Here is a 72,089-nt window from a genome sequence, read left to right as displayed (position 1 = left end):
TATCATTTACAGAAAGAGCGACAAATAAATAAACAAATGGGACTGTAGGCCACACCCGCCCCACCTATTCCCCAGATACGACCACACAAAACAAACACCCAAACCAGTTTATTTGGCAGAAATGGCCACGGCACTTTATTGGTTTAACAACATATTTACATAACCAAATATAACTGAAACACTTTAATACTAATACCATAAATCACATAACCACTGCCCAGTTTTTGGAACTTGGGCAGCTTCACTGTATCAACACCGAATATGTCCCCCCCGGATTCCGGGGTGACCCTACCACATAAGATGCCGCGACGGGAAGGGAGGGAGGGAGCTCTTCCTCCTTCTTCCTAGGACACCCTAGACCCTCTGCAGCCCTTAAATAACCTTCCCTGGGGAGCCAGAACCTTCCCTGGATACCCACTGGATATCCCTCACCTGTACCTGAGCTAATTAGATGGACAGAACTGCCTACCCTTACCACCTTAACCCCTTACTACCTAAAAGGGGGCCAGGTGGCCCCAGTCCCAAGAAAGCAGGCCCCAATACTTTTGCCCGCTTTTAACATGGGACTGTAGGCCACACCCGCCCCCCGCCCCCTATTCCCCAGATACAACCACACAAAACAAACACCCAAACCAGTTTATTTGGCAGAAATGGCCACGGCACTTTATTGGTTTAACAACATATTTACATAACCAAATATAACTGAAACACTTTAATACTAATACCATAAATTACATAACCACTGCCCAGTTTTTGGAACTCGGGCAGCTTCACTGAATCAACACCGAATATGTCCCCACCAGCTGGACTTGAGCAACAAGCCCGGCCTACCCCACATACGCGGCCATCTCAATGCTGTATTGCAGCCCCAGGTTAAAGATATCAGCACCCACATCCGAAAGGTGGACCCCGTCCTGTCTATACAACCCCGCAAAGCCACCTTCCAGATCCACGTTGCGATACTCAAAACCCCCCAAGGCCGGCATAAATTTAGCCATTGCCTGATTCACCCTCTTCCTCATTTTTTCCATCACCCTGTGCAACGGAGACGACAGCCAACTCAATCATGGCACTATCTCCGAAAACACAATGATTGTATCCGGGGAGGTTAAATGAAAACGGGACAAATCCCTCTTAACCGAGGACAACAAGTCTAGCGTACGGGTGTTACCTAAATCATTCCCACCTAAATGCGCTATAAGAATAGAGGGAAGTGGCCAAACCTGGCACAACTGTGACAAATGAAAATAAAGCTGGTGCCACCTCATGCCTTCCACACCTTTCCAATACACAGTGAAGGATTCCGACTGTAACGACAGATTAGTTGAATACCCACGTTGAGCCGCACGCTTTCATGCCCAGTATATGTAGGAATGGTCCAGAATCCAAACATAATGATGAAAACCTATGAAATCAAAAAGAGAGGTTAGGTCTGACATAACGTTTGAAGCAATCGGACTTCCATCTACCCAAACCCATAATGGCTTAAGCCGGGAGACCCTGAGCGGCTACGTCAGATGCCGCCCCTATCCTAAAGGAATAAGAGGAAAACTTCAAATTGTCTAGCTCTAAATGTGCCACGCATCGCTTTAGTACATAAGTAAACTGATACTTGGTGACCAGGGACAGATCTAAATGTAATAAAAAATGTCAACCCCCCCGGACGAACCGCCAAGAAACGGCTAACCACCACCACCAGGCACAGCGAACTATCCTCGCCTGCTACCAAAGTAACCCATTCCCTGTGACCTAATTGGTCCCTTTTTGAGGAATACCCTCCCTTGCTACAACATGCTCGGCTAACATCCCCCGAGAACACCTCCTGGAACCCGGAAGCAATTCCGAGACCCGAAATGCTCCAAAATATGCCAGTACAAAGGCTGTTTGAAAAAGCAAGGCCTCATAACCTGTAAAACATATTACCGATGTAGCCTCACAAATCCGCCTTAGTAATTCAACACTAATGGGCCTCCTCCCATCTGGGGCGAAATGTCGCTTCCTGTATTCCTTCAGTGCCTGCTTGACTGAGAAAAAACTGGAGCAGGGCGGGAGCCACCGTAGTCGAAAGAAAAAGGACACCCCCGCTAGCGTCTTTGCAATGTAGCTGTAGGAAAACTGCCGATCCATCAAAGAAATCAGAAATGACAAAATAGCAGATTCAGATGGCGCATCCCAAGCAAAACCCGCACTACCAGTAAACAACACCCACCTCCTCCAAGCGGTAGAATAATCCACCCATGTATGAGGAGCCACTGATTGTCTGATAACATCACAAACCGGTGTTAGATCAACTCCCACAGGTAGTCTGGGCACCGTCTGCCCTCCTCGTCCGCCTCCGGAAGCAATCGTTGGAAACGCTGCATCTGGAAACGGGAGAGAGAGTCAGCCACCACATTCAACTTCCCTGGCGTATAATGCGCCTTAATCCATATGTTAAACTTTAGGCATAAAAAAAACAAATGTCGCAGGATTTTAACCACAAATAATTAACCTGAAGAGAGACTGTTGACCGCAAAAAGGACCGCTTTATTATCGGTCTCCACCAAAATCTGCTTATTGGCGAAGAACCGTCCCCACAGCAAGACAGCCACCAGTATTGGAAAAAGCTCGAGGAGCACAATATTCCTCATCGCCTTCTTGTGGACCCAAGCCACCGGCCAGGCACCGCAGCTCCAATGTGACTCCCAAATAGCCCCAAAACCCTTGGAACCAGCTGCGTCCGTGAATAGGCGAAAATCCTATTCAAAAATAAAATCCGACTGAAAAAAGGACCTACCATTGAACTCTGCCAAAAAATCGGCCCATACCACCAGATCGTCCTTTAAAGCCCTCGTCAAACGGATGTGCGCAAATGGGGATTTCAAACCGGAAGTGGCGAGATATAAACATTGTGAAAAGATTCTTCCCACCGGCATGATTTTATATGTGAAAGCCAAAAGGCCCAGCAATGACTGCATTTCCTTCAAAAGAACCTTCCGCCGCCTCAAAAAGAAAGCGATAAGGTTCCGCATCCTCGAAAACCTTGGTCAAACCTTAGCCAAAGGCAAACTAAACTCCATGGCCTCAGTGTCCATGTGAATTCCCAAAAATTCCATCTGCGTTGCAGGCAGACAAGTCTTTTCCCTCGCCAGGGGAACACCAAAATGTCCTTCAATTAATGTAAACAGATGCAACAAACCGGAACAGAGATCCGAATTCGCGGGGCCGACAAACAAAAAATCTTCTAAATAATGCACTACCGCATCCTGTCCTGACTCAAAACACATGACCCAATGTAGGAAAGTGGAAAAAGTCTCAAAATAAGTACACGACAATAAACACCCCATTGGGAGGCATTTGGCGAAAAAATAAGCACCTTCAAAACAGAAACCCAATCAACTGAACGCAGCCGGGGCGATGGGCAAAAGCCGGAAGGCCGACTTGAAGTCTGCTTTAACCAAAAGAGCCCCACGGCCATGTGCCTTCACCTTTACGATAGCTTCCTCAAAGGTGGCATAAACCACCGAATAAGAAGCACCGTCAATGTCGTCATTCAACGAACCCCCTTTGGGGAAAGAGAGGTGCTGAATCAACCGGAAGGTGTTCGGCTTCTTCTTAGGTACCACCCCAATCGGTGAAATATGGAAATTGTGGAAAGGAGGCAAAGAAAAAGGCCCTGCCATCCGCCCTTCCGCTATTTCCTTAAACACCTTCTCCCGTGCTACCTCCGGAAAACGTTGCACGGATTTTAAATTCTCCACTACCGTACAACCCGTGCCTGAAAAAAACGGAAGGGGAAAACTGCACGAAAAACCTTCAATTAATAAAAGCGCCTTCTCCCTGTTTGGGTACAGGTCCAACCAGGGGCGCATGCTTCCCAGCCTCACTGGCGTGCAGGCTTTTTGGAAAAATATCCCACAAAGACTGCTACGCCATCTTCCTGAAACATTTTACCATCGGATGGGGCCCCGCACAAACCGAGCATCCGTGCCTATACTTGCATGTTGCGTTAAACCGACAGGAACTCTCATTAAAGGCAAAGCAACAACCCCTGCGGTACCCTGCGTTAACAGGGTTAGCCTGGCTCAACTTACCTATGGTCGGTCTCTGAGGCACAATCAAATTCAGCCATAGGCCCACATCCTTCATCCCCCACCTTAGTGACGGATGCACCGCCAGTTTCTGGCCAAAACTTTTATAGGCCTCTAGCACATGCCGCCAGTTTCTGGCCAAAACTTTTATAGGCCTCTAGCACACGCTGAAAAAGGCCTCTGCTCAGCTCAGGCTGTTTTTCAACCAGTACGCTGGAAAAAACAAAAAATGCCTGCAACCAATTATTAAACGAGCGAGCAACAGGTCTCCGCCTATCCTCCTCCTGCCTGTCCTCCCCTTTCTTTTCAGTTTTAAAAATAAAATCCTTTGAAGAAGGGATAGCATATCTACAAAATCCCCAGCCCAAATTTTTTCCTTCACTGACCCTGGTAGATGATAACCTAAAGGGGACATCTCACAAGGCAACACTTCCTTCATACTCACCTCAGGGACTGACAACCTCGCCGACTCCCTAGGTGAGCGCAAATCAGAGCTGCGCACAGTGCTACCTAACAAACTGTGTGACACGGGAGCAGTGACATTAGAAACAGGAGCATTAGCAGCATGAAAAGAACAGGAGGCAGAGCCCAGGGAGGATACAGCACCAGAAGCAGGTAAACCCACCGAAATAGGAATACCAGCAGAAGAAAGTGCAGCAGAAATAGCAGACAGGTAACCCATTACATCAGGCAACACATTATGCATTAAAGACTCACCCTGCCCATCTGGAGCCTGGGCTGGTGCTGAAGTCGATACTGGACCTGGTACTAGAGCTGGCACCTGACCTGGGACTGGCGTTGGTACTGTAACCAGTACTGGACCTGGCAATGAAGCTGGAACTGGAGCTGGTGCTGGCGCTGTGATAGGAACTGATGTTGGTGCTGCTGGACCCCAAGGTGGTGTTGCAGCATGTGCTGATGCCGCCAGATCCATCTGCACCATGCTGAGTAGTGCGCCTGGAACCAGGCTGCTCTGCAGAGCCAGCAGCTGAGAGGAAGCTGCCGCCTGATGTCCGGCACGCACAGAGACAGGTGGCGCCATTCTTCCCATTCCTCCTCCCCGAGGCCGCGAGTTCCCGCCCCTCCTCTTCGCAGGGGATGGTGACTGGAGTCTCCTCTTCAGCCCAGGCCGCCGACTGGGCTCCACCTCCCCGCCAACCACGTCCGCACTGGTAGCAGATACACGGCCCTCGTTCCCTTTTCGTTCCGGGGGCACACTCCGGCGTGTGGGCTGTTCAGGGGAAGGCTGCTCCGCTCCGCGCCCGTCATGCTGATGTCCATCCTCCACGATCGCCTCGCGCTGCTCATCTTTCTACTCCACTGGCATCTCCAGGCAGCGCCGCAGCCAGGCCTCACCCCCTTGGCTCTCTGTTCTCTCCACGAAGCCACGGATCAGAGCTTCCATCACAAGGCAAGTGCAGCTCTTCTTCCTTCTTCCTAGACCGCTGCAGAGGACGCCCTAGACCCTCTGCAGCCCTTAAATAACCTTCCCTGGGGAACCAGAACCTTCCCTGGATACCCATTGGATATTCCTCACCTGTACCTGAGCTAATTAGATGGACAGAACCGCCTACCCTTACCACCTTAACCCCTTACTACCTAAAAGGGGGCTAGGTGGCCCCAGTCCCAAGAAAGCGGGCCCCAATACTTTTGCCCGCTTTTAACATTCTTGGATCCACCAAACAATTTCCTGGAGCCACCAAACAGATTCAAACTTTCCTTTAAACTTGGAATGTGACTGGTGATTTACAAATCAGAGATACTGTATAGAGAAAGTTACACAGCACAAGCTTTAGAAAGTATATTCCCACTGACCTCCTATGCAGCTGTATGTGCATATATTGTAGAATTACAAACCACTTGATTACACAGAAAATGACATATTTGGAAAGCGTCACTTTATTAATTCACAAGTAGCCTGACAGCTGTTCCTAGATTTTTGGTGCACAGTTGCAGTGCACTTTATGGAATACAGGGCTAATTTTTTTATTTTTTTTGCAACTTTTAGGTGATGGGTTTGAAAAATGAAACCACTTGCACTTACGCCAGTGTATTGAAAGATTCATGGGCAGAGCAGGCTGAACAACCCAATCATAGTCTCACTAACTGATATGGGTCCGCAATATGCATAGCCACAAACACATCTGTGTACATACAGCAAATAAACTAACAAATATGGTTTGCTGAAGAGTGTGCACTCCATCTCAACATATGCCAAGTAAATATTGGTAAAATTGGGGTTATGTGAAACATTTTTCTAGTACATTTAATGCAGGAGAAAGACTGCATGAAATGAACACTGAAATCACTAGATGGGATTGTAAAGAACTACTAATAGTAGTGTAGCACTAACTCTCGGTAGAGCTGCTGGTTTTAAAGCAGGCTGTTACCTTCATTCTCGATACCTCTGTTTCACCGGCACCGGGTCTAGGGTTCCGTTGAGCTTACCTCTGGACGATGTAGACACCAAACACTTGAGTATATTTTTCAATGCTTTAATGAACAAGTAACAAAGGAAGTAGCAGGAAAGAGGCAGAAGGAAAGTTGCAGGGAAGCTCAAATACCTTTCCTTAGTATTCTTCAGAACAATCTTTGGAATTGAACACTTGTAGTTGAATGCACTCCCCTCGTGGGATTCAATCTTTGCCCGCCTGGATAGGCCTCTCTCACTTGCCTAGCAGCCAGTACGCAGCACGAACAAAAGTCTCTGCCACAGACTTGTTTGGAATAAAACCTGTATGATCCTCTGCCACAGGATGTATTAGTTTGCGATGAATGTCAGGCACAGTACTTGAACCTTTAAGCCAACCCGGCAGTACTATGCAGTAAGATTACTTCAGGATACGTCCTCCAACCGAGTCACCAGGCCCCTCTCCAGACCAGCACTCTGCATGATCCTTCCATGACGGGTCCTCCCCTGGGATCTCCTCGGTTGTCCAGCTTCTTCACTCAGGATAGACAGCTCAGGACCATTCCTCTGCTGCTGTGGTAGGCCCCAGAGAGGCTTCTGGGCCCACCTACATGGCGCAGCGACGTGGGCCTCCAGAGCGGAGGACCACGAGGTGGTACTCTTAACACATACCTGTCGGCCAGGAGGGCCAGCAGGTGGCTGAAAACGAACCCCTAAACATGGCGTCTGTCCCATAAATACCCTCTCCCATAATGCAACTCGGAGGACCACCTCCACCGAGTTGTCCCCGGGACAGAGGAGCACTCATACGTTTCAACACGTTGCCTTTCCAACACCAGCCAATGGTGACAATGACACCCACCGGCACAGTGTGGAACTACACGCAACTCAGCCAAGCTGGAACAGAGGCAAATCTAACTTCACCTTACAAGTAACCCACAAAATTTACCTATCAGCGGTAGATTAAAAATCTACCAGCGCTACAGTAGTCTATACAGTGTGGGTACGAGCAAGCTTTGATTACAGCACAATGGGGGTTATTTATGAAAGGCAAATCCACTTTGCACTATAAGTGCAAACTACAAGTGCAAAGTGCACTTGAAATTGCACTGAAAGTGCACTTGGAAGTGCAGTCGCTGTAGATCCGAAGGGGACAAGCAGAGCTTCCCCTCATTTCAGATCTACCCCTCAGATTTACAGCGACTGCACTTCCAAGTGCACTTGCAGTTTGCACTTGTAGTGCAAAGTGGATTTGCCTTTCGTAAATAACCCCCAATGTCTTATACCCATGTTTACAAACGGAGATTCCAAAGATATGTACCTGTACTTTTGTTGACTTGATTTCTCCAGCAACATGGTATATGGGTCTTCTGGAGCTTTTTCTTGGCATCTGTGTATTACATAGCAATCCTGACTGTTGTTCACATTTTCTTTGCTAACACCTGCATTCCTTAATGCACCTTCTTGAAATATAAGGCACAAAAGCAGCATTACAGAGATGTTTTATTTACAATGCAAACTGGACTGCAACCTGTGCCTCAGAAATGAATGTGTCCTTTAACCACTGATTATGAAATGTGACATGAAATATGAACAAGGCATATCCTTCTATAGTGTGTACTATTGTGTCTCAATTAAGAGCACCATGGGGGTTATTTACCAAAGGCTAATCCACTTTGCACTACAAGTGCACTGAAAGTGCACTTGGAAGTGCAGTCGCTGTAGATCAGAGGGGAAGATCTGAAATGAGGGGAAGCTCTGCTGATTTTATCATCCAATCATGTGCAAGCTAAAATGCTGTTTTTTATTTTCCTTGCATGCCCCCCTCAGATATACAGCGACTGCACTTCCAAGTGCACTTGTAGTGCAAAGTGGATTTGCCTTTAGTAAATAACCCCCTAAGTGTAATTTCTGTCTGCTGCCTCTTTCTTCTGCTATCTGTATAAGTCACTTCTGATAAGTTTTCCAACACCAAGAGAAAAAAGTGACAAGGGAGGGATCTCTAGCACACTGCCTGTGATTGACAGCCTCAGCTTGATTCCCGTGTGCTGTGTGAAGGGGATGTGCCCCTTCCCTCCACTCAGCTCCCAGAGTTCTCTTCACTCAGCTCCGTAGAATGTGACTTCAGCTCTCTGCCCTGTTTTCTGACAGCTCAGACAAGCTTTATAAACTCTGGACTTTGAACGAATGTAGAGAAGAGAAGACTGCAGATAAACAAATAAAAATTCGTAGGAGGATTTGGTCCATCTCTCTGTATCTTCTGAGGCCAGTCACTTCACTGGGTATAGGTAAGGGTTTACAACCACTTTAACAGATCGGTAAGGGCATCGCAATCATGATATATTTGCATGCCCATGCCAGCCCACAATGTAAGAATGTAATTATCTAGCAAATTCTTCCTGTTCCTGTGCATTACCTTTTAGCAAATCAGACCCACTGAATGCTTAACTGTGAGGATTTACATACTGTATTAAAGCGGAGTTCCACACAAAAATGGAACTTCCGCTTTTCGGAACCCTCCCCCCCTCCGGTGTCACATTTGGCACCTTTCAGGGGGGAGGGGGGTGCAGATACCTGTCTAAGACAGGTATTTGCACCCACTTCCGGCATAGACTCCCATGGGAGTCTACACCTCTTCCCGTCCCCACCGCGCTGTCTCCTGGGAAACACACAGCTCCCAGGAGAGAGCGGGGACCACTTACGATAAGCAGCGCGACTCGCGCATGCGCAGTAGGGAACCGGGAAGTGAAGCCGCAACGCTTCACTTCCTGATTCCCTCACCTAGGATGGCGGCGGTAGCTGGCGAGAACCGAGCGGGTTCTCGGCGTCGCCTGCCGACATCGCTGGACCCTGGGACAGGTAAGTGGCCATGTATTAAAAGTCAGCAGCTACAGTATTTGTAGCTGCTGGCTTTTAATATTTTTTTTTTTTGGCGGTGTGGGTGAACCCCCGCTTTAAGTACATTTGGTGTGTAAGTATACATTATTTTATTAGCATGTAACTTAAAAATATAACTAAAGTCAAAACTTTTTGCTTGTTTTGGATAGATCAGGGAAAGGTTGCATTTCTTCTTTTTTTCTCTCTTTTTTTTTTTGTTTCCCCTGTTACATAAGGGAGATTTCCTTTCGCTCCCTGACCCAGAGACACAACAGAAGTGAGTGAAGATTTCCACAGGGGGAAAATTCCCTCTTGGAAAAAATGTCACTTTAACAGCTTCCCGCCTGGCCTATAGCAGATTGACAGCCAGGTGGGCCTTTCGTCTTTCTGAGTGGACGTTATATGACGTCCTCCCAGAAGGTGCCGCTCTCATGGCCGTGAAGCCACGCAGCGGCTCAATCTGTCACCGGCTGTGTCTATCGGGCCTGCTGCCAGCATCATGTGACCAATCACAGCAGATCACAGGACACCTGTAAACAAAGGATGGTGTCCTTTCATGCCTTTCAGTGTATACAATTGTGTTGCTAGCCAGTTGCAGCCTATCTATACCATTTGATTAGCTTTGGCCAATCACGGCTAACAACAACAAAAGACACTGAATTAATCAGTTTTATTCTGTATGAAATTCAGCAATCATATTGTGTAAAAAAAAAAAAAAAAATCCTGATCACTTCCCCAGAGTAGTACAGTGTTACTATGGTAACACTGTATTGTTCTGGTCACAGTGTGTTAAAAAAAATAATAGAAAAAAAATGTAATAAAAAAAGGATTTAAAAAAAAAAACTATTAATTTTTTTTTTCTTTACATACTATCACCAGTCAGTGTCCCTGGCAGGCCCGGATTTACTCCCTTTGCCGCCCCAAGGCCGGGTTCTTCAATGCCGCCCCCCCCCCCCCCACACCACCATTCTTGTCCTTTATCGATGACTGCTACAGTAGATCAATTAAAAACATATCTCCACACACGAGAACACTGAAAATAACTGGCTTTAATTGTACAGACTAAAAATACTAAGCGCGCAAGGGGTAAGGATTTTTTGCGGGCAATTTTTCAGGGCAATGGCTGGTGTTAGTGCTTCAATCATCCCCGGCACCATGGTTGTTATGGTTTCTGGATGATTGAAACACATTACTTCTATCATTACATTGTAATGTAAAATTAAATAGTTCAACTCACCATAATGCAGAATCATTGGGAGCCCTGAGCATGTCACTTGCCACTATGCCTGCCACCAGATGGAGATGTCACTTGCCACGCTGCCTGCCACCAGATGGAGATGTCACTTGCCACGCTGCCTGCCACCAGATGGGGATGTCACTTGCCACTATGTCTGCCACCAGATGGAGATGTCACTTGCCACGCTGCCACCAGATGGAGATGTCACTTGCCACGCTGCCCCCAGATGGAGATGCCACTTGCCACACTGCCTGGCTGCCACCAGATGGGGATGTCACTTGCCATGCTGCCACCAGATGGAGATGTCACTTGCCACGCTGCCGCCAGATGGAGATGTCACTTGCCACGCTGCCTGCCACCAGATGGAGATGTCACTTGCCACACTGCCTGGCTGCCACCAGATGGAGATGTCACTTGCCACACTGCCTGGCTGCAACCAGATGGAGATGTCACTTGCCAAGCTGCCACCAGATGGAGATGTCACTTGCCACGCTGCCACCAGATGGAGATGTCACTTGCCACGCTGCCTGGCTGCCACCAGATGGAGGAGGGTGGAACAGCAGTGCGGGCAATGAGAGATGTTATCTCTCTCCCCCGCCGCTGCACCGCTGACATTACTTCTCGAGCTTTTCAAAAATGGCGCCAGGCAGCGCAATCACGCTACTGTGCATACGCCGCCCAGCCGAGCACATACGAGCTTTCCCGAGCCCGGCCGGCTTCGGAACGGCGCATGCGCAGTAGTGGGCGGCTCGCGGCCATCTTTTCTAAGGGCACCGTTGCCTTTAATCGACTTTAACGGGCAGCCTGAAAGGGTAGGGTGGCCGCAAAGTCACCGCAGGAGCGGCGCCGCCCCTGCACCACTGCCGCCCCAAGGCCTGGCCTCGGTGGCCTTGTGGCAAATCCGGCCCTGGTCCCTGATCACCGCTACACCAGTTATATGATAACGCTGTATTGCACTGCTGATAGTATGTAAAAAAAAAATAAAAAGTGAACATTTTGTTTTATTTTATTAATTTTCAAAATATTGTGACAAAAAGTGGCAACTTCAAAAAACTTGCCATGCCTCTTACTAAATACCATGGACTGTCTACTTTCCAAAAAGGGGTCATTTGGGACTATTTGTACTGGCATTTTCAGGCCTCAAGAAATGATTCAGGACTGATCAATTTTCAGATATACTGTATGGTGTATAACTTTCCTACAGACTAAATAATAAACACTGATTTGGGTTATTTTCACCAAGGAAATGTAGCAGAATACATTTTGACCTAAATTTATGAAGAAAGATTATTTATGTGCAAAATTTTATAACACTCTTTTTTTCCAATATTTCCAGGTCTTTTTTTGTTTATTTAGCAAAAAATAAAAAAACCCCAGTGGTGATTAACTAGTTAATAATCGGAAGGATTTGCCCCCTTAATGACCAGGCCATTTTTTTACGATACGGCACTGCATCGCTTTAACTGACAATTGCGCAGATGTGCAACGCTGTACTCAAACAAAATTGACGTCCTTTTTTTCCCACAAATAGAGCTTTCTTTTGATGGTATTTGATCACATCTGCGTTTTTTATTTTTTGCGCTATAAACAAAAAAAAAGAGCGTCAATTTTGAAAACAAAAACAATATTTTTTACTTTAATACTTTTTACTTTTGCTATAATAAATATCCAAAAAAAAAAATGTAAAAAAACAAATTTCTTCATCAGTTTGGGCCGATATATATTCTTCTACATATTTTTGGTAAAAAAAAAAAAAAAAAAAAAAAAAATCGCAATAGGCGTATATTGATTGGTTTGCGCAAAAGTTATCGTGTCTACAAACTATGGGATAGATTTAGGGACATTTTTTATTGTTTTTAGCGGGACTGCAACATTGCGGTGGACAAATCTAACGCCAAATGACACTTCTTTTTGGGGACCAGTGACATTATTACATTGATCAGTGCTATAAAAATGCACTGATTAATGTAAAAATGACACTGGTAGGGAAGGGGTTAACACGATCAGGGGGTTAACTGTGTTCCCTAGGTGTGTTCTAACAGTAGGGGGATGGGCTGCCTAGGACATGACAGAAATCACTGTTCCCAATGACTGGGAACAGTAGATCTCTGTCATGTCATCTGTCAGAATGGGGATCTGCCTTGTTTACAAGGCAGATCCCCATTCTGCCTCTGTACTAAGTGATCGCGGGTCGCCAGCAGACATCGAGCCCGTCCGCAACTGCGCCTGTGTGAGCCAACGTACGACGGTGATTTTCCCAGGAGAGCCAACCTGCCGCAGTACAACTGTGGCGGCTGGTCTTAAAGTAGTTAAATACCACCAAAAGAAAGCTCTATTTGTGTGAATAAAAAAGACAAAAAATTTCTTATGGTACAGTGTTGTATGACCGCGCAATTGTCATTTAAAGTGTGACAGCGCTGAATGCTGAAATTGTTCTGGGCAGGAAGGGGGTAAAAGTGCCTTGTATTCAAGTAGTTAACATTGAAAGTGTTCCCTCTCTTCTTGTTCTACTGACAGCTCTAACATTTTAGATTTATCGTCAATTTCCCCAACCCTTCCCCACTCTATCCAAATCTAGTAATAACACATTTGTCTCTATGATTATTTTGCTGAAAATTCCCTTTGAAAAACACCCCCTAGCATTTCTGGCCGTGGTCATCTTGAGTAAGGGCAGATGATTCATGTAGTATTTACTTAATTGAATCCATCTGCCCTTAGCTCATGCATGCAGGTAGGAGGGCATGCTTAGCTTAGAAAACCCCTCCCCCTAAAGACTCTTGGGATGTATGACATCATTTAAAAAAAATAAAAATTCAAAAAGGAGCAGTTCAAAATCTGGTGTCTGTACTCACATAATCAGTGTAGTCTTTGTAACCAAAAAAACTCTTTTCAGTGGAATGGTTGGGTAGAGGAGTCCCCACCAAAAGTGTCAGTAAAGAGTAAAATGGATACATTTTATTTAATACTTGGTTAAAAAATAATTCATGACCATAAATAATTATTTAGTAAAACATATTAAACACATCAATCACCAATACCTAAATAATGTTGTCTTCCTACTAACATAAGTCAGACCTCACAAGTGGCCACTAAGATAAGGTGGGTTAACCAGGATTCGAAAATCCCAAAACTATCAGCCCACCTAAAATATAACCGGTGTATGGGTCAATGACTATTGGATAATGGGGGTCATTTACTAAAGGCAAATCCACTTTGCACTACAAGTACACTTGAAAGTGCGCTGAAAGTACACTTGGAAGTAAAGTCGCTGTAGATCTGAGGGGGACATGCAAGGAAAATAAAAAACATAATTTTAGCTTGCACATGATTGGATGATAAAATCAGCAGAGCTTCCCCTCATTTCAGATCTTCCCCTCAGATCTACAGTGACTGAACTTCCAAGTGCACTTTTAGTGCACTTGTAGCGCAGAGTGGATTTGCCTTTAGTAAATGATCCCCAAAGTGCTTTATACAGCTGCAGTCCTTCAGGTTGGGGACATGTAGCAATAAGAAGGAGGACATATGTGGACTGTCCATGGACAATTAAATTGTATTAGAAACCAGGAAGTAACTCAAGGAATGTAAAAAAAAAAAAAAAAGTTTAAAACAAGTAAATATGATATACTTTCCTGTCAGTTTACTAATGCAAGCAGCATAAGAATTAAAAATGGTCAAGGTTCATTGAGAGAGTGAAGTTCCGCTTTGATTGGCATTCATTTTTATTGTCCAGGGTTGTAAAGATACATTCAGTAGACGCAAGATTTTAAATTTAAATTTTTTTCCCCAGTACCTGTATGTAGAGAATATACAGTATATTCCCATAGATATATTAGATCTCGTAAAGCGTTCTGGAATGGCTGTAACCATCACTTTGCCTGTCTGAATGAACAGGACCCAGACAGATTAAACAACAGATTATTCCAATAATTAGCGGCGGAAATTCTACTATCTCTCCAGTGCATCTGATGGTATGTACAAATGGGAAAAGATGTTTGGTCTTTTTAACACTATAATTTTAATGCAACTATAGCTGATAGCAATATGAGGGAATTAAATTGGTTGTAAACCTCAGTCATGGAATCTGAGCAAAGCACATATACAGTGGATATAAAAAGTCTACACACCCCTGTTAAAATGTCAGGTTTCTGTGATGTAAAAAAATGAGACAAAGATAAATCATTTCAGAACTTTTTCCACCTTAACCTCCCTGGCGGTATTCCCGAGTCTGGCTCGGGGTGGATTTTTCATACCAAAAGCGGTATTCCCGAGCCAGACTCGGGCTTGCATCGCAGGATCCAGGAAGAGTTTACTTACCTTGTCCCCTGGATCCTGCGATGTCTCTCCGCTGTGATCGGCGAGCCGCTGTGTCTCGCTCGATTCACAGTGCCGAGCTCCGTTCCCTGCGAGCGTTGCGACGCACGGGGACGGAGTTCGGCGGTAAATTCAAAAGTGAAACACACAGTACAGATACAGTATACTGTAATCTTACAGATTACAGTACTGTATCAAATAATGACACATCCCCTTTGTCCCTAGTGGTCTGCCCAGTGTCCTGCATGCAGTTTTATATATATAAAACTGTTCTTTCTGCCAGGAAACTGGAGATTGTCCATAGCAACCAAAACTGTCTCTTTACATCAAAAGTGGTTTTAGACCGGCTAGAAAAAAGCGATAATAAATTATAATCACTTGCAGAATTGAGCGATAGTGATTTTTGAGGAGATCCGTCATCAAACACTAAAAGTAACAAAAGCGACAATTCTGCAACTGAGCAAATTTCAGTGTTTTGGATTTGATTACATTATTATATAATTTTTATTATTATTATATTATTATTTGTTATAATTATTTATAGTTATTTATTATATTATAATTTTTTATTTCGTTTTTCAAACTTTATCATACCCGGGATGTCTACTAGACTCTTGGTGGACAGATTTAAATGAACTATTCCTAAGAATTACAGGCCTACAATATAAAATGCCAAATTTCTGTGCAAAATAATGGTACCGCTTTCAGCACCTAAAATCTGAAATAATCATACCGCCAGGGAGGTTAAATGTGACCTATAAACCGTACAACTCACTTAAACAACAACTGAAATCTTTTAGGTGGAGGGAAGTAAAACTAAAAAACTGAAATAATATGGTTGCATAAGTGTGCACACCCTTAAAATAATATTTTGTTGAAGCCCCTTTTGATTTTATTACCGCACTCAGTCTTTTTGGGTATGAGTCTATCAGCATGGTGCACCTTGGACTTGGCAATATATGCCCACTCTTTGCAAAAACACTCCAAATCTGTCAGATTGCGGGGGCATCTCCTGTGCACAGCCCTCTTCAGATCACCCCACAGATTTTCAATCAATTGCCACCATCATGCTTCACTGTGGGTATGGTGTTCTTTTGGTCATGTTCAGTGTTGTTTTTGTGCCAAACATATCTTTTGGAATTACGGCCAAAAAAGTTCAACCTTGGTTTCATCAGACCATAACACATTTTCCCACATGCTTTTGGGAGACTTCGGATGTGTTTTTGCAAAATTTAGATGTTTGGATGCTTGGATGTTTTTCTTCATAAGAAAAGGCTTGTGTCTTGCCACTCTACCCCATAGCCCAGACATATGAAGAATATGGGAGATTGTTGTCACATGTACCACACAGCCAGTACTTGCCAGATATGCCTGCAGCTCCTTTAATGTTGCTGTAGGCCTCTTGGCAGCCTCCCTGACCAGTTTTCTTCTCGTATTTTCATCAATTTTGGAGGGACGTCCAGTTCTTGGTAATGTCACTGTTGTGCCATATTTTCTCTACTTGATGATGACTGTCCTCACTGTGTTCCATGGTGTATCTAATGCCTTGGAGATTCTTATCCGGACTGATTTTATTTTTTATTTTATTTATTTCAGTTACTTATATAGTGCCGTCAATTTACGCAGCACTTTACATATACATTGTACATTCACATCAGTCCCTACCCTCAAGGAGCTTACAACCTAAGGTCCCTAACTCACATTCATACATACTAGGGACAATTTTTAGACAGGATCCAATTAACCTACTAGCATGTCTTTGGAGTGTGGGAGGCAACCGGAGTACCCGGAGGAAACGCACGCAGCCACAGGGAGAACATGCAAACTCCAGGCAGGTAGTGTCATGGTTGGGATTCGAACCAGCGACCCTTCTTACTGCTAGGCGAAAATGCTACCCACTCCACCACTGTGCCGCCCCTGCCGGACTGATACTTTTTAATAATGAGATCCCTCTGATGTTTTGGAAGCTCTCTGTGGACCATGGCTTTTGCTGTAGGATGCGACTAAGAAAACGTCAGGAAGGACCTACTAGAACGGCCTAACTTTATTTGGGGTTAATCAGAGGCACTTTAAATGATGGCAGGTGTGTACAGACTCCTATTTAACATGAGTTTGAATGTGATTGCTTAGTTCTAAACAAAGCTACATCCCCAGTTATAAGCACATTATTTTAGTTTTTTATTTTTACCCCCCCCCCCCAAAAGATTTAAATGTGTTTTTCAATTGAGTTGTACAGTTTATAGGTCACAATAAAGGTGGAAAACATTCTGAAATTATTTATCTTTGTCTCAGTTTTTTACATCACAGAAACCTGAAATTTTAACAGGGGTGTGTAGACTTTTTATATCCACTGTATCTGTAGTGTTTACTTATCTCTCTCCAAAGCTCTAAGTGTAGATTCTCTCTGTTGCGCCTTTCCTCTGTTATCAGCATGAGTCACTTCTGAGAAGTTTTCCCAATATTTGAGATACATTTTTGTGGGGAGTGGACAGCTTGTCTATTCAGAACATAGGGGGGGGGTGTACTTTTCCTCCAATCAGCTCTCACACGCTGTTACTGCAGCCTCTCTACCATCTGTGCTTCTGACAGATGAAGAAGGATTTTAACACTTTATCCTGACCACCAATGTAAGGGATATGTCTACACTGACCAGAAATGTAAGGGGGAATGTACACTGACCACCAATGTAAATGGGGCCCTACACTGAACCAATGTAATGGGAAGTTTACTGACCACCAATGTAAGGAGGGATTTCTACACTGACCATTAATGTAAGCAGGAATTTACAATGACCACCAATGTAAGGGAGAATTTATACTCACAACCAATTTAAAGGGGATTTCCACATGGACAACCAATGTAAGGGGGGACCCTACACAGACCCCCGGTGTAACGGGGACATTTACACTTACCCCAACACAACAGGTGTATTAACACTAACCACCAATGTAATTCAGACATTTGCACTGGCCAGCAATGCAACAGGGGTACTTACAGTCCCACCATTCTACTAATTCTCTGCACACATATCTCCCCTCTCAGTACACCTTTACATGTAAATCCCCCTGCTAACCTCTGCACCACAAACCCCATTTTACTATCAGGGACTGTTGACAAGTATGCATTAAATTAAACATGTATCACTATGCTGCAGCAGTATACCATAGATGCAGCTCCAGTTGGCTGAAAATAATGAACTGCATTGCTAGACATATTTATGGAAAGTAAGGATGTTGACTGGCCAACTAAACACTGCAAATACAGCTGATTCAACACAAGACTGCATTTTCCTGGTGTCTGTGCCTATTGTAATGAGTACATTTTCACATAAGTTTGACATACAGTAGGCTGAATTCACATGGAGGCAAAAGGAGATGCTTTGCAGGCAGTTCTGACTCTTGCCAAGTGTCTCCTAAATGATGGGGCCAAATGGTGGACTAAGTTGAACAGTTCACTTCCCATGTACGTGGTAAGGCATAGAGTGGCACAGCTGCTCAATTATTTTATGCTCGGGCCACAGATACCAAAGTATTACTTTGCTTTCCCATTAGGCCCCGCTGGGAGAGCAATTTGTCAACTGTAGGAATACTCTCCTTACAACATAGGCACTGCATTCTCTTCTGCATCCAGCACCCATGTGAATTCAGTCTGCAATCTGTTGGTGGCAAAACCTTCTCATCTCACGCTAAATCTGTGTATTTCCAACATTATTCAGGACACCATTTTACTTATTAAATTTCGCTGGCAGGGAACTCTAGTAGATAAGGTTTGTAGACACTCTATGCAAAATCATTGCACACAGCAGGTAAGTATAACATGTTTATTATTTTCAGAGAAAAAAAAGAAACTGTAAAACCACTTTAACTGAGCTTTAAACTATTGTGTCTTGTAGCATCGGATGTATTTTTTTCTATACTAAGGACAAAGATGTACTTGTAAAGGTAACATTTACATGTATTTATTCTCTCTAAGGCCCCTTTCACACTGGGGCGGTGGGGGCGTCGGCGGTACAACAGCGCTGCTGTACCCTCGTTCTTGCAGCGGTATTCGGCCCCTAGTGGTGCGGTTTTAACCCCCGCTGGCGGCCGAAAAAGGGTTAAAATCCCTCGTACAGCGCGGCTATAGCCGCGGTAATGCCACGGTATAGCCGCGCTGTCCCATTGATTTCAATGGGCAGGAGCGGTGAATACACCGCTCCTTCACCGCTCCAAAAAAGCGGTTTGCAGGACTTTTTTCACCGTCCTGCCTGCGCACCGCTTCAGTGTGAAAGCCCTCGGGCTTTCACACTGAACAAACAGCGGAGGCTGTTTAGGGGCGGTTTGCAGGCGGTATTTTTAGTGCAATACCGCCTGCAAACCGCCCCAGTGTGAAAGGGGTCTTACAGAGATAAGAACACACCTCCTGAAATCCCTTCATTGAATGTCCCCTCCAAGACCACCACCTTCTTTATAAAGGAATTATACAAAGTCAGCCTCTCCTTCTTGAACTTAGGGCTATTTCACACGAATGTAGTGAATTTTTCCTGCAGCGCCAATGCAGTGCAGTGTACCTGCGTTTTTTTTGAGAGTTACCTGCACTTTGCCATATACTTTTTTTGAATCGAGGGGTTTTAGTGCGTTTTCTAAAAGGGCACCAAAATTTCCGCATGGAAAACCACACTGTATTAGGCTTAATGTACACGGGACGTTTTTACAACCTCTCCTGAATAGATTTACTGTAACTTGACAGATAGTAACCCACATTTAAAACATCCGTTTTGCCGTGTTTACATGCCGCGTTCAGCCGCGTTTGTGTTTAGAAGTGTTTGAAAAAAAATGCATTTAAACAAAATGCAGCTAAACGTGAATTACCGCGTTTGGCGTCTGAAACGTAGGAAACCATGGCGTCTGAACTAATTTTTTTGCCTTCAAAGAAAAGCCTATGAACGCAACTGCCTAAAAACGACATTAAACGAACCTATGTACATGTACACATAAGATAACATTGGATGAGTTCAGGGGCAGCTAAAAAATGCATCCAACTGCCTCTGAACGTCCGTTTACCAGCAGCAGTGTACATGAGGCCTTAGTGTGAAAGCGCCCTATAATGGAATAAACAAAGCCCATGAGCTCAACACCATCCAAAAACTGCCAAAATCACCATTAAGAGCTCATGCAGGCATATGAAAAAATTTTCAACTATCCTGTCAGAAGTTGGCATACATGCATTTACATGTGTATTGCGTTTAGATGTGCAAGCTTCTTCTATTGGCTAGATTTGTAACTTATTATAGCCACTATAATAAATGTATTTAATAAATTCACATAAGCATATGTTTAGGCACATACTGACATAAATTACGCTGGAAAACTCCTCTCTGAACACAGGTTTGGGGCATTTTTTATACCCTGCTCTATAATACACCTGTAAACGACACAGTGTGCATATGCACATTAGACAACCTAGAGCCCCTTTCAGAGACATAAAAAAATAAAATGTCAGACATCTCGAACAGCAGCATTTTTTCTTCCCATGTTCATAAGGCCTAAGTAGCCATAGGAATCAAAATATTAAGAATACAAAATAGAATTCAGGTAATAATTTTCATTTCTAGAAGACTCGTAAAGTAGTTGTGAACTCCAGGCATCTTATTTTTATATTCTATTAGGTAGATGTGTACCTTTAAGTAATCACATTTGCTGTCATTAAAAAGGACATTGCCTTTTTGGAATATATAAGATACAGGTCACATGACTGATTTCATTCCTTAGTACATCAAGGACCTGCAGGTGGGCGTGTCCATAATGGGATTGGCTGGCTGGGGAAGTCACTGTCAATCAAGGGAGGAGGGATGGATAGGGGGTGTGGCTACACACTGACCATAAAGGAACACTGGGGTTGATTTACTAAAGGCAAATCCACTTTTATGTGCTTAAACATTTAATATGTGCTTTTTTAAAATATTTTTAAGGTTAAAGAACATTTTAAGTCAATAACTATTGTTTAATTTTTTTAAAAAACGTGTAAGGACTGGCAAAAGGAAGATCTGCAGTGTGCTTTATATATTGGTAAGTCAAATATTTTGCTAGTTTTTAAAAATAAGCCTAAGCTTTTCATGGCAAACCAGTTTTGATGGAAATCAGCTAACTCTCACCTTGCTGTAAAATTACAATTCACATTTGAAATAACCATAAGGGACTGGAAATGAGGATATACAATCTTACAGCCTGCAGTGAATTAAAGACCTTATTCTTAGGCAACATTTGGAATGGTCCTTTCAAGCAACCACGATGGTCTCTACAGTTGCTGAGCATTGATACATGACAGGAATTTGTTCCTGCATATTTGTAAAGCTACTGATAAGTATACATTAAAATCCTCACAGATGCTACATGTTTATTGGTGACACTAATTGTCAGTATATAAAAAAAAAAAATCGGCTCATGTTCCAAATTCAATGGACATGTGTCTGTTTTTAACCTGCTTAACAATGTAACATCAAGCACTCAATCACATATATAAAGTGTATTGACCCGGGAAGCCCTAGAAATGACAGTGTTCAGCAAGCATTCACTTTAGCGTGTGCTGAACTGAACATAGACATCAATGTTGGGTCACTCAGCAAACAACTGAGGTGCTGAGAGATATGAACACTGTAAACACAGGTCCCCTCATTTGATACTGAGGCCAATGATCTACTCTATATCTGATTTGGCTGTTTATGTGAACATTCTCTAGTGAAACGGTTGGCCATTAAGCACAATAGAAACTGTTACATTATCATACAATGAAAACAACTGACGCGGTCTTTCGGAATGTAGTAACTTGTGGAAGAATCAATCCATGTACCTTTTTCAACCTACTATTCAAAGTTTTTTCATTGGACAGTTTATTTAAAGTGGTTGTAAAGGCAAAACATTTTTTACTTTCATGCATTCTATGCATGAAGGTAAAAAACCTTCTGTGCACTAGCCCCCCTAATACTTAGCTGAGCCCCCTCTTGATCCAGCGATGTCCAGGAGAGCCTTGCCTCTCCGGGGACTCACACTCCTGATTGGCTTTTGGCAGCAGCAGGAGCCAACAATCACAGCCAGTGAGCCAATCAGGAGATGGAGGGAGCAGGGCCAAGCCAGGGCTCCATGTGTAGACTCACGGAGCAGCAGCTTGGTTCGGGTGTCCCCACAGTAAGCTGCTTGCTGTGGGGGCACCCTTCAGGAGGGAGGGGCCAGGAGTGCCAAACATGGGACCCGAGAACATTAGTGTCTGGGCTGCTCTGTGCAAAAGCACTGCACGGAGCAGATAAGTATAACATGTTTGTTATTTTTTTTTAAATAAAAAACAAGACCTTAATATCACTTTAACCACTTCCCGCCCATAGGCCATCATATGACGTCTTGGACTTTGAGTAGGCATATCTGAATGATGGGTGCAGCTGCAGGCATCATCCAGATATCTTCTTTTTCAGCTGGCGATTCTGTGTACCGTAAGAAAATCATAGTGGCAGTTCAGTCGCTTGATCGTTTTTACAAGCGGCGGGAGGGAACATCCCTCTCCTCCCGCCGCCCTCTGGGGCTTCTCCCGGCTAGCCCCTACGATCGACGAGCCGGAGAACGAATTGGTCGCCGCCAGAAATTCAGCATAGAGATTTCCGGTGACCATATGGTCCCCAGACATCTCTTTGATCCTTCGGAGGCCCGGGAGCGACATTATGAGGTCACGTCCAGGCCGGCGGATGTAAACAAAGCTGAGGACGCAGCTGAAAAGGCCAAGAGAGTTTATTTATTTTTTGATATCAGCCTTTCCAGCCTGGAGGAGAGATGTGAGGTCTTATAGACCCCACATCTCTCCATAAAGAGGACCTGTCATGCACTGTTCCTATTACAAGGGATGTATCATCTTTCACATTATACAATAAAATTGGGCTAACTTTACTGTTTGTTTTTATTTAATTCATAAAACTGTTTTTTTTCCCCAAAAAAACTTGTTTGAAAAATTGCTGAGCAAATACCGTGTGACATAAAAAGTTGCAACGACTGACATTTTATTCCAGAGTGAGAGGCCTATATTATCATAAGGGTTTAAATAGGTATAAGTACCATCATCCCAAAGTATCAAATCAAGGTAGAAAAGAGGGCACAGCAGTAGCCGCAGTTGCTGCTACTGTCAGCTAGTGTCTCCACCCCCACCACAGGAAAAGAAGGGGGGCTATTACGGTACTCAGTATCGATATACAATGGTAAGTATAAGGGCTCTTTCTCACGGGGCGGATCAGTGATGATCCGCCCCGTGAATATCCGCTTGCTCAGTGGGGATCACTCCGCCGATCCCTGCTGAGCAGGAAGATGACAGGTGCATCGCTGCACACTGTGCAGCGACGGACCTGTCAGAGCGCCGCTCTCCCCTATGGGGGGATCGGATGATGACGGACCGTAGTGTCCGTCGTCGCCCGATCCGATCCGAAAACGGATGGAAAAGTAGGTTTTTCCTCCGTTACATTTTTCGGATCGGAGCGGGTCGGATGTCAGCGGACATGTCACCGCTGACATCCGATGCTACATAGAGATTCATGCATGTCCGTTTTTCATCCGAAAACGGAAGGATGAAAAACGGACATACGGATCGTTAGTGTGAAAGAGGCCTAAGACAGAAAGGTATAAAATATTTTGTAAAAATTTACTTTTAATAGAGAAAATGTTTATAAAAATATACAATTTCACATACAATTGCGATTATACACAACAGCACTACAGATAACCATAAAAAAGGAGGTACCACATAGTCTAAGCCAGTGGATTCCGCACAGTTTTAAATGGCGAGTGTGTGTCAACTTTTATTCTCGACCGGTTTTGTGGTTAACACCGCTTCTTCAGGAGAACCATATCCGTTCAGGAGATTCCTGTGGGCATACAGGACCCCATATAATTCCCCCCGCGGCGGACACAGGGGATGGCAGACAGCCTCAACTGAAACTTAACATAATGTATGATGCAAGAGCTGGGATTATCCTATAAGACCGTGGGTCAACGGGATCATGAGGAACAAAAAACTTTGAGCACCCCTGTAGCTAGGGCCGTGGGTGCGTCCCAAGATCACTTGTGTATAGTAATCCAGAACTGGCTCCGCGTCAGGCAGCTGTCCGACTTGTTTGAAAAATTGCTGAGCAAATACATAAAAAGTTGCAACGACTGACATTTTATTCCCTAGGTTCTCTGCTAAAGAAAACATATTAATGTTTGGGGGGTTCTGAGTAATTTTCTAGAAAAACATTTATGATTTTTACATGTAGGAGAGGCGTTTCAGAATTGGCCCAGATGGGAAGTGGTTAAAGTATATCTGAAGCTGAATAACTTTTGGTACGTGTGTACCAGGCTTATCTGAATGGCACTTTGTTTAAACAGAGCGGATCATCATCAATTGCCTTTCTTTATATAAAATACTTTCTCTTTTTTGATTCTTTGTGGCATCTCTGTGCTGCGGATCATCAGCCTCTTTGCAGCAATTTACTGTTCAGATACATGCATAGTCCAGCAATGACTACATGGCATTTCTCAGGGCGAAATTCCTGATGGTGACAACAGTAAAACATGTCTACACAATGTATGTTGGCATCGCTGCTTACAGTATTGACTGGGAAAGTGTGTAACAGGGTGTTGGTTCAGGAGAACAATTTGGAGACAGGAACACAGCATGACACTCTACAACAAGAAGTGACTGAACAAAGTATTATTCTAATGAAAACTGCAAATTTAAAAATTACTAAAATAATTAAAGTAACATGGTAAAGCATGCAGGATATGTTAGTGATTGGGCTTGCACATAGTTATATTCTATTTTCTGGCTGTCAGATTACAGAATAGCATGATCCCACTGCAGTCACGCTATGACAATTGTTCCTATGATGATCTAGCAGTAAAGCTGCCTTTCTGAACATACAGTAAGTCAACTTCTCCCTTTACCATCACCACTGTTACAGGCGAGCTGAAGACAAGTTAAACTGACTGTTACTTTTGTACCAAACACATTATTTCCCTTTCTTGTCCTGACAGGAAGGGGGAGGGAGATATTCTCTGCTATAACTGCTGTTTCCAAACAGGAAAATAGAAAGCCAGCAGTGCACTGATTCACAGTTCACAGCACAAACTTCAACGACTTCTTGTTGTCTTCCTGTATGGACCAACATCTTTAAGCATCCCCCTCTCACATTTCACCAAGAATGGTTCACAGATGCAAACACATACCCTCACATCTTAGCAAGAACAAGTCATCCTAAAAAGACTCTTTTACGAACACAACTGCTGTCTGTTCAAAGCACTACAATCAAGACAAATGATATTATAAATTTAGGTTTTAAACAATCAGAATATAATTTCTAATGCCGGCTGTGCTTCCAACCGAGACAAATTAAAGCAGTAGCTTGTCTTGTCATTTCTATAACAGTATTCAACAGTACTTTTGTACCATGCAATCTGGTGAGGGCAAACGCATTGTGTTTGCGACCTGGGTTTGGGGTGTCATTGACTTGGAACTGACAGCTGCTGCAGATCGCAAGGGCAGTGCGTTTGGAATGCAGTGAGGGAAAAACAACAGGCACAGAACGTTTCCTGCACTGCATTCTAGTATAAACGGACCCTTAATGCTTTCAAAATAACACATTCACATTTAAACAATTATTTTGATCAACTTTGCATGAAACACTATACCTGATTTTTTCATACTTACCACTTTCAGCAAAAGGTAGAGCCCTCTGCAAAGCAGGGGTGGCCCCTCCATTAGGTGTGCCTGGGCGCCGCCCCTCCATCCATGCGTCGTCCGGCCCCCAAGCAGGATGCCGGGTGCATGAATTTGGTGTTTTTTTGTAAGCAGCCAGAGGCTCTAATAGGCTTAAAAATAGGGTGGGCTTGGGGCGTAAAGCATTGCGCTACAAGCCCATCCAGGTGTGCTACAATAGCGAATGAATATTCCATATTGAAACACTGATCCTCCTCCTGGCCAATCAGGACCCGTTTCCCGATTGGCCAAAAGGAGAAGCGCCCCGATTGACCGCCAAGGAGGAGGGAGGGAACGAAAGCTGCCGTGATGCCCGCGGAGAGCAGGGGAAGCTGCTGTGATGCCCGCTGGGTGAGATCCGATAGGCGGACCTGACCGGAAAGCCCGTGTGAAAGGGGCCGTAGGCATCGGCTATGTTAACAACAGACCTGAAGGAGTCAGTGGACGGACACCTGCTCCCCTCCTATTACCAATGTCATAATAAGTAGATCAACAGTCTGCCAGAAAGCATAAAGGTAGTACTGGGCTTTCTCTTTGAAAGCACGGCATGCATTTCAATACAGAGTGTCATACGAACGTGCATGCTGGAAAACCTGCAGCCGACCAACTCCCGACCAGTACTCTCAGCCAACGGCAGAGAGTGCTGATCGGAGTGTTCTGGTGGGGGGTGGGGTGGGGGTTTGGGGGGGGGGTGGGCCGTGCCCCTGTCAGAACACAACAGCTCAGCAGGGGGAGATTGCTAAACTAACTGTACATGGTTAGTACAGTGGCTCAGACTGGAGCTGTCAGTTTTTTTGCACAAATAAAGCTGTAGTGTGTACCAGGCTTTAGAGTCCCTTTTCAGTGGCTTGATGGATATCCACTTATTACTGTTGTGAGAGCTGTTATGGAATCTCTACATTGTAACCCTATTGTCTATTATTGTTTTTTACTTTTGTATAATAAACTTTGTACATTTTACTTATTGTCAAAATTTTCTGGTGCCTTTAAAAAATGTCATATATAATAGAACAAAGTACTATCTATCAGTGTGTCAGATTTTTATTTTTCCGCCTTTTTGTGTCATACCAATACAATCAAAAGAAATAAACATGAGAATGCCTAACATTTCTAATTGTGACAATTTACACACACAGGGCCTTTTGTTTACATAAATGTGCAAAAATTTATGAAAATGTTTGAAAAATGGATGTACATTGACATGCATTTTTATGTGCACTGTTGCACGTTTTGGCACATGTTGACATGTGTTGATACACGTGGATTTGTCGTGGGATCACTTTTAGAAGCGGTGGAAGGGGGTGTCCCCCCCCCCCCAACCGTTTCCTGGGCTTATGATAATGATCGCTGAGCCATCCAGCGCCGGCTGAAACTACGGGGAATCCTATGCGCTACCACTTGTGAATAATGGGGAAGATGATTTAGAACTGCAGTAGCTGCTCACAATTGACACAATAGGGGTTATTTAGGAAAGGCAAATGCACTTTGCACTACAAGTGCACTTGAAAGTGCAGTCGCTGTAGATCTGAGGGGGACATGCAAGGAAAATAAAAAAACATAATTTTAGCTTGCACATGACTGGATGATAAAATCAGCAGAGCTTCCCCTCAGATCTATAGTGACTGCACTTTCAGTGCACTTGTAGTGCAAAGTGGATTTGCCTTTCGTAAATAACCACCACAGTCTGATTTCCTTTAGTAAATCAACCCCAATATGTCCCCACATGTACTGTATATATAAGATTAATGCTATTCACATGTATATATAAGATTGATGCTGTTGATGGCAAGATGGCTGCTGTTCCTCTCTATGCCTTTGGAGGACTGGAGCAATGTCATGATGTCACTTCTGGTTCTCATGTCATGTAAACATGGCTTTTTTTTATTTCCTAAAGCGAAAGATAGAAAAAAAAATATTTTTTTGATCTTTTGCTTTTAAAGGTAGAGGTCAGATTTGGGGTCTTATTGATTACAGATCTCTTCATAAAGAGGACCTGTCATAGTGTATTGCTATCACAAGGGAGGTTTACATTTCTTGCGATAGCAATAAGGCTGGGTTCACGCATGTGCGGTGCGAATTCCAGCTCTGTTTTCTCTGCGAAGAGAAAAAGCAGCTGTTCAGCGGTGCCTCTCCGTTGCATCTGCGGATCAGCTGAGCAGGGAGAGGGGGAGGTGTAGTGAGGAGGGAGAGAGAATGCCTGTTCGCAACGGAACGCATCTGCGAATCAGATGCGTTTCCATAGAAGAATATGTGCCTGCAATTCGCACCGCTCTGCCTAGAAAATGCACACTTTTTTGGGCAATGCGGAGTGCGAATGCAATGCACATATGTAAACCAAACTGATTGAAACTAATATATTTTAAAATGTTCTGCGAATTGGATGCAGTGTAAGCCGCATCCAATTCGCATAGGTGTGAAAGCCGCATCCAATTCGCATAGGTGTGAAAGCCACATCCAATTCGCATAGGTGTGAACCCAGCCTTAAAGTGATAAAAAAAAAAATTAAGGAAAAGTGTAAAAATAAAAAAAGTGGAATGAAGTAAATAATAATACAAATTTTTTAAAGCACCCCTGTCTCCATGTGCTCACGCGCAGTGGTGAATGGATGTGTAGGTCACGCCCACATACAGTATCTCTCAAAAGTGAGTAAACCCCTCACATTTTTGTAAATATTTTATTAGACCCCTTTCACACTGGGGCGGTTTGCAGGCGTTATTGCGCTAAAAATACCGCCTGCAAACCGCCCCAAAACAGCCTCCGCTGTTTGTTCAGTGTGAAAGCCCGAGGGCTTTCACACTGAAGCGGTGCGCTGGCAGGAGAAGAAAAAATCTCCTGCAAACCACATCTTTGGAGCGGTGAAGGAGTGGTGTATTCACCGCTCCTAAACCGCTCCTGCCCATTGAAATCAATGGGACAGCGCGGCTATACCGCGGCAATACCGCAGCTATAGCCGCGCTATACGAGTGGTTTTAACCCTTTTTTGGCCGCCATTTTACCGCCGACGCCCCCTACCGCCCCAGTGTGAAAGCAGCCTTATATCTTTTCATGTGACAACACTGAAGAAATGACACTTTGCTACAATGTAAAGTAGTGAGTGTACAGCTTGTATAACAGTGTAAATCTGCTGTCCCCTCAAAATAACTCAACACACAGCCATTAATGTTTAAACTGCTGGCAAAAAGTGAGTACACCCCTAAGTGAAAATGTCCAAATTGGTCCCAATTAGCCATTTTCCCTCCCTGGTGTCATGTGACTCGTTAGTGTTAAAAGGTCTCAGGTGTGAATGGGGAGCCGGTATGTTAAATTTGGTGTCATCGCTCTCACTCGCTCATACTGGTCACTGGAAGTTAAACATGGCACCTCATGGCAAAGAACGCTCTGAGGATCTGAAAAAAAAGAATTGTTGCTCTACATAACAATGGCCTATGCTATAAGAAGATTGCCAAGACACTGAAACTGAGCTGCAGCACGGTGACCAAGACCATACAGCGGTTTACCAGGACAGGTTCCACTCAGAACAGGCCTTGCCATGGTAGACCAAAGAAGTTGAGAGCATGTGCTCAGCGTCATATCCAGAGGTTGTCTTTGGGAAATAGATGTATGAGTGCTGCCAGCATTGCTCTAGAGGTTGAAGGGGTGGAGGGTCAGACTGTCAGTGCTCAGACCATACGCTGCACACTGCATCTAATTGGTCTGCATGGCTGTCTTCCCAGAAATAAGCCTCTTCTAAAGATGATGCACAAGAAAGCATGCAAACAGTTTGCTGAAGACAAGCAGACTAAGGACATGGATTACTGGAACCATGTCCTGTGGTCTGATGAGACGAAGATAAACTTATTTGGTTCAGATGGTGTCAAGCGTGTGTTGCGGCAACCAGGAGAGGAGTATAAAGACAAGTGTGTCTTGCCTACAGTCAAGCACGGTAGTGGGAGTGTAATGGTCTGGGGCTGCATGAGTGCTGCCAGCATTGGGGAGCTACAGTTCATTGAGGGAACCATGAATGCCAACATGTACTGTGACATACTGAAGCAGAGCATGATCCCCTCCTTTCAGAGACTGGGCTGCAGGGCAGTATTCCAACATGATAACGACTCCAAACACACCTCCAGGACGACCAGTACCATGCAAAGAAGCTGAGGGTAAAGGTGATGGAGTGGCCAAGCATGTCTCCAGACCTAAAACCTATTGAGCATCTGTGGGGCATCCTCAAACGGAAGGTGGAGGAGCGCAAGGTCTCTAACATCCACCAGCTCCGTGACGTCGTCATTGAGGAGTGGAAGAGGACTCCAGTGGAAACCTGTAAAGCTCTGGTGAACTCCATGCCCAAGAGGGTTAAGGCAGTGTTGGAAATTAATGGAGGCCACACAAAGTATTGACACTCTGGGCCCAACTTGGACATTATCACTTAGGGGTGTACTCACTTTTGTTGCCAGCGGATTAGACATTAATGGCTGTGTGTTGAGTTATTTTGAGGAAACAGCAAATTTACACTGTTATACAAGCTGTACACTCACTACTTTACATTTGTCATGTTGTCACATGAAAAGATATAATAAAATATTTACAAAAATGTGAGGGGTGTACTCACTTTTATGAGATACTGTATGATGTAAACCGTGTTCAAACCACACGTGAGGTATCACCGCGAACGTCAGAGCGAGAGCAATAATTCTAGCACCAGACCTCCTCTGTAAACTGGTAGCCTGTAGACATTTTTATAGGCGTCTCCTATGGAGATTTTTAAGTACTGTCGTTTGGTGCCATTCCACGAGCGCACGCAATATTAAAGCATGACATGTTAGGTATCTATTTACTTGGTGTAACATCATCTTTCATACTATACAAAAAAATGGAGGTATATATTTTATGTTTTGTTTTTTTTAATACATGAAAGTGTATTTTCTCCCAAACAATTGTGTTTAAAAAAATGGTGCGCAAAAAAACTATTCTCTAGGGGCTCTGCTAAAAAATTATATATATAATATATATATATATATATATATATATATATATATATATATATATATATATATAATTGTTTGGGGGGTTTCTAGCAAAAAATACTGGTTTAAACTTGTAAACAACAAGTGTCAGAAAAGGCTTGGTCTTCAAGTGGGTAAACCAGGATTTATAATGTCACTCATTTATTTCTATAAACCCTGCCATTTGAACACCTCACTAGCCAGCTTTCCACTACACACTTTCCACTTCCCCTCTAGGCTTGGTTTACACCTATGCAGTTTGCTTTGATTTGTTTCTGCAGTGCTTTTTGTGGTGCATATTGCATTTTTGCACACGCGTTTTTGATGCATTTTTTGTGCGTTTTGTATTGTTTATGCTTTTTTTTGGCCAATTTGTTGTCGGGTAGATAAAAAAAATACAAATCGCTGGATATTTGCGGAATAAATCACAGTTAAATCGCAGCAAAAACACACTAAATGCTTTTCTGCTGCTTCTCCATTGAAGTCTATTAAACCCAAAACACACCGTTTTGCTTTAAAAAAAATCCTTGACCCTTTCCAAAAACTCAGCAGCTGAATAAAGCATAGATGTGCACGTGTTCCATAGGAAACCAGGTTAAATGGACTGTAGTGCGTTTCTGCAAAAAGCATTAAAAAAATGCATAGGTGTGAACAGAGCCTAAGATGGTTGCCATATGGGTCTTTGTAAGGTACAAAATAATAAAAAAAAACGTATTTTTTCCATTTATAGGCTTGAGTTGCATTGATGTGCATTTATATGCATGTACATGTACTTTGTTGTGCAAAAATGCATAATGTAATGTATTTTTGTGTGTTTTTGCAGTGACATGCTTTCTTCCAGTGCAGTAAAATACAGGTCACTGCAGTATCTGTGAACAGAACCCTACAAGTAGCAGAACTTTAAGAAGAGGAGAGGGCATGGACCATGAAGTAGGCTAATTGGCTTACTGATTCAATGGTTGACCAAGGAGAAAAGCACTACACTCATCACATACAGCTGAGACTAGCTATGATATTTCTATCAACAATAACAAGAAATTGTCAATTTACTCTTGTTACACAAATACTTAGTCAAGCTATAGGAAAGTTTTGGATACCACTGTGCCATTGCAGTTTCCAGCCTGATATGATAAACAGTAACAGATCATACAGACAGGCATTCAGAGCTGGATTTCAATGTGCACTTTAGACCCCAAATAAGCACCCCCAAATGTTTTTCATTCACAGGTAAATTACTTTTTTGATGATTCATTTTAATTCTATTAGCCTATGCGTTGTGGTTTGTCACAAAATTAATTAGCATGCCAAATAATGGAGATCACACATCAGAGGAAAATACCGTATTTATCGGTGTATAACACGCACATTCATTTTAAGAGGGAAGTTTCAGGAAAAAAACCTAAATTTTAAATAAGGAACTTTGAAGTAAAATAAGGGTCAGTGCCCATCTGCAGCCTCACCATTGCCATCAATGCAGCCTGATCAATGCCCATCTGCAGCCTCACAAGTGCCATCAATGCAGCCTTATCAGTCCACATCAATGCAGCCTTATCAGTCCACATCAATGCAGCCTCACCAGTGCCATCAATGCAGCAGCCTCACCATTGCCATCAGTGCAGCCTGATCGATGCCCATCTGCAGCCCAGAGGGGACAGGGAGGGGGGGCGGGACGAGCGCCGACAGATTACATACAGTGAGAATCTCCTATGATAGACAGAACAGTGGTCCAATGGCGGCCCAGGAGACGGGACTTCCTATTACAGAGGCCGCCAAGTAGACAGGAGATTCTCACTGTATGTAATCTGACGGTGCTCGTCCTGCCCCCCCCTCCCTGTCCCCTCCGAGGCAGCTAAAACTGAAGTATTGGCGTATATAACGCACGCACTATTTGCACCCAATTTTCATGGTGAAAAGGTGAGTGTTATACGCCAATAAATACAGTAACTAACACGCTTCTGAGACATGCATTAATAAGCACTGCGGTAAGGCAGTCCCTTCAATTTGAATACACTCCACCAGACTTTTCAATACACATTTTTTTCAGTACACTGGGGGTACACTGGGGAATGTGCCTTGGTATAGCATTTAAAATGGATGGCACTGCGATGCATTATGGTGATGCAACACAAATATGTCATTGTGGTAGAAATGTTTTGCTTATATCCCTTTTATACACTAGAATCATAATATGGAGGATCTGAACAGTTGATATGGAAACTGCAAAGGTAATACTGTAAGTCTTTATTATATTTTAAGCACGTAAAACTACTGCACAATAGTGCAGGTGTACATGTGGCTACTCTGTTTGCAAATCTTTTTTGTAAGGCTCCTTTCACACTTATTGTAAGACCCCCAAGTCGTAGGACATGTGAAATTCAATGTATTTCTATGAGAGCCGTTCCTACTGACACTACAGAAGTCTCTGTGACTTTAGAAAAAGTTCATGCACTACTTTGGCCTGACTTGTGATGCGACTTTGGTCCAGAGAATGTAAAGTCAAATCAAAGTCGCCCCAAAAGTTGCATTGAAGTCGCACTAGAAATCATGATGCGCTAATGTAAAAGGAGCCTAATTGTTATGTACAAGAAATAGAAAAACGATCTGTAAGTTTGCTATGTGTACATTTATTTACTAATTATGTTCCTTTTGGACCATACGAATATATATTATTTTTTATTATGAAAGTATGAACATGGGTATGTTTAAAGCTCAGTGTATCCGCTTTGCCACGCTACTCCGGTCTGTGACTTTTGCGTCACTTCTGAGTCTGGTCGTGCGCGTCATATCCGATTCTTGGAGCGCAGCGGACTGAGTGGGAAACTGCTCTTCCGCCTGCTTAGTATAAAAAGTTTGTTGACTGTCGCTGGCTACTCCCCTGACTGTGTCTTTTAATGACGAAACGTGTAGGGTGGAGCTATAGCGTGTAATGTCGTTGTGTAAGGGACCATGGTCATTTTGTCGGTTTGAAACTACTATATGATATATGAATGCGCTTTGACTTATGTGAGTGCATTAAACTTTTAATAAGTGTGTGAATTATATTTTGCATTATGGAAAGTTAAATCTTCATCGTGGCAGAGTAGTCCTTTTCCCTGGGAGCGTATTACAGCATATAAGTACCAGTGGAGTGGGATCCTGAAAGTCCAGCCATCGCTATATGATATACGAGTGCCTTCTTTGACTGCTTGATTCTTGTGGTCAATGTTATGTGGTAAGAGGCTGTGTGTGCAGATTGAAGGTAAAGGATATCTTTTCTTGTGGGCACCATTACATCTTTAAGCACGCTTTCAGGCGATCTGGATGGGTCACTCACTGGATACTCCCTAAGGATTGTTTCAATAGGCTCTATTAGGACTTTGATGTAATGATTAGCATTGCATGCTATTTTTAACACATTTGTTAGGCTTCATGCACACTGGATGTTTTTACAGCTGCTGTTTTTGGCTTCAGGCATTTTTTTCTACTGCCAGTAAACTTCCCAGCATGTTATTGTATGTGTCCATGCACACATAGGCTGTTATCAGCGTTTTCTGGCTGGAAACCCCCCCCCCCCCCAGAACTAGTAGGTTTTGAGAGGAGTTTTTCAGCTGTAAGCTCTAACACTGATAAAAGCTTAAAAATGCTGGAAAATGCAGCTATTCAGCGTTCATCAGCGCTTTTGAGCCATAAACTTTTGTGAGAGTATAGTTTTGCTAAAAAAAAAAAAAGAGCTGAAAAACACTACTGCAAAAATGCTGCAAAACTCATTCTACAACTACAGCTAAAGCTACTGGCATTTTTATAATGTACTGTGTGCATGAGGCCTTATATTTGTAGACCTCAAAGCGGAGGTTTGCTGAAAAAAAAATATTAAAAGCCAGCAGTTACAAATACTGCAGCTGCTGACTTTTAATATATGAACACTTACCTGTTCAGGGAGCCTGCGGTGTCGGATGCCGAAGCCGATCCGTCCTTCGGGTCTCGGCTGCTGCCGCCGCCATTCTCGGTAAGGGAATATGGAAGTGAAGCCGTGCGGCTTCACTTCCTGGTTCCCTACTGCGCATGCGCGAGTCGCGCTGCGCGTCCTCTCAGGTTCCTGCTGTATTCTGTGTCTCACAGAATACAGTGGGGGAGGACGGGGTAGGCGGCGGAAGTGGCGTAGGTCACCGCAATCACCGCGGTGATCTATGCCAGGAAGTGGGAGCAAATACCTGTATTAGACAGGTATCTGCACCCTCCTCCCCCCTGAAAGGTGCCAAATATAACACCGGAGGGATGGAGGAATCCAAAAAGTGGAAGTTCCTTTTTTGGGTGGTACTCCACTTTAAGCTTAGGGTCACACTGACAGCGGGATTGAAATCGTTGGCGTTGCACAGATTCGGACAGTGCCATTGCCGGCAATAGCCGCTGTTTTGGCATGCACTTTGATATGTCAAATTGCTTCAATGTGAACCTAAGCTAAAGGATTAACGTTGCACTCTATCCTAAATTGTTTTGATATTCGTTGCCTGCAAAATTGTGCTAGCCGCTTTCTTTACAACTTTTTGCTCAAGCACAGGTAGACATCTTTATTTATTGGTACATTTATTAGGTAAGCATTTATTTATAAATAATCGGTATATTTGCTTTGTGTACATTTATCAGAGAGGGGTTTACTTCAATTAATAGGTAAGGTACTTAAATTACCGGTGATAAACATTAACGTTTTAGATTCATCATGTTATAGTTACAGGAAATATTATAGGAAATAATTATTATAGGAAATATAATAGGAAATAATATAGGAAATATTTGTACATACCAATATCTAATTTTTTATATAGATGCTAGTTCTGATAATGAGCAGGTCCAGTTCAGATGAAAGATCCACTGCTCTCTAAAATGAATAAATAAATAAATAAATTAAATAAAATCAAACAAACTGCATTAATGGGGGTAGAGGACAGCATACAAAAACAAACATACATAAACTATATACCAGAAGCAATAAAACAAATTCTGAATAAAGATATTAGCAACAGCTGGATGTTTTCTCTACTCCTCACAGATAGGCCTGTGTGAATCTTAATAATACATTTCTGTGATGCATGCTGCACAGCTGTCAAAGTCCATCTCTACTGTCAAGTGACAGCTTCTACTAACACACAGCTGTGATGCGTGACTTCTAATATTATGTCATTCTTGCACAGGAATAGCTGATACTTTGCTTGATGGTTAGTATGCAGTCCTGACAAAGGATCATACTGCATATAAGAATATTATTAACTGCAGCAATAAAGACTCTAATTTTAGTTCTCATACTAACAAGATAGCTACATTTATAGAGCAGTTTATTAAAAGATAAGAGAATCACTAAAAGTATATTCTTTTACCTGCTAAGTGATTCAGACACCCCTGTCAGTCACCACAGTCAGGTCTTGGACCCCCATTGAAGTGGAAACACATCTTATTCAAAAACACAACCCCAGCCTACATATTAGATAGTTGAGAAGTAAGAATCATTAAGCCAGCCATAGATTAATCCAATCTCAGCCAGTTCAGCAGGGACTGGCCAAGATTTGATCTATCTATGGGCAGGCTGGTTGTACGAAAGTCGATCGATGGATTGACTTGGGTATAACCAGCCTGTCAGATTTTTTAGATGCGATTACTGCCAGTGGCTCCCTGCCGGCAGAACACAACAGAGGCAGTATGCAGTCCGTGTTGATAGGGGAACCAAGCAATTTTGTTTCCTTTCACCCATTGTGGAAGGAAAGAAAATCGAATCATCTATGGCTTGCCTTACTCTGCTCTCCCCTCCTGTAGGAATGTTCCCTGTCAGAACCATGTGCATGCAGCTTTATTGGCGCAGAGTCTAAGTGGTTCTCTATAGGGAAACTACAGGAGACTAATATCAACAAAATAAGAGCATACAGGCCATGTTTAGGCAATTTCCCCTTAATAATTCAAATGTCAAAAATACTAATCTATTGATATTGATTGTAAGCACCTGTGCAAGATGAAGAAAATCCCGAAAATATGACCTGTTGGGTGTACATGATTACCGAAGTTGGGAACCACTGCACTAGATGCAGTCTCAAAACATCCTGATTCAGCAGGAGTCTGGTGCGCCCCTGTTCACCATTTCAGATCTGATTTCAGCCCAAATTTGTGTCTGAATTCGGACCTGAAAACGGACCAAAAGACGCACAGGGCTCCTGTGCAATTTGCACCAGAGCCGCTCCGGAGATGTGTGAACTGGCTCCATAGAGAGCCGGTCACAGTCTCCTGACATGCAAATCAATTCGCAATAGTGTGATCCCAGCCCGAGGCTTAGTCCACATGGTTGAATAGGGGGCAGTTAAACCAGGTGATGGAGCTGCGGTTTTACTTCCCCCACAACTGTCTGCCTAAACCTGAGCATGCAGCTACTCAGGGCTGTACACATTCTACAAAAATTCAAAAGCATGCCACTTTCGTGGTGGATGTTACTACTCCTGAGCTTGACCAATGCAAGTCTAAGGGGCCACGCCGCAACCATGATCAATGCAAGCGACTGCAGCTCGGTAGTGCGGCATTTACAAGGTTAAATGAGGCAGTGAGAAGGCAACATAATGCCTCCTTGCCACCTGTCAAATGTCTTCTGAACAGTGATAGCTCTTCAGAGGGCACTGCACATGTAAACGAGCCCCTAGTGCTTGCCCTCAAATGCAGCTTAGAAGGTGTTCAAATGCAAGTTAACTGCACTGCACCTGCATCAATGAATCATGAATGATCTTATACTGTAAATGTCACAAACTGATCTCAAATACAAGGGGAATGCACCTAAAAGTAAAGCTGCATTAGCTCATCAACACAATCTCAAAGTCCATCGACTCAGGTCCTACAGGAAACAAATCCCAAGACCGTTTTAGGAACTTACACAATTTTCACCTAAAAATAGCTGAAATGATTTTTAAATGTGCATATAACTACATTACTTGGTGTTTTCTTATCCACTATTTGTAAATCACTACAATTAACTTTTTTGATCATACTAAAGAATTGGGTAATAAAGCAATGTGTATTAAAGTAAGGTGGTCTAGAACTCCCATGCAGGCACACTTATGCCAGTGTGTGCATCTCACAGCATGGGTGCCCATGCCTATCACTGACAATAGTGCCAAACAGGCGATTTGATGGTTGGTATATATGCTTTCGTTACATGAGTGTTCAGTAACAGAAGGGCACTTTTACATTAGTGGTCAGTGATGTGCTCCCAGTCATTGGTGTTCAGTAGTGGGAGTGGGAAAGGGCCCCTGTTTATTGGTGTCAATGTGGAAGAGTCTCTATTGGCATCAGTGGCAAATAGCGCTTTATTCATTGCTGTCAGTGGAAAGGGGCCCAGTTCATTGGTATTAGTGGTTACTTACCTAATACAGGTGCTCTCTCTGGACACCCTCTGCACCAGAAGCACGATTGTACCATCAGGATTGTATAACAGAACTGGACGCTGACAGGGGTACTTCATTTACTGAACAAACCTTGGTCATCATCTGACCACCGAGGTTCTGGGGCCCATTACAGGTTGGGCAACCCATACCTATAATGGGCACCAGGACCTCAGAGACTACTGTGCACCCGTACAGCTAATATGTCCACCATTGTATATGCAATTATGCATAATTTGATAAATCTGTTGATAAAGCAGTTTCTGTTGTATATACAGTATGTGTTTAAGCTGTTTGATAATGCCGTGTACACACGGTTGGACTTTTCAGCTACAAAAGTCCGACAGCCTGTCCGACAGACTTTCGACGGACTTTTGGCGGACTTTCAACTGACTTTCTAACGACCGGACTTGCCTACACACGATCACACCAAAGTCCGGCGGATTCGTACATGATGACATACACCGGACTAAAATAAGGAAGTTAATAGCCAGTAGCCAATAGCTGCCCTAGCGTGGGTTTTTGTCCGTCAGACTAGCATACAGACGAGCGGATTTCTGGGTCTGGGGGAGTTACGATGTAAAGATTTGAAGCATGCTGCTTCTTGCTCAGGCTTTGATCATAAAACAATCTACCTAAGGACATATACGTATACTGTATATATGGGTATTTCCAGTGGTAATAAAATAATTTTGCACAATCCTTTTCACTTGGCTTCACTAACGTGGAGAAAAAGAGAACTCACCCCACAGTGCAGGTGTGTGCTTGGAGACGCAAAGTTATAATCAGTGCAATTTGTGTGTCTAGAAACTCTGCATCACAGTCCTGATCAGTGATTTTTTTTTGTGCCGTTATCCCAGCTACATAAAGATGAATGAAGTGTGATGTTTAGGAGTGAGAGGTTGCTTGATCGTGGCTGTGCAATTCTGGCCTTAAGGCTAATTATTTGCAACTAGGGACTACATCATGTGAACTCATTCATATAGATAAGGACACATGGGGGGTTATTTACGAAAGGCAAATCCACTTTGCACTACAAGTGCACTGAAAGCGCACTTTCAAGTGCAGTCGCTGTAGATCTGAGGGGGGCATGCAGGGAAAATAAAAAACAGCACTTGAGCTTGCACATGATTGGATGATAAAATCAGCAGAGCTTCCCCTCATTTCAGATCTTCCCCTCAAATCTACAGCGACTGCACTCCCAAGTACACTTGTAGTGCAAAGTGGATTTGCCTTTCGTAAATAACCCCCATGGTGTGCTAGTAGTTCATTTTCACCGTGTAACTAGTATATATGCATTCTTCAAGAACAAATATGTTGCTGTGGTTTAGTCCAAAAACTCTTTCCTTCTGAAAACTTCTGGGCTAGATATCTGGTAACTATAAATAAAGAATTGCGCTAGGTGCATAAATGGTGAAAAATGAATAAATCAATAATAAACAACAAAATAACCGTGATATGAGTCCTGCTGCTGGACACTACAACCCCGATATAAGGCAAAAAAATGTATGGATAATGAACAGTGCAGCGCTGGACATAAATCTAGATAAATAATAATACCAAATAGTGATGATAATACCAGTGAAAAATAATAGCAACAATAAAAGTGACAATATACTGGTAAGATGCTGTGAGCATCTGGATATCTGGTAGTAGAAGTACGGCACAGTAGTAACATTGATGGTAGGCCTTGTACATACCAGATTCAGCTTGCATAAGAGCAATGAGTACAACAAGCTTTTATTAAGCATATGTAAACTTTTACCCAGCTTCAAGCAGCCTTGTTGAAGCCTTTAGGCCTCGTTTACACTTGTGGTTTGGGGAAGTAAAAGGTAAAAATGCATGGTTTCACCATGTTTTCACAACCATCCACCAACCGCTTCTCCTTAAACTGCAAAGGCAGCAAATGGGAATGTACACATGTTGCTTATTATCCCTCCCCGTCGCGTTCAGAGGGCACTACAGCCCACTGAATGCGACCCATGTAACTGAATGGTGCAGATTTTTATGGGTTAAATCAGGCAGTGAAGAAGTGACATATCACCTTTTCACCACCTGTCAAATGTCCTCTGAAGAGAATCCACCACAGAGGGCACTGCAAGAGTAAATGAGCCTTTTGAGCACATCTCTGAGCAAAACTTAAACCCCCTCCCACTTGCTCATTTAGCATTTTTTTTTTATTATTTCTGATGGACTTTGGTACTCACCTACTCCATCCACTCCCCTTGTACTGACATTATTACTTTCTCTTTTGGATTCTAAAGCTGGCCATACACTAGCAGATTTACAATCTAAGGTTCGCACCAACTGATATACAAAAATTATCATCTGTACATTTGATGACTTGATGAATGCTGTTCAAAAGTAGATCAAAATTTCCTTTGCTTTTAAGATTTGATTTTGGATTGAATGTAATTTCCTGAACGAAAACTACATTCAAGTTCAAGGAATATTTTCCATCCTTCTCCTTCAAACTTTCTCATCACTGCGGTCAAAACCAACATTGATTTGACCTCATTAATGATTGGAATATCAAACAAACCTTCCTGAAACAAAAATTTTCAAATAAAATTAGTTCCAGCTTGGACAAGTATAAGTATACATATTCCATAACTGTGGAATCCCTGTTGGAGTGCAGAATCAATACACAGCGGAACCTCAGATTATGAGCATAATCTGTTCCAGGAGTATGCTCGTAATTCAAAGTACTCGCACATCAAACCAAGTTTTCCCATTGAAGTCAATGGAAACGAAAATAATTTGTTCCGTGTTGACTTCAATGGGATGCAATACCGAATGAGGCCAGAGGCGGGGGGTGGGGGCGCCGGAGAGCCTCGGAAACGGCCGAAAAGCCCTGAGCACACTTCGGCTGACTTCGGAAAGACTCCGTTCACGAGTCTTTCCGAGGTTTGCCGAGGTCAGCCGAACTGTCCTCGGGCCTTTTCGTGCATTTCCGAACGCCGACAATTGTCGCTGTTCGGCTCCGGCGCCCCCCACCTCAGACCAAATGCGGTACTGCACACCGCTTTTGGCCTGAATCCTGTTCGTTTTGCGAGACAACACTTGCAAACCGAGTTAGGATTTTTAGAAATACAGTGCTCGTTTTGCGAAACGCTCGTTAACCGCGTTACTCGCAAACCGAGGTTCCACTGTAGTAGTTGTCACTGCTACAGTAATTATCGCTGTTTTCTGGGTCCCATACAAGGAGGATTGATCACTTCACACAGGTTCTATACAGAGAACACCTTTGTCAACAAATGCAAAGCTTTGACTGACTGGATGAGGTGGAGTGGTGGGGTGGTGACGTCTCTATCTCCACCTCATTCAATCAGAGAATGCCTTGTATTCATTAAGAGGAATACAAGGCACTCTTTAAATGGACCCGGGTGACAACAAGAATCACTGATCCAACCCTGTGCCGAAAAGCAGGGAACCCTCAAATGGAAGGCAACACAACCGAGTCTTAGAAGAGTTGTCCCCATCCCAGGTCTTAACCACAAGGCTCTCCTTGCTGAATTTAACAGGGCACCAGTCTTGGAGGTTGTACACACTATCTCGACTGCGACGTCTGTCAGGTAGGCTACTGCTCTACCTATCACCTCTAAAGAGTCCAATACCTGTTTGGAGGTCCGTGACACATGATCCATTAGTTTGCGACACACATGTCTGCGTCTCTGATGTTGCCTGCATCCTCAAAAGAGAGGTCAGACTGCTTGGACACCTGCTCCAGGGAAGCATCTAGTCTAGGTGTTTTAAAGAACCTCTCTACTTCTTCCTCCTTAAAGGGACACCTATGTTTTCATGTTTTAAACTTCAAAAGCTTTCTTTCAGGTTCCTTCCACTCCCTCAGGATGATATCCTTTGAGGGCCTAGTGAACCGGGAGAACTTTGGCCTGGGGCTTAACCAAGCCTCTATATATTCTGTCCTGGTCGGACACCTGGGATGCGGGTTCCTGTATTTCCTCTAACGCATATACTGCCCTAAGGAGGCCCTCCATGTCGTCGGCCTAAAAGATATGTCTGCCGAGTCTGGAGTCCTCTTCCTCCTCCTCCTGACTGTCTAGTAAGCCCTCATCAGAACAACTGTGGTCAGGAGCCTCAGCCTCATCCTTCTTCTCAGAATCCTGAGACGGAAGAGATCTCAGGGGTTCCGGATGCCTTCTACTTCCCTCTGCCCTGTTAGAGGAGGAGCCCTCCTGGAAGGAAGAACCCTCTCTGCTAGTGTGGGGTTCCAGCTCCCTAGACTTAATGGATGCTTGGGGCCTTAAGCGTTTAGAGCATCTCCGTCTGTACGGAGAGAAAGTCCCTCATGACCTGAGATGTTTTTTTCCCTGCTAACTTGTGAATACGTTTGTAGCAAAAGGGCTTAGAATGGTCCTGGGGTAACTTATTGTTACAGTACCCGCTTCTTTTTAGAGGGGGGAGGAGTCTTTATAGGATGGCTGGCAACCCCCTGGGCAGTGACGTCCTCTCCTGTAAAAAGACACACAAGGTAGCTTACAATAAGCGCAAAGCTGTGTCCCGCAGGGGTAAGAGTCGGGGTCCCCTCCCCCATCATAACCCCTGCCAGCTAGGCCAACTCACCCCTGTGGTCTCCTCCATAGCTTTAGCCGCTGTGGGCCTCTCCTCTCGCTCCATCAGCCACACCGCTTGCGTCCTCAAGTGGGTAGGTATTGACCAGACTGGTGAGAGCAGGGTGTGGACGCCTGTTCCTCTGCCAGTCAGACCTTCGCTCCTGGACGAAAAACGTCACCGCCGCCACCATTTTTTAAAACCCGGAAGCCGGAAGTGACGCAGGAACGCAGCGATGTCATTTCCGGCACTGGAGAGGAAGCCACATCATTCCTCTTCCAAACGCCTGATAGATGGCGCCGGGCTCTCACTTCTCTGTAGGAGAACTGCCGATGGGCACCATCTCCTCACTGCCCACCCCCCCACATGACCCAGCACAAGCCTCCAGGAGTCGGGGAACACCATGAGGGCCACCGCTGTAGATTCCGGCTTTCCCCATGGGAAAAAACTGACTGCCAGCTCTCCTATTGAACAGATGCCCGGTCAGGTAAGGGTGAGGGAGCAGGAAAGTGGTCCCTGAAGTTCTGGATACCTCACTGTACCCAGGGTCCTTCAGTACTTAGGGGGGCTCTGCCAAATCTGCTGCCCCCCTGAGAGAAAGGGAGACCCCCCCAGGAAGGAAAGATAACCTACTGGACCCAAAAAGCTTCACAAGCTTGTGGTCTGGCTCCCAGGGGAAGACCACCAGCCCTAGGCCTCGGGTCTTTCTCAGGAAAAAAATTAACGGTTTCACTGTGGGGAAACACAATCAAGAACTGAGGAGCACAGGGAGGGGCGGGGTTTTAACCTCTTTGTTGATTGTGTTTCCTGCCAGGTGGGACCAGTCATCTCTCCGGGTGCCGTTGTAGCGTCACATATGGCGACCCATCACATTTGGCTACCCACCGGACTGCTCATGCACGCCGCCGCCATATGCGTTCCAACACTGTGGCAGAATTTTGTGGCCACACCCCTGAGTCCAGGTTCAAGCCCCACCATCCAAGTGGACATAGAGTTAGATTATAATTATGCCGAGCAAAGCGAGGCCATGCCTGAAGCGAGGCCATGCCCGAAGCGTGGCGAGCAGCCCTGTGGCAAAGTGGTCTTACAACAGTGTTGGAACTTTTAATGAGAAAGGTAGTGCATGTCAACACATGACAACCCCACTGCCCTAAGCAATAAATTGCATAAAACGGATATGCTTAGATGTGAAGCCAGTCTTAAAGTAATCTTTTCCTAAAGGAAGCACGAAGGATGCTGCTGCTGAGCTCCTTCTCTTGAAAAATGCTAGATGCCTGGCTATTAGGCAGGGCCAACTGTCTTCAATAGTTTGACACAGAACCAATCTGTGTCCACTCTATGTACTCAAAAGTCCATCTAGTGGATCCAGCGTTGTCTGGTGTAAGCCACCACTCTGTCGCAGCATGTCGAGTCCCATGCTGCTATCTTTTTTTATATCATTTGGATGCAGGATGTCTCTAGATTTTTGCAGCCACCCCCTGATGTGCTGGAGATTGCCTGAAGCCTTCTGGAATACATGACATCAGTATCCCAGGAGGCTTTGGGCTATGTTTTTGCCAAAGCGAGAAAGCTAAAAGTGTAGGGCCGGGACCCACTGAAAATGTTCTATAGAAAAAAGTTTAACTATCCAATTGGGTAACAGGGGTGGGGGTGAATAGGGTAAAGTCACAATTTGTGATCTTCATACTTGTTCTAAGTCAGTAACTCTTATGCCCCGTACACACGATCGGACTTTCCGACAACAAAACCGTGGAATTTTGTTTGAAGGTTGTTGGCTCCAACTTGTCTTGCATACACACGGTCACACAAATGTTGGCCAACAATTACAAACGTGGGAAGGTGGTGACGTAAGAGACGCATGACGAGCCGAGAAAAAGGAAGTTCAATAGCCAGTGCGGCTCCTTCTGCTTGACTCCGAGCATGCGTGAACTTTTGTGCGTCGGACTTGTGTGCACACGATCGGAAATTCCGACAACAAAGTTTTGTTGCCAGGAAAAACTGAGAATCTGCCAGCCAACATTTGTTAGCGGAAAGTCGGACAACAAATGTTAAATGGAGCATACACACGGTCGGACTTTCAGCCAACAAGCTCACATCCAATATTTGTTGTGGGAAAATCCGATCGTGTGTATGGGGCAAAAATATTAAAGCAGGTGAGTCAGCATGGTATCCATGGAACTAGCATTTTTATGGGAAGTCAGCAGCGTCAGCCTCCGTGCTTCCCCCCTCTGCTCTAACTGGATGAGCTGCATACTTTTTGTAATCACATATAGACACAACTAGCTCTACAAGGCCACAGACTGTAATCATAAGACAGAGCAGGATGTTGCTTACACAACACTTGTGGGAAGCCTACAGAAGGATGTACTGGCTTCACACTGAGTGATTTGATAGCTAATATATATATATATATATATATATATATATATATAAATATATATTTACCATGTTTTGTGTATCTAGAACTTTATAATGTCAATATTTATCAAAGGGATTTACTTTATCCTTGAGGGCAAAGCTTAGCCCTGAAAGGGTTACCGGTGACTATCTCTAACAATGCTCTGTCAGTATTTGAGCTCACCTAAGAAGGTTACTGCATCACTGCTTTCAAACCAAACTTTGTAACTTTGGCAACCACATTTTCCTTCTCTAGGACGACAGAAACATCCTTTCGGGTCCCCTGGTTACCATCAGACGGCTGGTTAGTGAACATCAACACAGGAATGCCTATCCTGCTCTATAACAGGAAGGCAGAGCAGCCTGTATCTGCAGGAGGGGCAGAGTCTAGTTACATTCCATCCTGACCCAGTTTTACATCCCTCCCTCCCTCCCCTCACCTCCAAGGAGACAGGCAGAGCACCACTTCTAATTCCTCCACACCCCACAGGAAGGAGGAGGGAGTGAGGGGAGAGCTAAGGGCAAGAAAAAAAAAAAAAGAAAGAAAGCTAATGTCGGCAAGGGTGTAATGAGGCATGTGTTCTGTCTGTCTGATAAAGCAACAGGCAGGCCATGGAGCTGAGGTAACTCCTCCAAGTGCAGCAACAAGTGCTGCCATACAGGGTATCAGCATGCAAACTTCATGCCCAGCAAGCCTGCAACACAAGATGACCCCTCATATTAGGGCTAAGCTACAAGGGTGAATTTAATCTCTTGATACTGACAGATTTAACCACTTGTTGCCTGTCACCTCTTTGGTCCCCTTGCACACGGGGCGTTTAGCTGCTCTCCTTGCAATCCCGGGGTTTTAGTAGGCCCAGGAGGCATAGGTGCAGGTCCCTGCTGCCTGAAATATGCTGTGACTGGATGGGGCTCTACGCTGTACGTTCGGACCCATGCGTTCAGGGGCAAATGCTTTGAATGCAAGTACACTTAAAGTGGTTGTAAACCCACGAACAAAAACAAAAAAAACCCCTTCAAGACAAAGGCATAATGAGCTAGTATGCATAGCATACTAGCTCATTATGTATTACTTACCTTAGATCAAAGCCCCCGCAGTGGTCTTCGTTCACCGCTCCGGCCGGTGACATCTCTCCCGGAGTTACTTCCGGGTATCGCAGGCTCCTGCGCTGTGATTGGCCAGAGCCGCAATGACGTCATTCCCGCGCATGCGCATGGGAGCCGCTGGTAATGGCACAGTCCAACTGAAGCAACGGCACGTACGTGCTGTTGCTTCAGTGCGCATGTGCCGATGACGTCGGCACATGCAGATACAGGGGATATCGCCTAAACCCTGCAGGTTTAGGAGTAAGGCTCCATTCACACTAGCGCGTTTTTTGATGCATTTTGCATTTTGCAGAAATGCACGGGAATTTTTTAACATGGGTTCCTATGGAACATGTTCACATCAATGCCTTTTTTTTCTCTGCATTTTTGGAAAGGGTCAGGGACTTTTTTTCATGCAAAATGCAGCGTTTTGCATGTAATAGAATTCAATGGACAAGCATCAAAAACGCAAGTGCACCGTTTTTGCAGCGTTTTTGATGCGTTTTTGGTGCGTTTTTGATGCGTTTTTTTTTTTTTAAGTTTTTTTAAGACTAAAAAAAAACTGTAAAAAAAAAAAAAACGCAAAACGCAAATCGCGGCAAAAACGCCGCAAAAACACTGCTCAAAAACGTGGCAAGCATGAAAAAAAAACCTCCAAAAACGCTCAAAAGCAACATGCATAGGTGTGAATCGAGCCTAAGGATGAGCTCCGGCGTGTTCGCAAGCTGCACGTGCCGAGCCCGCCAGGAAGTCGGCACGGTGCTGCGCTAATCACAGGCAGTGAGACATTTCCCGATCTCTGCAGCCGCACATCGGGAAATGTCTCACTGCTTGTGATTAGCGATGTGCAGTGCCGACTTTCTGGCGGGCTTGGCACGTGCAGCTTGCGAACACGCCGGAGCTCATCCTTAATTAGGCTGGATTCACACCTATGCATTTTTTGTGCTTTTTGCATTTTGCAGATTTGCACTACTGATCTTGTTCCATAGGAAACAATGTTAAATGGACTGTAGTGCAAATCTGCAAAATGCAAAAAGCACTAAAACTGCATAGGTGTGAATCCAGCCTTAGGAGATATCCAGGGTAGCTACAGGTAAGCCTTATTAGGCTGGAGTCACACCTATGCATTTCTAGTGCTTTTTGCATTTTGCAGATTTGCACTACAGAATGTGTTCCATAGGAAACCATGTTAAATGGACTGTAAAATGCAAATCTGCAAAATGCAAAAAGCACAAAAAATGCATAGGTGTGTGACTCGGTTGAATTGATGATAGGCAACTCCTATCCTCATATTGATTAGTGGTTCCAAATTAATAATAACTACTGCAGTAGGGAACACACACAAAAGATACGCTCAGCATCTTTCCAAATTACTGTTCTGCTTTATTATGACGCAATTGAAGGTTTTTATGCACATGATTACGTAGGTATCACATTAATATTACAATTGTACGTTTATGGTAACAAGGGGCGTTACATAGGCAGGCTAATTCTAATCAGGACTCGAAAGAATGTAAACATTTACTGAAAACATTATTAGTGCCGTGTACACAGTGAGGGCAATGTGCAATACAAACAAAATAGAATACAATTATATATATATACAGAACTTACAAATTTCCATTACAGTCTGCATCCAGCCTTATAGGCTTACCTGTAGCAAAAAGTGGTTGTAAAGAGTTTACAACCACTTTAAGGCCTGGTTCACACCTAGTATGCAGGTTGCAGTTTGCGTATTGCAGGTGCAGTTTGCATTTTTCAATACATGCTTTTGTTCTATTGAAGTCTATGGAACCAAAAACCAGAAAAAGGTCCCTGGCCCTTTCCATAAAATGCACAGATGTGAACTACATCCATAGGAAACCATGTTAAATGGACTGTAGTGTGTTTTTGCAAAACTGAAAATGCACTAAAGAATGCATAGGTGTGAATCAGGCCTAAGGCTCGATTCACATCTATGCAGGTTGCTTTTGAGCGTTTCTGCAGTGTTTTTTGTGGTGCTTGCCGCATTTTTGAGCAGCGTTTTTACGGCGTTTTTCTTTTTTTTTTACAGTTTTTTTTAGACTGTATACAGTCTTAAAAAAATTTAAAAAAACCCCGCCAAAAACGTGTCAAAACCGCTGCAAAAATGCTGTAAAAACGCTGTACTTGCGTTTTTGATGCTGGTCCATTGAATTCTATTACATGCAAAACGCTGCATTTTGCATGAAAAAAAGTCCCCGACCCTTTCCAAAAATGCAGAGGTACAAAAATGGATTGATTTGATCCATAGGAACCCATGTTAAAAAATTCCCATGCATTTCTGCAAAATGCAAAATGCATCAAAAAACGCGCTAGTGTGAATGGAGCCTAAAAGTGTGTACCACTCAGTGCACTGTTCAGCCCCGTCCAGCCACAGCGTATTTTATCCTGCCATAGACCTGATAGGCTGCAGGTAGCGGAGCTAAACGCTGCACCTGTAACTCCTGGGTGATCCAAAATGCTAGGATTGTATGCATAGGGGCTAGATGTCCGGTATGCAAGGGGCATTAGGCTTGAGCTACACAGGAGAGTTCTAGTGTTATAAAAACCACTAGGAGCAGAAACGGATTGCATAGAGCATGTGGCATATACAGTGCCTTGAAAAAAGTATTCATACCCCTTTACATTTTCCACATTTTGTCATTTTATAACCAAAAACGTAAATGTATTTTGTTGGGATTAGCTTTTCAGGCACTTTGGAAGAGCTTTCCATTAACCACTTCAATACCAGGCACTTAGACACCTTCCCGCCCAGGCCAATTTTCAACTTTCAGCGCTGTCGCAATTTGAATGACAATTGCGCGGTCGTGCTACACTGTACCCAAACAAATTTTTTATCATTTTGTTCCCACAAATAGAGCTTTCTTTTGGTGGTATTTGATCACCTCTGCGGTTTTTACTTTTTGTGCAACAAATAAAAAAAGACCGAAAATTTTGAAAAAAAAAAAGTTTTTCTTTGTTTCTCTAAAAATTTTTTGTAAATAAGTACGTTTTCTTCTTCAATCATGGGCACTGATATGGCTGCACTGATGGGCACCGATGAGGTGGCACTGATGAGGTGGCACTGACAGGCACTGATGATGAGCACTGATAGGCGGCACTGATGGGCACTGATAGGTGGCACAGGTATGCGGCACTGATAGGCACTCATAGATGGCACCGATGGGCACTTGTAGGTGGCATTAATTGGTATTTATGGGTGACACTGATGGGTACTTATGGATGGCACTGATAGGTGGCACGGATGGGCACTGATAGGTGGGCACTGATGGGCACAGATGGGCACTGACAGGTGGCACTGATGGGCACTGACAGGTGGCAATGATGACACTGATTGGTGGCATTGCTGGGCAGAACTGAAATATAATGATGACAATCGGTGCCCATTTGTGGGCACTGATTGGCACAGATTGGGCACATTGGGCACATGTAGATGGCCATGGGGTACATACCTGGCCATCCACATGTTGTCCCCTTCCCTGGTGGTCCTAGTGGCGTCCCTGGTGGTCCAGTGTGGTCATCTGAAGGGGGCTGCACTGATAAACAATCAGCGCAGACCCCCCCTGTCAGGAGAGCCGCCGATCGGCTCTCCTCTACTCACGTCTGTCAGACGCGAGTGAAGAAAAGCCGATCAACAGCTCTTCCTATTGACATTGTGATCAGCCGTGATTGGACACGACTGATCACGTGGTAAAGAGCCTCCGCCGGAGGCTCTTTACCAAGATCGGTGGAGCGGTGTGTCAGGCTGACACACCGCTCCACCAATCGCCGCAATGCATGCCGCCGCGATTCATGCCGCCGCGATGCATGCCGCCGCGATGCACGCCGCTGCGATGCGCGCCCCCGCAGGCGCGCGGTGGCATGTTATCCTGCTGGACATCATATGACACCCAGTCAGAATAACGGGACCACCGCCCGGCTGTCAATCTGCTATAGGCCAGGCGGGAAGTGGTTAAAGTGGTTAAAGGGGTTGTAAACCCTCGTGTTTTTTCACCTTAATGCTTCTGACACTGACCGGGCCCAAGCCCCCCCGTTTTACTCACCTGAGCCCGTTCGTTCCCTTGGCGGAGACGCGCTCTACCTCTCTGCCCGTTGTCCCAGCTCTTGATTGGATAGATTGATAGCAGCGCAACCATTGGCTCCCGCTGCTGTCAATCAAACCCAGTCACCACCCTGCCAGCGCACTGCCCCAGTGTGAAAGCATTCATTGATTTTAATGGAAATAGGTTTTCGTGAGCTTTTCAAGCGCTTTTTTTTAGCTTGAAAGCACCTGAAAAGTGCCTCCGTGTGAAAGGGATCTAAGGCAGCTTTCACACTGGGGTGGGCGCGCAGTGACAGTAGAACACTGCGGCAATTTACCATCGTTTTAGCAGCGCTGCTCGGCCGCTAGTGGGGCGACAAATCCGACGCACAAAGTGCCACGCATGCTCAGAATAAATAAAGAGATGAAAGCTATTGGCTACTGCCCCATTTATAGTCCCGACGTACGTGTTTTACGTCACCGCGTTCAGAATGATCGGATTTTCCGACAACTTTGTGTGACCGTGTGTATGCAAGGCAAGTTTGAGCCAACATCCGTCAGAAAAAATCCTAGGATTTTGTTGTCGGAATGTCCGATCAATTTCCGACCGTGTGTACGGGGCATTAGAGTACACCCTAAGCCCCATTCAAATTGGCAAAAAGTGCCCTCCCACCACAAGTATACCCAGTGGCGAAGGTAGACATTCTTTCACCCAGGGCAAAAACTCAGTTTGGCACCCTATCCCAGAGAGAAGTTCTCCATCCACACACGCCTAGTCCCTCTGCCCAGACAAGGAAGTGTAGTATACATAGATAAGCCAAAGGATGATAAGTTGGAAGCCTGGCCGCAGGCCAGCCTGGATTTATGGGAGTCTATATAGCCCTCCTTCACAGCCGGGTTCAGCGTCGGCTCGAGTTCCGGGTTGCCGACCTCACATTCGGTGGATTCAGTGCCTGTGTCTCTTTCGGAGCAACTCCGTGCACCGCGGCACCTCGTGGTTTCGATCCAGGCTGGTGGGCGGCAGGTAGGTGGGGGGGCCTCTTTGATGACTCGGGGGGGGGGTGCCGGAGCAATGTGGCTGGAGCGCTTCCCTCGGTCGGACGGCCGAGGAAGGGGGAGGGACGGTCAGTCACTGTATCCACAGAGGGCGGTTGATACCTGGACGGCCGGAGGGGGGTGTTGCTGACTGGCCAGCTTTCTACGTTGAGGACAGGGGCACAAACAGGCTGGGTTGTGCTGGACGGCGGCAGTGTTGGGGGGGGGGGGTGCATCTGAGCAGCCTATAAGAACGCTGGGGGATGGAGCGCCCTTCTCCAGGTGGTCTGGGCACTGGGGGGGGGGGGTTCAGACGAGGCATGGTGGGGGGGGGGGGGGGTGGTTACAGCAGCAGTCACTCTCTGCATCTACAAACGTCAATGCAGCAAATAACTAGGTGTATAGTCCCCCTGGTTCATTACAAAACTTCGCACAAACAATACGTTCTAGGTATGTATCGTGTCTACAGTGCACAACAATGCCTTGCGATTCATGCCAAATCGCAGCTTCCAGCATCCTGTGTGTGGGTTTGCAGGCATGGGCAGGCTAAGCACAGGGGGTCTAGTCCAGCGCTACCCTTTCTGTTGGGTCACACACTGCGGGGGGGGGTTTGACACAGTATGTCCAGGGTGTCCTTGCTGACATATCATTTCTCATGTTCATTTTCAGGTTCTGTTCCTGTACCGTGTTTATTCACAGGGATCATTGTGTTGCTCAGGAAGCGTCAGGTGTGTTCAGGTGGTTAAAAAAAAAAAAAGTGGAAGGGGGGTTGGAGCAGTCAGGGGTTTTCATTAAATACATTTCTGTTGCTGGGTAAGTATTTCAGTTTGGTTTTCCCTGTCTGTCATTTTCCTTTTAGGTGCATCACCTCGCGGGTGATTCATTTGTGTTGGCCCAGCTTTTACGCTAAAGCAGCAGGTGTGTGTTTGTCATTTCAGGTCACGAGGGGTTGCAGTCAGTTCACAGGTCAGGATCTATCACGACTTTAGATCCGTACGGGCCAGAATTCACTTGTAAGTGTCAATACAGGTTCTCGGCCACATTCATACGTCATACGTTGCACTTTCACTTCCTACTCTCATTTCTGTACCCACCACGCTCTGTGGGTATTTGTAGCCCTGAGTGTTCCTTTTTAATTGCCTGTCTTGGCGCTACAAGTTGCTCGGGCTCACTCAGTATACTCACGTAGGGTGGTTGAGCATCAGGTTTCAGTCACGCGCTGTTTGGCCCCATACTGCACCCACGTTTTCTTAGCTTTGATCATTTGGGGGGAGGGGGGCGGGGATGGTTGGATGGGCGGCTTGTATCTTTTCTCAAAGTGTTTCTTGTTGTGTTTCATCCCAGATTCAGCCATGTCACACGTGTCAGAAAGCGATGAGTTCGCGTTGATTCCTCCATCCCTTACTGGGGTTTCAGAGCACGGCAGCACCCCGTCACTAAGGAATTGGACTGTGCCCAGGCTCACGGCAGAGCTTCACCGTAGGGGCATTTCTTTTCCAGCTACAGCCAGGAAGGCGGAACTTTTTAGGTTATTGTTCCCCAGTCTGGTTCAGCCACCCCCTTCTACCAGGTTGAGTCAGGGGTCGGTGCAAAATTCACTTACGCAGATCTATGCGTTACTGAATACACTTTCCACTTCCATGTCTCAGATGCAGGACAGAATGGAGGTGGTGGAAGCACATGCGGCCAGAACCCAGGTGTCACCTGCACCCCCAGCTCCAGTTCCTCCCAGTACTCCTGCAGGTAATGTTGCGGTTTCCTTGCCAGTGGCAGCAACATCACCTTTAGCAACATGCCCGTCTGTATCGCCAGCTCATTTCATTCCTGCCAACTTAAAGAAAGACATATTGGAAGGGAAGGACGTTAATTTGGCTTCCCTGCTGATAGCTTCACAAGATATCACGGAAAACAAGACCTATGCTTGCGGTGATGTGTCAGTTGTGCTGAAGACTAAAGATCCCAGGCTCAACCGCAAGCTTAGTGTGGCGGAATTCGTGCTCGCATTCGGCATCTTCCGCGATATCATTTATGCGGTCAGTCCAGATAGGAGGGTGGAGTTAGATTTGTATCTTCACAAAGTGGTGGATCTGGCGCAAAAGTACGGAGGGTGTAGTTTTTATGATTATCACCGGTCTTTCTCGGCCAAAGCGGCGGCCACTTGGACTCAGTTCCAGGTGGTCATGTGTTGGAGCAACGTCGATATGGAACTTTTCTGTAGGCATGTATGCAGCACCTGCCAGTCCTCTGCGCATACTTCCGCTTGGTGTCCAGTTTTTGAGGCCCCAGGTCCGTCACGGGTTAACAAGCAGGGGGCCGGCATGTCCTCCACAGGACCTTCCGGGCAAGTGGACAAGTTGGGTAGGACCCTTCATTTCTTAGGCAAATTGCAGGTATGCAACAATTTTAATAATTCCGGCTGCAATTATAATCAGTGTAGGCTCCTGCACGTGTGTTCTAATTGCTTTCGGGCTCATCCAAAGTCTTCCTGTTTGGTAAAACCATTCAGTTCGGCATGACTAAACCGAGTGGAGGTTTCCACTTTAGGGACTTATCTACAGGGGCACCCATCCTCTGGTGTTAGGCAATTTCTGTTAGATGGGTTCACGTTTGGGTTCCACACAGGGTTAATCACGTTGCCTACTGAGACCTTTGAATGTAGGAATCTTTTGTCTGCAGACCATCAGGCTTTGCTAGTAGACGATCTGTTGGCAATAGAGGTGGATTAAGGGTTTGTAATTGGGCCATTCAAGTCATCGCCTTTCGGCACGTGGAGGGTCAGCCCGATTGGGGTTGTGTGTGGAAAATTTTCTAATAAACATCGTCTTATTTATGATTTGTCCGCACCTAATTTTTCGCACGTTCCCAGTCTCAATTCGCTGATTGCCTCTGAGGAATTTTCCTTGAAATATTCTTCCGTGGATTCAGCCATTCAGCTCATTCTTCAGTTGGGTAAGGGGGCTTGGTTATCAAAAGCTCACATTTCCGATGCCTTCAAGCTTCTGCCTATTAGTCCTGCGCTTTGGCAATGGTATGGCATCGTATGGCGGGGCCATTACTACTTTGCTACCAAATTAACTTTTGGGTCAAAGAGTAGTCCCTGGTTGTTCGACATTTTCTCTAAGGCTCTCCATTGGATCTTGGGTCACTGCAAAGGTTGTCTTGGAGTGGTATACTACCTTGATGACTTTTTGCTCGTCGCAGACCCTGGCCAGCCACCCAGGGATTTGCAGTGCCTCACGGATCTGTTTACAGAATTGAGTGTGCCACTGGCAATTCACAAGGTGGAAGGTCCTGCCAACATCATCTATTTTTTAGGTATCACATTGGATTCCGATCGCATGATTGCTAGTCTGCCCAAAGAGAAGTTGGACAGAATTCGGCTGACCATCCACGCATTCGCCCGGTCTCCAGTCTGCTCATAGAAGGAGGAAATCATGCGATGAGGATCATTCCGCAAGGTAGGGCTTTTGTCTCCAGGTTGTTGGCCCTTTTGCCCCTTTGTCAGGATGGTGATGCAGGTGTCAGCTTGCTAGCGGACGCACGCGCTGACCTGGTCATGTGAGACCAGTTCCTGCGGGACTGGAATGGCATTTCTTTGCTCATTCCCCAGCCTTCTAGCACATCGCCCAGGGTTTTCACTGATGCAGCTGCATCAGGGGGGTTTGCGGCCATATGTGGGGTTGAATGGCTGGCTAGCCATTGGCCCGGGAAGTTTTCCTTTTGCTTAAATTTGGAGAGACTTCAGTGTTTTTTGAGATCTACCCGATTGTGGCGGCAGCTGTCACTTGGGGGCCAAGCTGGGCAGGTACTTCAGTCATTTTCTTCACGGATAATCTGGCTACCGCCAACATTATCAGTAAAGGCAGGTCTGGGTCCCTGGTCATCATGTCCTTCTTGCGCAGATTGACTTGGTTAGGTTTGACCCACAGGTTCCATTTCCAGGGGGAATTCATCAGTGGGGATTTCAATAGGGCGGCCGATGCATTGTCTCGTTTTAAATTTGATCAATTTTTCTTGCAGCACCCAGAAGCAGAGAGGGTAGGCAAGCTGTTTCCTCCATTTTCCCTGCTCACCATGGACTGACAAGGTTTTGGACACAAGCGATCAGTTTGGCCAACGCATCTTTATCCAGCAACACGTTCAAAGCGTACTCCACGGGTTGGATGAAATTTCAAAAATTTTTGAGGCTTCATCCATCTAGCTGTCCGTGGGACATCAAATCTGTTTTGGCATTTGCGGCCTATTGCCACAGTGTGTTGGCTTTGTCCGCTAGTACCATCAAGTTGTATCTGGCAGGGGTACAGCATTTCAACACCCTTCAAGACCCTTCTAGTCCGTCCATCTTTGCTGCTCACCCTCTCAAGGGGTATTCTGAAATCACAGGGTCAAGTGCAGGCTTCCAGACTGCCTATCACTGGTCAGATGGTACGGGATATTTCAGATTTACTGTCATCATCCCCTTTTGGAATAGGTCCCAGTCTGGTGCTTAAGGCTGCTGTATACTTAAGTTTCTTTGGGTTCCTCAGACCAGGGGAGGTTTCACGGGTCAATCTTCAGGCACCTTTCCTGTCCAAAGGCAGTCTCAGTAGGTATCCGGACCATTTCGCCCTGCAGCTTAACAATAATAAGACTAGACAGGTGGGTCAAGGTTATGTGGTCAAGTTTTACGGCACCAATAGCATATGGTGTCCGTTCAAGGTACTGGACTCACTTTTCAGATTTCTGGCTACTTCCCCACCAGACAGCCCTTTGTTGCCATTTCCCTTAGATCCTCTAACTTCCAAACAATTCATCGCACATGTTAGGATACTGATCGCCAAATTGGGCTTAAATCCAAAGCTATTTACCGGCCACTCTTTCAGGATCGGGGCGGCATCTGCCGCTTCCAAACAGGGGGTGCCTCCTTTCATCATCAAGCACATGGGGCGATGGAGGTCCTCCTGTTTTAGCAGGTACATCAGTGAACCACGTACGGAGGTCATTAGGGCATTTGCCTCTTTGTTGAATTGATCTTTGTTATCTAATTTCTATTAAACTTTCTGTGTTTCACACCTACTCGTGTGTCTTTTGCCCTCTTTTCAGGTATACCGACCATTCAGACCAAGGCACACCGCAGGTCTTGGTAAGATACGATTGTCGGTCTAGGAGGACTCTGACTACAAGTTGGAAGGCTGGCCGCTATATAGCGCTCCTTCACAGCCGGGTTCAGCGTCGGCTTGAGTTCCGGGTTCCCACCCTCCTGGTTCCCACACTCTTTTCAGTCAGTTTGCTCAGTCATACTCTTAGTTTCATCCATACAGGGTATGCCCTCTTTTCAGGTATACCGACCATTCAGACCAAGGCACACCGCAGGTCTTGGTAAGATATGATTGTCGGTCTAGGAGGACTCTGACTACAATAATAATATACAGTATATATTAGTCATTTCAAAGTTTTGGGAATAGTAATTTCAAGTCTCACTTCTGTAGCAGATTAGGAGAGGCATCACCAGGAAAGAAGAAGTAAGCCAAGAAGGGGGTCTTTAGTGGTTTTAAAGCTTCAGTTTTTTTTTCTGTATAAAAATAACAAACATGCCCATACCTAAATGCTCTATGCAATAGTTTTGCAGAGAGCAGCCCCAATCCTCTTCTTCTGGGGTCCCCCGTCGACGCTCCAGGCCCCTCCTCTTCATCGGGTGCACCCAAGGAAAGCTGCTTTGCCTGGGGGCACCCGTGCGTGCTTGCTCCCGAGTCCCGCTGCTGTGTTCATTGACACAGCAGCGGGACTTGTCCCTGCCCCCGTGGCACCGGATTTGATTGACAGCAGCAGGAACCAATCACTCCCGCTATCAATCTGTCCAATAAGGAGATAGAGAACAACAGGAGCCACTGCACTCGTGCACATCGCTGGATCGGACGTGCTCAGTTAAGGAAAAGGGAGGTCTAGGGGGCAGCTGCAGCACAGAAGGTTTTTCACCCCAATGCATAGAATGCATTAAGGTGAAACACCTTAAGGCTGGGTTCACACTTGAAATGGATGCGACTGACAGCAGGGGTTCAGTGCCTCCCTGTTCTCCGTTTCAGGGATGAATCAGGCCCAAATTTTTGCCTAAATTCAGACCTGAAATGGAGCCAATTTGCGTAAGTATGAACCCAGCCATAAGCTTTAGAACCACTTTAAGGCCTGTTTCTCTGTGCTCTTCTTCCTTCCCAGTGGCACCCCTCCCAATCCGCAGTGGGGGCGAGGCTTGAAATCTCCACATAAAGCGCTGCTGCTTTCTCTTGGGTTGGTGGCTATAGTTGCCACCTTTTCTTTAAGCCAATTCCGAACACTTTAGTGGCACACAGTCATTTTTATTTTTTTGTTGTATACACTATAAGATTGTAAAAGACCTGGGACACCTTTGGATGCCCCAAGGAGAGTAGCAATGTACATGCCACAGTGAACAGTGGGTGTGGCAAATTGCGTTAACAGTTAAAGGGGCTTAAAGGGGCATGGTTATATAAAACAAAAGCATTTTTTTACCCATAAAATATACAAGATTGCTAAAACAAATGTCATTGTAAAAATATGAACTTGCCCTACCTTTTAAGTTGACAGTGTCAGTCAGTAAAGCAGCGGATGGTGTGTGGACAGTGTCAGTAGGGCAGCGGATAGTGTTTGGACAGTGTCAGTAGGGCAGGAAATTGGTGTCAGTAGGGGAAAGGTTGGTATCAGTGGTGCAGTTGACCGTATCAGTAGAGCAGTGGATGGTGTGAGTAGAGCAGGGAAGGAGCCAGTAGGGGAAAGGTTAGTGTCAGTGGAGCAGTGGATGGTGTCAGTAGAGCAGTGGATGGTGTCAGTAGAGCAGTGGATGGTGCCAGTAAAGCAGTGGACGATGTCAGTAGGGTAGAGGTTGGTGTCAGTAGGGCAGTGAACATTGTCAGCAGGGGAAAGGTTGGTATCAGTAGAGCAGTGGATGGTGTCAGTAGAGCAGTGGATGGTGCCAGTAAAGCAGTGGATGGTGCCAGTAAAGCAGTGGACGATGTCAGTAGGGTAGAGGTTGGTGTCAGTAGGGCAGTGAACATTGTCAGTAGGGGAAAGGTTGGTATCAGTGGGGCAGTGGACGGTATCAATAGAGCAGCGGATGGTGTCAGTAGAGCAGTGGAAGGGGCCAGTAGGGGAGAGGTTGGTGTCAGTAGAGCAGTAAACAGTATCAGTAGAGCAGTGGATAGTGTCAGTAGAGCCGTGGATGGTGCCAGTAAAGCAGTGGACGATATCAGTAGGGTAAAGGTTGGTGTCAGTAGGGCAGTGGACAGTGTCAGTAAGGGAAAGGTTGGTGTCAGTAAGGCTGTGGACCATGTCAGTAGGGGAGAGGTTGGTATCAGGAGGTAGGCAGTGGACGGTGTCAGTAGACCAGTGGACAGTGTCAGTATGGTAGTGGATTGTGTCAGCCATTAGAGCAGTGGATTGTGTCAGTAGGGCAGAGGACAGTGTCAGTAGGGCAGTGGATGGTATCAGTAGTTTTTTATTTTTTACAATGATATATTTTGTAACTTTTTTTTACAGTATTCATTTTGATTATTATTTTTTACAATTTTTTGGGGTCTGTTGGGGGTCTTTAGTGAAATATCAGGGATCTAAACAGACCCCTGATGTCTTACTTTTGGAGAGAAAGAAAGGAATTGAGGACACAGATTCTTCAATTTCTTTCTCTGTAGCCTCAGCTGCACTGGACAGGGAATGAATGGGAAGTGCTCTGTACTGAGTGGCTTCCTGTTCATTCACAAACTGAACCATAGTAAACACAGTTTATTATGCTTCAGTTATTAATGAGCAGAGCGAGTTATCAGTACTGAACACTCACTGTTCATTCAGAAAATGACCCCGCTCTCCATCCGGACACATCGCAGCAGCTAGCGGGGGGGGGGGGAGGGGGGGGGTGGACAGGGGGCACCCAGGTAGCAGAAAGGGAGGAGGAGAGGAGGGGTGAGGAGAGCGGCATTTACTAGAACCGATTACCATCGGCTGTATTTTCCTCTTTCAGCGACTGCAGGAGGAAAATACAGCCGTTCGGTCATAGCAAATGCTGCCCTCTACCGCCCCTCCTGTCTAGGTCTGACTTCAAGGCAGCAAGGTAGCAGGCAGAATCCCTGGGGTCCAGATCCCGGCTCCCCTACAATCAGCAGCAGTGGGGGCTCACAGAGCAGCTGGTGGTGTGTGAGCTCCCTGTAAATGCAGCTCAGCCGGGTCAGTCCAGCCTGATTAAACCTCCGAAATCCAAGCTAGTGTCAGCACTGCAGACATTGGACCCTCTCAATTTGGCAACCCCCTTAAGTTGGCACCCAGGGCATGTGCCCCCCCCCCCCGAATATACCTGAAGCCTAGGATCCCAAGTGATGCAATCAGCATCTCCTTCTCAGCCTATACAACAGGCTGACAGGAGCCATGGCTCTTCATCTCTGTAACCATTTATCCACACATCCAGTGGTTACTTGCGGTCACCATCCAGGGGCAGGCATCTGTCTTTAATCGCAGATACCTATGGGATGTGTGGATATCTGCTTATAGTGGTGGAAAGCCACGGCTCCTGTCATTAAGTTGTACAGGCTGAGCAGCTGCTGCTGTTTGGCACACCCAGCCACAAGTATACACAGTGTACACAGTGCTACAAGAGGGAACTTTGTGCCTATGTGAATGAGGCCTGCTCACAGTTTTTTAAACACAGCATGGGTCCTTAGGCCCATTTCACACTGACCAACCAATCTGAAAAACTGACAGGCTGACCTAATCGGACCATCTATAGCTCTCTATGGAGCTGCGGATGTCGGCAGACACCCGCCGGCATCCAATCCGATCCGCTAAAAAACAGACAGATAGGGATCCATTCCCCATCCATCCAGCAGATCAGATGACAATTGGATGAAACAGGCAGGCGGTAGCTTGTACAAATGAGCCCTTTGGCCCCTTTCACACTGATGAACAAATCTGAAAAACTGACAGGCGGACTCAATCGGACCATCCATAACTCTCTATAGAGCGGCAGATGTGTCTGCTGACACCCACCGGCATCCAATCCGATCTGCTAAAAAATAGACGTGGCGGATCAGATTGGATTACAGTTGGATGGAAATGGGCAGGCAGTCCGTTTCCATCTGACTGCCCGATAGAGAATAGCAGGCTGTGTCCGTGTCTGCTCTACATAGCATGGACCCGTCATCCGCCTGCACAGCGTGGATCAGTGGAGAGATTCCCCGCTGAGCAAGCAGATCCGCCTGATGGCGTCCACCCCATCTGAAAGGGTCCTAAGGCTGGATTCACACCTATGCATTTTTGGTGCTTTTTTTTGCATTTTGCAGATTTGCACTACAGTTTTCCTATGGTACTCGTTCTGTAGTGCAAATCTGCAAAATGCAAAAAGCACTAAAAATGCATAGGTGTGAATCCAGCCTAACACTGCAAAAGATAAGGTGACTGCAGCCATATTAGTGCACTTGCAACAGCACACTGGAGTACTGTCTGTGATACTGTTTTTTCAATTTTCACCAATAATTAAATGTATATTAAAGGGGTTGTAAACCATCCTGTTTTTTCACCTTAATGCATCCTATGCATTAAGGTGAAAAAACACCTGGCAGTCACTGGCCCCTCAGCCCCCTCCCCCGTTTTGCTTACCTGAGCCCTGGAACTTGACCCGGCGGGGACGGCTGTCTCTCTGCAGGGGGTACTCGGCTCTTGATTGGATAGATTGATAGCAACGCAGCCTTGGTTCCCGCTGCTGGAGAGTCATAGATTCAGCGGCTATGGACTCAGGAGCGTGCCCGCAAGGTAACCCCCTTAGGGAGAGCGCTTCTCCTAGGGGGTTATCTGATATGGGGAGGAGCCGTGAGAGCCGCCGGGGAGACCCCAGAAGAGGATGATTGGGGCCACTATGTGCAAAACGAGCTGCACAGTGGAGGTAAGTAAGATATGTACAATGTATATGTAAAGCGCTGCGTAAATTGACGGCTCTCTTTATAAGTACCTTAACCCCTTCCCGCCTAGCGTACGCAGATTTGCGGCCTCGGCTTTAGGGGGTTATACCGGGATGATGCCCGCAGCTGCAGGCATCATCCTGGTACCGTTTTTTTAGAGCGGGCGATCGGCTATCCAGGGATAACAACTGTTACAGCTAAAAGCCGCTCGGTTGTTATCCCAGAGGAGCGGGAGGGGACAACCCCCCCTCTCGCCGCCTACCGTCGCTCTTATCAGGCCTCCCATCCGACTGGGAGATCCGATCCTCGATCTGCCAATTCCGGCGGATAGAGACAAACTGGAACGAAGCAGGTAACGGCTTCGTTCCAGTCTTCTCTCTGTAAACATGGAAGTGACGTCACAATGTCACTTCCTATTTACTCGGCTGCCAATGGCGCCGGTTTTGGAAAAAAATATACAGTATTCAGAATCGCCGTTTTCAGCGATCTGAATACCTTGAAGTGCAAAGGAGGGATTTGGGGTCTTTTAGATCCCCGATCCCTCCATAAAGAGTACCTGTCACCACCTATTACTGTCACAAGGGATGTTTACATTCCTTGTGACAGCAATAAAAGTCATCAAAAAATAAAAAAAAAACACAATGTAAAAAATAAAAATAAATTAAATAAAAAAAAAAAAAATGTAAAGCGCCCCCATCCCTGCGAGCTCGCGCAGCAAAGCAAACACATACAGAAGTCGCGCCCGCATATGTAAACGGTATTCAAATCACACATGTGAGATATCGCCGCGATCATCAGAGCGAGAGCAATAATTCTAGCACTAGACCTTCTCTGTAACTCTAACCTGGTAACCATTATTTTTTTTTAAATGTCGCCTATGGAGATTTTTAGGTACCGTCGTTTGTCGCCATTCCACGAGTGTGCGCAATTTTAAAGCGTGACATGTTTGGTATTTACTCGGCGTAACATCATCTTTCACATTATACAAAAAAATTGGGCTAACTTTACTGTTTCATTTTTTAAAATTCACAAAAGTGTTTTTTTCCCCAAAAAGTTGTGTTTAAAAGACCGCTGCACAAATACCGTGTGACATAAAATATTGCAACAATCGCCATTTTATTCTCTAGATTTTCTGCTAAAAAAATATACATAATGTGGGGTTCTAAGTAGTTTTCTAGCAAAAAATACAGATTTTAACTTGTAAACACCAAATGTCAGAAATAGGCTTAGTCATTAAAGGGATAAATAATAATAATAATATGTTTGTTATTTAAAAAAAAAAAACGAACCTTTACAATCACTTTAATTACAGTATAAGGCTTCATGTACATGGGACGTGTAAAAACCTCTCCTGAACGAAGGAGCTTGAAACCGACCGTTAAAAATGTCCGTTGTGATGTGTTTACATGCTGCGTTTGCACTTAGAAGCGTTTTTTACATTGTAATGTAAATGGTCAGAAAGGTATCTCCATTGAAAACGCCTATAAACAAAACATGGCTAACCGCGAGTTGCCGCGTTTAGCAGATTGTTACAAGTATTTGACATTTCAAATGCTAATAAACTTCTGTTCTGAACGCAATTTTTTGCTTTAAAAAAAATGCCACTAAACTCAACTGCCTCTAAACGACTATAAACTACTCAGTGTACATGGACAGATAAGATAACGAGGAGAGTTCCGTGGCTGCTGAAAAAAAACAAACGCCCAGCTGCTCCCAAATGTCCATTTATCAGCAGCAGTGTACAGCAGCCTTGGGGCTCATTCACACAAGTGGCCAAGAGGCACTAAATTAGGTGGTTGAGCCACGGTTTTACCGCCCCCCCCCTGAACAAAAGCATTCAGCTGTTCATGGCTGTACACATGCTGCCACAAAAATGAAATGTCATGCCACTTTTAATTCCGAATGGTACCCTTTAACGCGAATGGGGCCAAGTCACGACCACCCTGTAACTGTGTGGTTGGTGTGATTTTTTTTTTTTTTTTTTGAGGCTTAATTGTCCTCTGAAAAGTGATCCCCCATTGATCACATTTCATAAAGCCAATGCATGTGTGATTAAGCTTGAAAAAAAAAAAAAAAAAGGATCACGGACAGTTACTACAAAGGAGTCATGTTATAGCGCTGGCGTGCCTGCACATCACACATCCTCTCCCAAGCTTTTCTGAGCCTGTGCACTAAGCATCCTAAGGCAAAGTATGGCAGTCATCTCCCAGCTTGTACATACATGCCTTTTAAAGGAGTTTCAGCTTGGATTGTTTTTAGCCCCTGCACATCCCTGTTCCCAGGCAGGGTACCAGTCTGCAGCCCTCCACATTGTGCAGTGGCAGGCAGATCCCCTCCCCCCTCCCCCTGGGTAAACTGTCACATGAGATGAACACCTGTTTGGCCTGTCTTAGGAAGGACTGATGAATGGCTGCTGACTGCACAAGCTCTCCTCTCCTCCTCTCTTCCTCCCCCAGCTTAGCATCCTTTGCTGCTAGGTGTACACGTTGCAGGTTTGGGGGAGGGCAGAGAGAACAGGGTACACACATCATGTAGTACGACTTCATTTCTACACCAGGCCACACCTTCATCCCTCCTGCCGACGCTCAAGGGTGATTCCTGTTCTCTGCATCATGGAGGACATGATACATGAGTCAATGTGTTCAGGGGAATGGCTGCTGTACAGGTATCTGAAATGTCACACAGCTTGGTGTGCATGGCCGTCCAAAGTCATGCATGCATATCTAAGTACATACACCTTATTATTCAACTACTGGATTGCAAACTCCCTTGTAACCAGGCTTATGCAGATTGCTGTCATGGCATGAAAACTCAGCAAGGGAGTGAAAACTTTGTGACAGGCAGCAGCAGCAGCCTGCCCAGTCTGGATGGTTGTAGTCTACGCGCCCCCTAGTGGACAAGAGCTGCAATTTACTCTCCTGCTGCTGTACAGCAACTCAAGACAAGAAGGATGAAGGATGTGAGCTGATAGCAGGAATCTAAAACATGCAAAAAATACAAATAAAAACACCACCTTTGTTACATTCACTTGATTTACAATAAACTGAAAAAAAAAGGGTAGTTGCCCAACCTTCCTTCCTTCCTTTAAAGTAGAATTCCAGCCTAACACATAAGTTTTGCCTTAGTGGTTAGCATGCTTCTGCGTGTTGCGCTGAAAAAAGTGTACTTTTTTTCAGCACGGCACAAGTGCAATGTAATACAGCATGCTGGCATGAACAGCATTTATAGGGAACCATTCTTTTTTTTAATGCTGTGTGTTGGGAATGCATTTTTGTAAGCGCACCCCGATGCATCTGGTCTAAACCAGTCCTAACTATTCTTAGAAATGTTCACTCCTGCTACCTATGCCGCCTAACTTGTGTAAAAAAAAAAGGATATAAGTACTTACCTATCTTTAAAGTGACAGTCAGTCTGAGTTCTCACTTGTGATTTACAGAAATCGCATGTGATCACACTGCATTCCTGTGCACATCACATGCGATGTCTGTGCAGTGCGATTTGAGCCATACATTTTACATCCGCACCTGAATCTCATTGCGTGGGTGTGAACACCCATGCAATGCAATTCTGGTAATCGCGCAGCGTTTTGCGATGTGTTTTGGGGTGTTGTTAATCTAACATTGACATGTTCAGCAGATCTCATGGACGTCGTGCGATTGCTATGCAGTGTGGTGCAGAGAAACGCAGCAAATATTGTGCATTTCCCCCATCGCATCAGTGTAAACCAGGGCTCAAGGTTCATTTAAAAAAAATAATAACAAACATGTTATACTTACCTGCTCTGTGCAATGGTTTTGCACAGAGCAGCCTCAATCCTCCTCTTTTTGGGTACCCCACCGGCACTCTTGGCTCCTCCTTTTCAGCCAGTGCCCCCCCAACGCAAGCAGCTTGCTATGGGAGCACTGGTGCATGCTCACTCCCGAGCCATGCTCTATGCGTCCATAAGACACAAAGAGCCGCAGCTCGGCCTTGTGCCCTGCTCTCTCCTCATTGGCTCACTGGCTGTGATTGACAGTAGCAGGAGCCAGTTGCTTCTGCTGCTGTCGCAGCCAATGAGGATTGAGAGACCTGGGAGCAGCTCAGCTCTCGTGCACATCGAGATGGGGCATCGAGATCGAGATGGGGCTCAGGTAAGTATTAGGGGGAGCAGCACACAGAAGGTTTTTTTTTTTTTACCTTCATGCATAGAATGCAAAAAATGGAGACAATGCTGCAGCTGTTTGAGGGCGGATTGCAGGTGCTATTTTTAACACTATAGCGCCTGCAAAACGCCCTCGGTGTGAAAGGGGTCTTAGTGTTAGGCTGGAATTCCACTTTAACCGCTTCAGCCCCAGAAGATTTTACCCCCTTCCTGACCAGAGCACTTTGTGTGATTCGGCACTGCGTCGTTTTAACTGACAATTGCGCGGTCGTGTGACGTTGCACCCAAACAAAATTGACGTCCTTTTTTTCCCACAAATAGAGCTTTCTTTTGCTGATATTTGATCACCTCTGCGATTTTTATTTTTTGCTCTATAAAGAAAAAAAGAGCGACAATTTTGAAAAAAACGCAATTTTTTTTACTTTTTGCTATAAGAAATATCCCCCAAAAATATATAAATTAACAACTTTTTTCCTCGGTTTAGGCCGACATATATTCTTCTACATATTTTTGGTAAAAAAAAAATCGCAATAAGCGTATATTGATTGGTTTGCACAAAAGTTATAGCGTCTACAAAATAGGGGATAGTTTTATGGCATTTTTATTATTAATTTTTTTTTTTTACTAGTAATGGTGGCGATCTGCTATTTTTATCGGGACTGCGACATTATGGCGGACACGTCGGACAATTTTGACACACTTTTGGGACCATTGGCATTTATACAGCGATCAGTGCTATAAAAATGCATTGATTACTCTAAAAATGTCACTGGCAAGGAAGGGGGTTAACACTAGGGGGCGATCAAGGGGTTAATTGTGTTCCCTAGTGTGTGTTCTAACTGAAGGGGGGATGGGACTGTGTAGGGGAGAGGACAGATCTCTGTTCATACTTTGTGGTGAACCAGGGAATTTTGTGTGATTTTTTCCATGAGAGATTACCATTAATTTTATTGTTATTACCTTGCCAATTGCATACCATTGACATTAATGCTACTTGTATGTATGTATGTGTTGTGCTAATTGTCTAAGTACTATACGTATGTTATGTTGTACCATTGTTACGGGAAACATGTATGTTTCAAATTTGGTTCTTAATAAAATTCCTTTATGCTCACCCTATTTCTGATTTTGCTGCCACTAGCTTCACACAAAGTTCCACCCTCCTTGTAAATAAATTCCTTTTTTGTGTTCATACTCTGTATGAACAGACAATCTGTCTCTTCTCCCCTCAGTGAACCCGAAACTGTGTGTTTACACACACAGATGCTGGTTCTCTGTGTCCCCCGAGCGATCGCAGAAGCCCGGCGGTGATCGCGACCACCGGGCACTCGCATCGGCTCCGTGGGTGAGCAGGGGGCGTGCACGCCCCTAGTGGCCTAAATTGGCAGCGATGTAACATGAAGGCGATTCACGCAGCCGAGCCATATTGCTGCAGTACAACTGCGGCGGCTGATCAGAAAGCGGTTAAAACATGTAATTCTAATTGTGTCTGCGGTTGGAGCATATAATACTCTCATTTGTTTCCAGCCATGCCTTCTGCATCATACACTGTGCACGTTGAACACACTCATCTAGATCATGGGTTCTTGTTCAAGGTAATTACTGGTGATTTTAATCTCTTGAGCACACACCCTCACCTACCCATGGGGGCTCTATATTATTAAAGCGGAGGTCCGCCCACCACTTCAAAAATTAAAAGCCAGCAGCTGCACATACTGTAGCTGCTGACTTTTAATAATAGGACACTTACCTGTCCTGGAGTCCAGCGATGTCGGCACCCACAGCTGATGTTTCCATCAGCTGTCAGGTGCTGCCGCCGCCCAGGTATCCTCTCCCCCCAAAAGGTGCCAAATGTGGCACTGGGGGGGGGAGGGGGATCAGAAGAGCGGGAGATCCACTTTTGGGTGGAACTCCGCTTCAAGTATATCTGTCTCTGTTTTTATTCATTTAATTTTACCATGTGGCTCTGCCTCCCTCTATTCTTTCACCTGTATCTCTAGCTTGTCTTTGGTTGAGGGTTCCATTCACTCTCATTCACAATTTTGTATAGTGTAGTTTTATATAATTCACTTAAAGCGGAGTTCCGCCCACATAATTTTTTTCTTTTTTCGGCATCCCCTCTGCTTGTATATTTAATAGACATTAAAGCAGGTCTATATATTTCAATCCCGTTCTGAGTACATGTTTTTTAAAATTTTGTGAGAAAGGAAAATCTGGACAGCCGCACTCCAATAAAATGCCTTTATTGTAAAATATCAAAATTCATGTAACAGCAGAAGCAGGGGTAAGATACTGACGCGTTTCACACCATCATCGGCGCTTAGTCATAACTACGATGTTTTTTAAAATTGACTTTTTTGTCTGCCTGAGCTATTCCATATTGATTGTGGGTACGTGAAGCCCACCAGGACTCTCTTCGGGGATAAGGTGCATGCTGGCTACCCAGCATGCACCTCCCAATCTCGTGCATGCGCATTGTACGCAGGATGAAGCACAGACAGTGTATCTGGTTGCCATCACAACAGGCGGCGACAGAGGAAGAGCCCGTCCTATTGTTATGGTAATGAAGATAAGAGGCAGAGAGGTGGCGATGCACACTGACTTCTGGGAATCATGACACACATCTCCTAGGAGCCAGTGCGCCGCAGGAAATTGCCTACATTGCCGCAGAGGGGGGAGACAGGAAGAGATAAAGAAAGCCTTGGAAACAAGGTAAGCAAAGAAAAAAATAATTTGCCCAATGCTGTTATTGTGGTCAGTTAGGAAGCGGATGATGTGAACATTAAAAAAATGAGTGGAACGCTGCTTTAATCTTTTCTTTAAATTATAGTATTGGAGCCTACACACATCACCTCCGGACATTCCTTTCCTGTGCAGGTTCGATTTATGCTCCTGTTCCAATCCTTGGGTCCCAGTACCTCAGCTCCCATGACAGACGCCTTGAGCGGCACTTTTGTTGGAATCTCACCACTTCATATTTTAGCTCATATGTAAGTACCCAAGGGGGAGGAGCAATCTCCTCCCTTTGGTTACTATTCTTCTTTTTTTTTTGTCAGGCACTCTTGCCAGATTATTTTATACAATATATTCTTTTTTTATATTTGTGTTTTTTTAATGCATTTGCCCCTGAAGAGTGGAATAAATCCACGAAACGCGTAGGAATTATTTGATGCATCTCATCTTCACGAGATGGTTCAACCAGTTTTATATATACCGATTTTATCTTTATACTCTGTTCCTGAGGTGGTCCGTGTCATCTAGGGTGGCTGTTATATATTTATCCTACAATGTATTATCTTGCTGCAGCGTTCATATATTTATTATACAATGTATCAATTTGTTGTTGTTGCCAGTTACATACAATGTTTGTTACATGTTGTCAATATGGACACAAACCCATGAATATATTTTTCTAACATTTTATGTAATTATTACTAAGCAATAAACATTGTGTTTTTACACTGACTGCTTTTCTGTCGCTGCATATACCTCATATAAAGTCCCATCCATTTTTTTTTTGTTTTTACTGAATCAGGTATGGAGACATATTTACATATGTTTCATTTAAAGACCCATAAAGCCCCCCCCTTTTTTTCATGTATCTGCACTTGGACCCCTTTCACACTGAGGCAGTTTTCAGGCATTTTAGCGCTAGAAATAGCAAGTGTAAAGCGCCTGAAAACAGCCTCCTATTCTCCGTAATGGGTGCTTTCACACTGGGACGGTGCGCTTGCGCGACGTTAGAAAAAGTCCTGCAAGCAGCATCTTTGGGGCGATTTGGGAGCTGTGTATACACCGCTCTCAAAACGCCCTGTCCATTGCAGTGAATGGACAGAGCTTCCGAAGCACCTGAAAAGCACTCCGGAAGCGCCGCAACACGGGAATTTATAACCCCTTCTTTGGGGTTAAAAACTCCCCGCTAGCGGCCGAAAAGCAGTGCTTAAACAGTGGTAAAGCACCATTAAAACGAGCAGCACTTTACCGCTAACGGCCGGCGCTTTCAGTGTGTAAGCAGCCTAACAGTTTTCTTTTAGTCCCCTGCAAAGGTTCTCAAATACCTGTAATCCTGCATCTTCTTGTAATGTTAGGGCCACAGAAAGAATAGGGGAGTGACCCTATGGAATTGCCGCCTCTGTCACCTTTTTTTCTTTAATTTATTAGTCATTCACTGATTACAAGTTTCGTTTTGATGAAATTCCTGTGCCACTTTCCAGTTCTTTCTTCTCTTTCAGGTACCAGGCTGTTTGAAGTTGCTGTGCAGGAGTGCTGTCACTGGGCAGTTTACTCGGCTATCACCAAGCTGAGTGGATATTCAGCTGACCATTGGATTGGTGAGTCATGTTTTGGAGGGAAAACAGCTGTCCAATCTCTGTGACCCCTTACCCTTAATATGTCTTGTCCCTGAGGCAGTCAGCAGTTACCTCAGGATCTTCATATTGCTTTATCTGACCACCAGATCGCTTTCCCCGCCCAACCTTCCCGGGTTTCTTGTTTTCTTTATCACAGTCAAACTTTATGGGGTGATGTCATGCACTTTGTGGGTAGATACTGTCTGTAGCGGTGTGGTTGGTAGGGGTAAATTTAGGCAGCTGGAGTCTTAGGCCACGTTCACACATTGCATTTTGCGAATCGCGGGCGGAGTCGCATGACAATTGCTGAAAAACACGTGATGCTCATTGAACGTGGCATTAAAAATTGCATGAAGCTTGTCGCCCAAAAATGAGCAGGAGCTTCTTTTTGGCAACAAATGCGCATGCGAGCGATATGCAGAATTGTGTGAAAATAACCAGCAGAAATGCTAGTTCCCAATACGCGCAGTGTGAACAGGGCCTAAAGGACTAAACAGTCTGATATTACTGCTGGAGCTTGTTTTTTTTTTTTTTTTGTACGTTTTAATTTAAAATTGAATTAAGTTATTATTAATATTTCCAAAACCCAATAAAGGGGATGCAGCCTAATTTTTCCCTCATTTTGATTTGGGTGTATTTATTTATTTATATAGTCATTTGTTTTGGGTTTTGGGTGGGAATATGGGGTGTACCATGCTGCGATGCCCCTGACTTCACTGCAGAGTTGCCACTGATGGGCACATGCAGGCTGGCCCTGCTTGCACTGCAGTGGGATGAAAAATGTCCCAGGGAGCATGGCTATCAGCATTGTCACTGTGATTTACAAGCCGGTAGTTTGTCAATGGGCACCTGCTCACTGCTTCCCAGATGGATTGCTCTTTAGGCCAATATGTATTCTCTTACATATTTTTGGTAAAAAAAATCACAATAAGCGTATATTGAATGGTTTGCGCAAAAGTTATAGCGTCTACAAAATAGGAAATAGATTTAAGACATTTTTATTATTATTTTTTTTTTTTACTAGTAATAGCGGTGATCAGCGATTTTTAGCGGGACTGCGACATTGCGGTTGACAGATCAGACACTTTTGACAATTTTTTGGGACCATTGACATTTATACAGCAACTAGTGCTATAAAAATTCACTGATTACTGTATAAATGTCACTGTCAAGGAAGGAGTTAACACTAGGGGGCGATCAAGGGGTTAGATGTGTTCCCTGGGAGGTGTTTCTAACTGTGGGGGGAGTGAACTGACTGAGACTACAGAGAGATCGCTGTTCCTAATCACTAGGAACAGACAATATCTCTCTATTCCCCTGTCAGAACGGGGATCTGTTTGTTTACTTTGACAGATCCCCGTTCTGGCTCTCTGTAGAGCGATCGCGGGTGGCCAGCGGACATCGCGGGCGCCGGCCACGTCCCCTGCCCCCCCACCATGCCTCGGCCCGCTGTAGCTGTTAAAGGGACTGCCGTACAGCTACGGCGATTCGCGGGAACGAGCTGACCTGCCGCTGTATAATGACGCGGGCTGGTCGGCAAGTGGTTAAGGAAGCTAATGCTACAAGTCTCATAAAATAAACAAAAAACTACCCTTAGGCCTCATTTAAACAGGTTTATTACAATGTACACCTGTGCAAGGGCCATGTTTATGTGCACGGGGATGCAGAGGTGTTCTGTACATCCCCATGCAGGCAGTCCTATTCATGTCAATTGTGATGCAGGAGCAGAACCGACACAGCCCCTGGCCCCAATTTGACATCCGTGCAGGTGCACAGCTCAGAATACAGACGATATGTCCATGCAGGGATGGGATTGCCAGCACAGAGATGCACGGAATACCAGCCCTCACACTGGCATGTGCTTTTATATGCCTATGTAAACGAGGCCTAAAATAATTTTTTTGTTTGCTTTATGAGACTTGTGTATCACATAATGACTGGATTTGGTATTTGTTTAGACTGTCATATAGAAGCCTTTAATAAATGAAGGCACTGTAAGTACCCATATGTGATTTGTTAGACCCCTTTCACACTGAGTCAGTTTTCAGGGCATTTTAGTGCTAGAAATAGCCTCTGAAAAGTGCTTGAAAACTGCCTCCCATTGATTGCAATGTGTACTTTCACACTTTTTGTCAAGTAACCTTAAAAAAAAAATCGCCCCGCTAGCGCCCGAAAAAACGCCACGGCGCTTTAGTGCTGTTTTAGCAGTGTGAAAGGGGTCTTATGCTCTTTGTGCAGCCTCTGTACAGCAATGCTCTGAAGGAGGGGAAAAGCAGCCCAAGAGACAAGCAGTTGTACTGTGGTGAAATGAACATGCTGACATGAGGAGAAAGCAGAGTAACAGGGAATAGAGCTCATCTATATTCTGCTTCCCCATTTACTGTTCAGTCACAGGGTGAGGGTGGGAGGGAAATCTGTAAGGACCCTCCCCTGCCAGGCTGTGTTGTATGGCATAGCAGTGTAAATCTCTGGACTGGATGTACAGAGATACAAATCCTTTTGGCAGGTCATATA

The 72,089-nt window shown here is 44.9% G+C and overlaps 1 long non-coding RNA gene across 2 annotated transcripts; it reads right to left on the bottom strand.

The window, feature by feature from the left end:
* Positions 1–32,598: 32,598 nt before the first annotated feature.
* Positions 32,599–63,585, bottom strand: LOC141145906 (uncharacterized). 2 transcript variants are annotated; one of them, XR_012244696.1, is made up of 3 exons: positions 63,461–63,585; positions 35,414–35,488; positions 32,599–33,956 (listed from the first exon to the last, which is right to left on the bottom strand). It is a non-coding gene; the product is annotated as an uncharacterized lncRNA (long non-coding RNA). The 2 variants fall into 2 exon arrangements; XR_012244695.1 differs by lacking the exon at positions 63,461–63,585 and adding an exon at positions 45,175–45,392.
* Positions 63,586–72,089: the final 8,504 nt, after the last annotated feature.

Source organism: Aquarana catesbeiana, linkage group LG05 (genome assembly GCF_042186555.1).
Source record: "Aquarana catesbeiana isolate 2022-GZ linkage group LG05, ASM4218655v1, whole genome shotgun sequence".
In the NCBI taxonomy this organism is placed as follows: Eukaryota; Metazoa; Chordata; class Amphibia; order Anura; family Ranidae; genus Aquarana; species Aquarana catesbeiana.
Note: the sequence above shows the minus strand (reverse complement) of the source record. Positions and strands in the feature narration are given on the sequence as shown.